General features: G+C 33.2%; 6 protein-coding genes across 9 annotated transcripts; 2 read left to right on the forward strand and 4 right to left on the reverse strand.

The window, feature by feature from the left end:
* Positions 1 to 10797: 10797 nt before the first annotated feature.
* Positions 10798 to 16230, reverse strand: LOC142632028 (putative inactive G-type lectin S-receptor-like serine/threonine-protein kinase SRK). 3 transcript variants are annotated; one of them, XR_012843715.1, is made up of 6 exons: positions 15174 to 16230; positions 14486 to 14655; positions 13390 to 13547; positions 12959 to 13058; positions 12765 to 12870; positions 10798 to 11114 (listed from the first exon to the last, which is right to left on the reverse strand). XR_012843715.1 is itself a non-coding variant. In XM_075806453.1 (5 exons), exons 2-5 carry the CDS (start codon positions 14544 to 14546, stop codon positions 12845 to 12847), a joined length of 345 nt encoding a protein of 114 aa, XP_075662568.1. In that variant the 5' UTR covers positions 14547 to 14621; positions 15174 to 16230; the 3' UTR covers positions 11764 to 12844. The 3 variants fall into 3 exon arrangements, 2 of the variants coding, with proteins under 2 accessions (XP_075662568.1, XP_075662567.1); XM_075806453.1 differs by lacking the exon at positions 10798 to 11114 and having other exon boundaries at positions 11764 to 12870; positions 14486 to 14621; XM_075806452.1 differs by lacking the exon at positions 10798 to 11114 and having other exon boundaries at positions 11764 to 12870.
* Positions 16231 to 16622: 392 nt separating this feature from the next.
* Positions 16623 to 17834, forward strand: LOC142630786 (NAC domain containing protein 50-like). Its single transcript, XM_075804837.1, has 2 exons — positions 16623 to 17214; positions 17519 to 17834. The coding sequence occupies exons 1-2, from the start codon at positions 16711 to 16713 to the stop codon at positions 17813 to 17815; spliced, it is 801 nt and encodes a 266-aa protein (XP_075660952.1). The 5' UTR covers positions 16623 to 16710; the 3' UTR covers positions 17816 to 17834.
* A 4554-nt stretch (positions 17835 to 22388) lies between these two features.
* LOC142632436 (uncharacterized) lies at positions 22389 to 23951 on the reverse strand. Its single transcript, XM_075806837.1, has 2 exons — positions 23928 to 23951; positions 22389 to 22868 (listed from the first exon to the last, which is right to left on the reverse strand). The coding sequence occupies exons 1-2, from the start codon at positions 23949 to 23951 to the stop codon at positions 22389 to 22391; spliced, it is 504 nt and encodes a 167-aa protein (XP_075662952.1).
* Positions 23952 to 35111: 11160 nt separating this feature from the next.
* On the forward strand, positions 35112 to 41313 carry LOC142630903 (gamma-secretase subunit APH1-like). The gene is made up of 6 exons (XM_075804962.1): positions 35112 to 35319; positions 36292 to 36447; positions 38168 to 38253; positions 39462 to 39587; positions 39785 to 39912; positions 40901 to 41313. Exons 1-6 carry the CDS (start codon positions 35207 to 35209, stop codon positions 41039 to 41041), a joined length of 750 nt encoding a protein of 249 aa, XP_075661077.1. The 5' UTR covers positions 35112 to 35206; the 3' UTR covers positions 41042 to 41313.
* A 2630-nt stretch (positions 41314 to 43943) lies between these two features.
* On the reverse strand, positions 43944 to 50527 carry LOC142630901 (uncharacterized). Of its 2 annotated transcripts, none has more exons than XM_075804960.1 (8): positions 50272 to 50527; positions 49097 to 49271; positions 48867 to 48929; positions 48174 to 48240; positions 47686 to 47786; positions 46546 to 46590; positions 44969 to 45439; positions 43944 to 44457 (listed from the first exon to the last, which is right to left on the reverse strand). In XM_075804960.1, exons 2-8 carry the CDS (start codon positions 49229 to 49231, stop codon positions 44287 to 44289), a joined length of 1053 nt encoding a protein of 350 aa, XP_075661075.1. In that variant the 5' UTR covers positions 49232 to 49271; positions 50272 to 50527; the 3' UTR covers positions 43944 to 44286. The 2 variants fall into 2 exon arrangements, with proteins under 2 accessions (XP_075661075.1, XP_075661076.1); XM_075804961.1 differs by having other exon boundaries at positions 49097 to 49277; positions 50272 to 50379.
* A 6139-nt stretch (positions 50528 to 56666) lies between these two features.
* On the reverse strand, positions 56667 to 61426 carry LOC142630249 (uncharacterized). The gene is made up of 2 exons (XM_075804226.1): positions 61215 to 61426; positions 56667 to 58273 (listed from the first exon to the last, which is right to left on the reverse strand). The coding sequence occupies exons 1-2, from the start codon at positions 61241 to 61243 to the stop codon at positions 56755 to 56757; spliced, it is 1548 nt and encodes a 515-aa protein (XP_075660341.1). The 5' UTR covers positions 61244 to 61426; the 3' UTR covers positions 56667 to 56754.
* Between the last annotated feature and the right edge of the window lie 10320 nt (positions 61427 to 71746).

The following is a 71746-nucleotide window of genomic DNA, read 5'->3' on the forward strand; positions in this document are numbered from 1 at the left end:
GCAAACAATTGAGATTTCAAAATTATTAAACAAAATTGAAGCAAATCTTAATCCGAATTTATCTCCCACCCATTTTTTCCAGATATTTCTAAATTATGTGATACAATATAGTTATAAAATTTCTAATTAAATTTCATAGCCCTTTAAAGGCCTATTCAAAGCTTGTAGAAATCTCGTTAGGCCCAGCCGCGTATCTTAATCCACTAAAAAAAGTTGGGGTTTTCCATTCCAGCCTTGCCCGACCTATTGACCAATCAACAACTAGCCAAGTCTGACCCACTAGGCTCATGGGCCATCCTAGCCTAGCCCATTGCTAATCCTTACCTCTGTGTGACATACAAACAAATACATAAGCATATTTTATGGTTATGTGCATGTTATGTTCTTCATACATATATGACTTGAACTTTGTGCTATTTCTTTAATCCATTATCGCTTCCCAAATATATAACCAAATGAGCTCCAAAATCTTTTGCAAAATGGAGTAATTGCACAAAACAAAATCGCATTGAAGTAATACTATTATAAAAGATGAGTCCTTTTACACCTAACAACTTGTTAGGCTACTCTTAATCTTCCCAAAATAAAGAAAAATCAGCCCAAAATTTTAAAAATTGACCAAAAACAAAGGAGAAATTAGCTTTGAGTTGGGCCAATCCATCCCAAAATTTAAAAAAATGTCCCAACCCAAAACCAACTAAATTGTACCATGATACATTGCATCAAACCACATTACACCACACATGTAACTGCAAAATGGAGGTGCAGTATGGAGATAGTTTTGGCCAAGCCACACCATGCAGCGTAGTGATAAAAATATAGACCAAAACCGCACTAGATCACACTAGATTGCAATACACACGATGCAGTAGTTTTTCTTAGGCAAAACTATATTGTTAGTCCCTAAAATTTACCTACATAGCGCTTTTAGTCCTAGAAGTTTCAAGTGAGCGCTATTGGGCCCTGAAGTTTCAATAATAAGCGCTAGTGGTCCTTTTATTAAATTCTGTTAGTTTTTTGTCTATGTGTCTAACGGAATAATGATGTGGCATTTTTGTAATGATGTGACAATTTTTTGTTATTTAAAAATTACACATCAGCTTGAGTCTCCCAAATCAAACCCAATTCTATTTGGATCTTCCATTAATTTTCTTACTAACCAAACAAAACTACTACTAATATTCTCCAATCGCCGAAACCTTCCAATTGCTGAAACTTGGCTTGTCAAACTTACCATTGCCAACCTTCTTACTAGCTATTAAATTAACCACTGCTTGGAAATTTGTAGTACATGCCGAAAATCAAATACAAATTGAAAACATTCTCAAGGTTTGGAGATATAACATAATAGCCATAATAATTATTAGGATAATGAAAGAAAAACCACAACTCATATATTTCTCCAAAGTACATGGGTATCTTCGAGATAGGTTAGTCTAACACCCACATTTGGAAGGCATCTCCCTACCCTATATAATATATTTTCCAATGGATGATCAAAAGGGTATCTCCATCCTTTTCTTTTATCGCAAATAGTCATATTCTTGTTATTTTTTTTCTTTTTAATTCAAATTGGGGTTTTGATTTTAAATCCTTTGGTTTTAGAGAGAGTTGAGGTAGTTCTAAAGCTTGGAGAAGCCAGACGGTCATTATAAGATGAAAATTGCTAAGAAAATCAATGTAAGATACCCAAAAAAAAAAATTAGATGAAACTCAGACTTAGGTCCCTCGAATCCAAACAAACCATAAAAATGGAACTCCCAAATCCCTCTTCTACTCTCCCAATTACTCTCCTCTTCCTCTTCCTCTTCCTCTTCATTTCTTTCTCCATAAACCTCAAAGACGAGCTCCACGCGTCATCTCCTAAATAAATCATTTTTTTAATCCTGTGAAGGATATTGATGTGTACGGTGACCCCAAGGTCTGGACCAAACTCTTTTAGAGTACTGGAATGCAAACTCTTTATTTTTACACTAAGCTAACTAAGAAGAAGGAGAAAGGGAAAAGGGTTGTGAGAGCAACAGAGTTTGGCACATGGAGGGCTCAAAAAGATGTCAAAGTGTTTGATCATGATCACAGTCATGAGGATGATGACAATAATGAAGAGGTGCGTGATGGCTTCAACCAAAAAGAACATAAACATATTGGGTCTAAGAGAACCTTCACTTTTGTTGCAAAGAAAGGGTTTTTCCGCAATGCTAGATGAACCATGCACAAGTATATGCTTGATGGGATCTATTCAAACACAACCAATTTGAAAGTTTTTTTTTTTTTAAAATTGATTGTCTCTACTGTACTATTCTGTTTCTTGATTTTCATTTTCCATTTTTTTTATTGCTACAAGAAAATTTTTATTTTTGTCTTTCAACCTATTCTGTTTCTATTATTATTATTATTATTATTATTATTTGTCTTTCAACATGCTCTGTTTCTTGATTTGTTATTAATATAAGTACTTTTTTTTAAAGATTAATTTGGAGTATATAGGACAGTTTAGTTAATTCTTATGAAAAAATCAATATCTTGTGTCATTTTATCAATCTGTCTACCTCTAAATGACATTTTTTTTTTCCATTAATTTCAAGTTGATTATGTCCTCTGCCAGATTAATAACATAAAAATAGGCTTAGAAGTTACAAAAATAGGCTTCACCTAAAGATAAATCAGCATTATTATTTACAATAAGTTAGAGAATCAAACTTTTGAATCAACTATTTTGAATATCTTAACCTTTTTCAAAACAATTGTTTAATAAGCTCGCAATCATCTACTTCTCCATATACACATGAACCCACCTACTAATACCCAGAGAATGAAAGGGAATGAGATTGAGCCCCAAATCCCAATCCTACCCACGCTTCATACTTCAATATAATTTCTCAATCTCACACATATAAGTCTCAGTCTCTTTCCATAATTAAAAAAGAGATAGAAATAGATCTTGGAAGTGTCATAGTCTTTGATTTATTTGTAGTGCATGAGCTTGAAGTTTTCAAATTTCGACAGAGAAGATCTTGTGGGGTTGCAGATTTTGGGTTTAGGGAACAATCGAAGAATAGTAAAGAACAAAAAATAAAATGAATTTCATTTAACATTACATCCGTACCATACCTTGTATAATACAAAAGGATGAGAAATTTACACATTTAAGCCCCATAACATCCCACTTTAGTCCATCTAAAGACCCTAGAAAGATTGATCTTGTCAACGCCTCTATACTTCGGGTCTATTTGGGAACAGCTTATTTAACTGAAACTGAAAACTTTTTGCTGAAAATATTATAGATAAAGGTAAAAGCTAATTGAAATAGTATAGTACAGTATAGTATAGTATAGTATAGTATAGTATAGTAGTATGATTGGAAGCAAGAACACACTTCTATTTCTCCTCAAACCCACTTCTTGAAACTAATTTTTTTTTCTACCATCATCAGCAAAGTTACTATTTTCTATAACCCACTTCTTGTTTCTTTTCAAACCCACTACTTGATACAACTTTCTACCATTGTTGCACAATCAATCAAAATTCCGAATCTTTTGGTTGTATCATGGGAGAAATGAAGTGAACCAAAGAGGAGTTCAGTGTGGGTAGCAGGGTTTCTATGGGGTACAGATCACCATCTTGGTGCACAAGTCAATTGCTTGGCCGTGGAGGATTTGGGTCTGTTTTCATTGCAAAATTAAAGGAACCTTGTTGGAGATTTCCTTCAATTCTTAAAACCCTTAGTTTACCCTTTTTCTAGATAAGTTGAATGAAGAATAAAATAGCACTTAATACAGCAGTGAGTAATTCAGTATAACTTCTTCCCCTATGGAAGTTGAGGCCCTCTGGACAATACAAGCCTAGATAGAGACATACACAAGCAATACATCTATTACCAACCAAAAAAAAAAAACAAACAATACATATAAATTCATATAAAGGGTAGGAACAAATCAATTACATGAAAATGAGATGTGATATAAATCAAATAAACTACTTAGAAAACAAGACTAACATTTGCCATTAATTCCTTAATGTTATTAATAGAGTGAAGTTTTACAGCACAGGTTTTTCACCATTGTTAAATAACTTCCACATTAATAATGTATTAGCCAAAATAGTAGCAAAAGAGTATTATTATTATTATTATTATTATAAGGAATCTCTCTTTTAATTTATTCTCATTTGGTTAAGTAAATAAAATACAACAAAAAAGGACTCAACCCAACCCAAGTACACAACAAGTACAGAAGAAAGGGATTCACCTCATTAGAATGAATGTATGCTATATTGCTATCCTCATCCTCATCCTTATCCTCCTTGGAGTAAAAAACATTGTCGTTTAAATTACCAACTTGATTTCTTTACTAAACCAAGCAAGGATCTTGAACGATCTCATCGACGGTGATTCGCAGCGGAGATCCGGAGTCGGGCACCGAAATTCGCCTTTGTAAATTTTTTGATACATGACCATAAGATGAGAGAGATTCGGATTCGGATCAAACCCGTACACCACCCGCAGGACCAAATGTCAACTTTCGCTCCTCTCCGGTGCCACGTAAGCAAGAGTCATTACTTGACTTCAAAGCCTACTCCATTTCCACTTCCACTTCCACACAACATAACATAATTCAATACATTTATACTTATATACTTTCTTTCTAACTACCACAGTGGGCCCCCACTAACAACATATATAATCTTAAAAAAAACATCTTTGATTTCATCAAAACCCACAATTTGCGGCCTTTCTAAAATTTATATATAATTAAATAATAATAAAAAATTAATTAATTAATTAAAACTAACACCCACTACCAGTGACCATTGTAACTTTTAGAATAAAAGTAGTCTACTTTCTTGTACTTCATTCCTTACTGTTTCATCATAATTCCCTTTGTTTTTTCTTCCTCTTCTTCTTCTTCGTCTATTCTCTGAGCTGCTATTCAGTGCCATTACTCTTGCTCTTCCTCTGCAATTGAACCCTACCCTTTACGCATTTATTCTTTCTTTTTCTTTTTTTTTCAAAGAACTTGTTTTTACCATGGCCATGGAGGAGAAGGAGATCACGGGGTTGCCATCGGGTTACATCTTTCACCCTCATCAAAGGGATTTGATCGAATACTACCTTCTCAAGAAGATCACTAGTAAACCCTTGCCCTCAAATAATCCTGTGAAGGATGTTGATGTGTACGATGACCCCAAGATCTGGACCAAACTCTTTCAAACTACTGAAATGCAAACCCTTTATTTTTACACTAAGCTAACTAAGAAGAAGGAGCAGCGTAAAGGGGTTGTGAGAGCAACTGAGTTTGGCACATGGAGGGCTCAAAATGATGTCAAAGTGTTTGATCATAGTGATGAGGATGATGATGAGGCGCGTGATGGCTTCAGCCAAAAAGAAATTTCACCAACATGTTTAGGATCGCCCTAGGATCATAAAAATGGTAGGATCGTATGGGATCCTAGCGATTCTACCGATCCTACCAAAACATTAGTTTTATTTTTTTATTTTTTTATTTTTTTATGGCTTAAATTTTTGGTTTTGATGAAGGTTTAAGGGTTTTTATCTTTCTATGTTGTGATTGTATGACTTATATATATATAATTGCCTTAACCTAAGCAAATATTTTCTAGTTCTAGTTCACTTGTAATCAAAATGAAGGAATGCTTCGTCATTTCTAAATGAAGAATTTATATTGGCTTTACTACCTTCAAAGCTATAATATTGTTAAATTTGTTTGATCAATATACTAATTTGTGTTCTAATAGTACTCAAATGGTTTTCTTATATATAATTTTATTAATATGCTTGTATTTGTATATTGATTGATTGATTTTTTTTTAGCATGCTTTATAATTGTTGTTGAGTGGTATAACTTGAATAGTTGAGTGTGAAATTGTATCTTGATCTTTTTTGCAACTCTAGTATACTAACATAAAATATCTACATAGATAATGAACTGGATGATGATGATTAGGAGTTAGGACAGTGGTTATAAGAAACCTAGAATGAAAATGGTTGAATGTTCACTTTACCTTAATATTCATCTTGCTTTTAGATTTCATATTTTAGTTAGCTAGTTTCCATTTGATAACTTATTTTGGATTTTAAACTTGGCACTTAGAAAATATTTCCATATGTGTTGATAAATATTTTGGTATTTTGTTGCTAATTAAACATTTATTGAATTTTTTAGATACATTGGGTCAAAACTTAACTATATTTCACCGCTTCCCCTTGGTGCGGTGGTCACTCCACAAGTATAAATGCTTGTGGGGTGTGGGAGGTAAGGGCCAGGGTTTAAGTCTCCAGAAGGAAGTTTCACACACATATACACTTAGATTAGGTTAGAGTAAAAATTCTATTTTGTATAAAAAAAAAAAAAAAAACTTAACTATATTTATTTCATTAGTATAGACATACCGATGTATGACATGCAAATTGAATCATATGATGCAAATATTTTCTTTTTTATGGATAAAATCACAATTTACGTGATTATTCAACATACAAACTCATTATAAATGTGTTTTTTGCTTTAAATTTGAAAATATGTAGGATCTTACGATTCACGATCCGATCTTACGATTCACGATCCGATCCTACGATCCATGATCCGACCTACCTCTTATGATCCTACGTAGGATCCCGTTTTTGACAACCTTGATTAAAATTAATAAAATTCTCAACTTAAATGTAAAGATGTGAGAGTTAATATGGAAGATGAAGAGTTAGTAAATTTGTAATCTCACATTGAAAATGAGAGACTCCTTTATTATTTTTAAGTGTGAGTATTAATGGGCTAGAATGTGTAGATATTGGGTCAAATACGTGCACAAGAGAAGGTGGAGGGAGGATGTGTCAAAATTTCATATGGTCCCTAATGGTATAGTGTAGTTTTGCCTAATTTTTTTATTAATAAAAATAGTTGCCACGTGATTAAGAAAAGGTATTTCATTGTTCAATTAGACATAGGTAAGAAAACTAACCGAGGCTAACGAAATGATCAATAATGCTCATTTTTAAAACTTGATGGACCAATATCTCACTTTAAATTTGAAGGACCAATTACACTTAGTAGGTAAACTTTATGAATTAACAATGTAGTTTTGTTCTTATTAAAAACAAAAAACAAAAAAACAATGTAGTTTTGCCTAAAACTTATTATTAGTGTTAGTTAAAAGATTACTGAGTAAAAGTAATTAAAATAGATGTGGACATAACATGAATCAATTGTAACTCTATATTAGCTTGTAATCTTATGGATATGCATGAGATATATTTACAAATAAGTATAACTAAATGCGTATTAAAAATTTTATCAATTTTATACATAATATATATATATATATATATATATATATATATATAATGTTTACATATTTGAAATATAAAATAGCTACTAATAAAATAAATATAAGTTTATTTGAAACAAATAAAAAGGAAATCATTTAATTTTTTTATATGAAAAATCATTTAAATTGTTATCCATGAAATTCTCAATTTTTAGTTTGTCCAACCAATATTTGTATAATAATGATACAACATAATCTTCAAAAAGCCCTTCTTGATCCTCACTGTCCTCTCTAGATATGAATATGATGTCGTTTCTCTCTCTCTCTCTCTCTCTCTCTCTTCATTTTATCCATTTTTCTTTTATCAAGGAAATGTAGCGAAAAAGAAAAAAAGTTAGGGTTAGAGTATTTCAGACCCTAGAAAGTGCAATAATTGATCAACAAAACTTAAGTTTGATGTTGGGGTTTTTGTTTATGTATATGTGAGCAATGGTTTAGGTTTGGCCTTTAATAGGAAAAATAAAACGGAGCACCTAACAACATATCTTCACAAACCAAGAACTTTGAGATCACCCCTTTCATTATGGAGAAACGGAGGAATCATATCATTTGAGCCCCTTTTTTCATGCTTTTCTCAGGGGTCTGGAGAAAGTTGCAATTAATAGGATTTTTCTAATCCTCCCTTTCTGAAAGGAAGAAATTGAAATTATTTTTCTTTTCTATAGAGACCAGGTGATTGGATCTAGCCAAAGGAAGAATGCTATTGTGTTTTCTTCTCCCATTTTCTTGGCAACCAAACAGAGAGTGGCAGGGCAAGCATTTGAATATTGTATATTAGAAAACTTTAAATATAAGAGGACAAAGCCACCCAAAATAATCCCAAATTTAGAGAACGGAAGAAAACAGAAAAGGAAACAAAGGGGAAGAAGAAAGAAAAGATAGAAAGAATTTTTTTTTTTTTTTTTTAAACGTGGGAAATAAGGATTAACAATATGTGAATGTGGACATTACCCTAAAGTTTTTAATTAAGTATTTTAGACTTAAAGAGTCTACAGAAGATGGTCTTACATTGACCAATGAATAAAAAGACCCATTGTTATAGGAGGAGATTCTTAAAAATGCATCAATGCCATCAGCAACCAAGAATAGCCTACATATTGGACCATTGACAAAGTATCTTAAAGATGGCCAAACCTTGGACTCATTTGGGTTAAGCAAGAGCATAATTTTGCAGCACATTATCTTGCTAAAAGTGTTCGTGTGATGTTGATAGTGTTTTGTGTTACATAGTTTGTTTCTTCTGCTTAATGGAATTTGGTTTTAGCAACAACAAAAAAAAAATTGTGTTTGACTTTTGCAGCTGAATAAGTAGAACCCAAAAGCCAAAAAATGGTACACACCGTGATTTCAAAATTTAATTGTTTATACAAGAACTCCTCCATTTTCCCAGACACAAAAATGGGATTTTCTGTGTTTCTCACTTTTCTTTTTTTTTTTTTTTCCATGTGGTTTTCTTCAGCCCCACCTATTTCCACTGCAGCAACAATTTCAGACACCTTGAGACCAAACCAGGTGCTTAAAGATGGACAAACCTTGGTCTCATCTGGGCAAGGCTTTGAGCTTGGGTTCTTTAGCCCAGGCAGTTCAAGCAACAGGTATTTTGGGCATTATATACAAGAATATCCCTCTTACTGTGGTCTGGATCGCCAATAGAAACAACACAATCACTGGGCTTTCAGGGTCACTGTCAATGCGCTCAAATGAGTTCTCACTTTCGGCTAATAATTCAGCAACCATTTGGTCTGTCAATGGCACCGTGGTACTAAAAAGCCTTAAAGCCCCATTTTGCAGTTATTGGACAATTTTGAGAGAGGAAAATAAGTTACGTTGACCCTTCATTAAAAATACCTTATTTGGAACCACCTTCCTTTGTTTCAGTTTTATCATCCCAACTTCCTTTGTCTTAGTTTTATCATCCAGACTACCGTTATTACCACCATGTTTAACATCCCCACCTAAAATGAAAAAGTAGTAAAACTTAGAAAGTAAGTTTTGCATTTTGGCCTTAATCTTATAAACTATTTTCTAAAATCCATTAATATTGAAGTAATCTATTACATGTTCCCACACAATTGTCCCAAGCTTCATCCAATAGAATTTTGACATACAATTAATTTCAAATCAACCAATTAATGGTCTAATTAAAATTAATTGATCATTATCTTACTCCTACATGATCAAACCCAAATTATACATATGCATCTTAGCTTTTAAATTTTGATTTTGTGGTATATTTTGATTGGATAATCCGAGGCCTATAACACACCATTTTGAACCTTAAATTCTCAAGATTTATTTTATGGCTTATGTTAACGGGTGCTGACAACACCCGTTAAAATTGATTTTTTTATTAATAAAATATTGTTGCTTTTTGGGAGTAGAAAAAAGCGTGGTAAAGCAACAATTAAAGTGTCAGTAGAGCATACAAAATTGCACATTTTACAACAGGGCTGAAATCTTTTTAAGTTCTTCCCTCCTCCATTCCTTTATTAACATTTTCACCTTGGTTTTGTACTTTTTCTTTTTTTTTTTCCAGACCTACAAAACATCCACCCAAATGCCCCAAATTTCAAACCCAAGCCATATTGTCAAGCTTTTTTACATCCCAAATTGAACCCAGTCACCAAAACAACCCGGATACAACCAAAAATAGAGAGGAAGGAAAAGTAGAAATAAAGGTAGAGAAAGAAATGAGAGGCAACGATTACTAGTGGTGGTGGTGGCGCAGGTGAGCACCACAACCAGAAATGGTGATGGAGCTCAAGGGTTCAACTATGGCTGAGATGAGAGAGAGAATCCGAAATAGCAGAGAGAGGGAGTGAGACGAATTTGGTTGTGGTAGGTTACAAATCTAGTGGTAGTGTTTTTTTTTTTCTTGGATTGAAGCATGAGAAAGACTTATAGAGGAGTGAGACAAGAAGGAGAAAGTGAAGAGAGCAGCTTCAGACATAGTAGAGTGTAAAAGTTGAGAAATGTTAAAAGATGAAAAAGGGTATTTTTGTCTTATAAATAACAAATTTAACTTTTCAAAAGTGTTTCTCTTTCCTCAGTAAAAATAGCCACTTGTAATTTATTTATTACTAAATTCCTTCTTAACGGGTGTTGTACAGCACTGTTAACAGGACTCTTATTTTATAAAAGCAATTGAAAGCTTAAAGGTTCAAATTACAATTTTGCCCTCTGGAGTGTGAAATGACCAATTTGCCTAAGCTTAAATTACGGTTACAAAATGGGTATCTACAGTACTATTGTTTGTTTCTGGCCTATATATAAAGGCCTCCCCATGTACAGTATTCATCGAGTCAATATACTGAATATTCCTTCTCGATTATGAGATTCAACAAATTGACTAAATGGGAATCAAACCTGATGCAGTTCAGTTCTTGGTCTTGTTTCTTCATCAAAATTTCAATTTCGTTTCTTAAAATTAAACTGATGAATCTATGGAATGGACATTGCATTGCTTGTTCAAGACATGGACTCAAAAAGTTTCAAGAATGCTACCCACACATGCAGCAAATGAAAATCAGAGCCAGTTATTACTTAACGAATACATTCCCAGTGAAGTCATTTATGCAAGACAGGTTTTTGACTAACTTATCTCAATCAACAATACTTCCCTGGTCAAGATCATGGAATGCTTGGACTGCTTCCTCAAATTTGTATTTTCTAGAAACTGCATCAGAGATATTGAGGATACCAGTTTCTGCCAGTCCAACCAACTTGGGTAGATCTTGCCTTGGCTTTGCTCCATAGGAGCCAATGACTTTGATCTGTTCCATAAGATTATCACAAGCTACATGTTGGAACTTGGAATGCATAACAATCCAAAACCATGCTCAGCAAGCAAAGGACAGTGTAAATTGTTACAGAAAAATATTCTTAGTACATATATATAGTGATATAGGTGAGCTGGCCAAACTCTATCCTTTGTTTGACCTCAGCTTGGTACAATGGAATTTGAATACGTGTCTCACTCATGTTCAATGGCAGTTGCTTACTGGATTTAAGTGAGCAAAAGTGAGAGAGAGATCTAAAAATTAACCTATGGAGATTGAAGTCAAGTTTTAAAAATTTCTAATGCAAAGGAAAATAATGCCTTTTAATACTATTTTATATGAAACACAACAAATAAAAAGAACAAATAGTTATTTTATTTATGTATTTTTTGAAGCTTATTTGGTCACTGAGAAAACACCTCAATCTTTACATGATGACGGTGCTTTTTTCTTCAGTCATGATGCCTAGCTTTTTACTTTTTCTTATATTTTTTGTTGTACTGTCCACACTGACCACAGGTTGAGAAAAGAGCAGCAAAAGAATACCCAGATTTAACATAGAATGAGGACAAGAAGAAGAGAAAGTAGGATTCAGAAAGACATCATGGAAGACGTTGAGAATATATTTGAAATTATAGGCAAAATATAGGGATCCATCCCAACATGGACAAATTGATTGCAACCATTAAATTAAATTTAGTAATTTTAATGACTATATTTTAGACAAAAAGCCATTTGAAAGAAGCAAAATGTTCAACTCTAAGCCTCCCACCTGTTAAAAAGCAAGCTGTGGCAAATTTGGGGAATTTGCAGGCTCAACTGGTCAATAAAAAAGGGTTTTGATCAGGACCTGGCAAGGCTACTAGGACAAATGACAAGGTTGAAAATGTAGATTATCAAACTGATCTTGTTTCACTATATTGTACAGAATTCCTGAAAGTCATTGATGAGTAGCACTCAGACATAAACATCAAATTATAGTGAAGGTAACACTTCTATCAGCTGAGACTAACTTGTTTTATTGAGGGGAAAGAATGATACCATGAAGAGTAGACAGAACAAAAGTAAGAACCCAATACAATGTTTTAAAGGTGGAGAAAAGGAAGAGTAGAAACCTCAAGCACTGCAAGGACTGCACTTCGTAACACAGTATAAAGAATACAAGTACAACATTAGACATGCAGTAAGAATGATTAATAGCAGGTTACTACCTTTATAACTTTATTTACTGGTTTCTACATAATTTACTCTAATATTTTTTCCACTACTTAAAACTTGTGCAACTTCTGGTTGTTACATTTGAGTACCAATGTTCATTGAGCTAACATTAAAGTGAAGAAATTCCATGTAGAGCAAATTCCAAAGCATATATGGTTGCTTGCATAGTATTTTGATGGAGCTTATTGGACAACTTCAGTGGACACATAGTAGAAACAAGTATCAACTAAGCTTGAAATAGTTAAGACTTCATTAAAAGAAAAGCAAATGAAGCGCAGATAAGATTGTTCCAATGGCCAGTTTAATGGAAAGTTTACATGAAACACTAAGGAGACCCCCAAAAAGTCATAGAAATAGTGCATCCATTACAAAAGTTGAAATCATAAACAAGAGTAATCCATGAGCAAGTAGTATGGAACTTTATACCTCACTTAAAGGTTGAAGAAAAATATATAGCAAGTACTCCTATCTTTTCAATAACATCTTCTTGAATTGCATTTATTGTGTCAGTGGCTCCAAATGCCTTGGCTTTCTGCAGTTTCTCATCCAGAACATTATTCTCCAAATTAGAATATTATTCTGCATAAGCAGTAAAAGTAAGACATTGAAAGCATAATTACCACTATCGTGGAGGAACAGCCTAGTTTCACCATCAAAAAGAGTTCCTTTTGCCTGATTATAAGCAGAGAAATCCTCACATAATTTGTCTTCACCCTTCACCTAATTATAAAAATTTAAAAAAAAAAAAAAAAATCAAATTTGTGTTACATAATTTTTTTTCGAAGATGAAGCTAATTATTCAGCATTTATCAAAGCAGTCCTGACAGCATTAAAGACAATAGTAAAGAATTGGACAGGCTAAAATGTAGCTTGTCCAGAATTTTGAGAAAGCCTCTTCACTGCAATTTCTTGTCCAGTTGGTAATACACCCTATGAGAAAGCCAAACTTGAAAACTAGAAATCCTATCATATACAAGGAAACATATAGACTCATTTTCCCCAATCTAATAGCTACTAATGACATTATAACAATTCTCTTTTGGCAATTTACCTTGTAGACAGGACCAAAGCCACCCTGTCCAATCTTATTTTGAAAAGAGAACTTGTTAGTAGCAGTAGAAACAGTCTCCAAATCAAAAAGTGGTAGCTTAAGGTCTTCCTTCTGAGTCTCTCCTATGGAATCTCTATAGGATTTTTTTGAGCTTTCAGCTACAACATACAAATTGACCAGCAGAAGAAAATTATAAATTTATTGTACTTCATTTGGCATTCACAAGCATTGTCACTGTAATTACCACGGCAATATTTAAAAGAATTTGTAACTAAATCCATGTACGGCAATTCCATCAATCAAAACAAATAAATACATAATAAACTAAAAAATCTACATCAATTCAATGATTCATACAGGTCCCTATAATCTTAATAAATTGTTCTAACCATGAGATTTACAGCAGCACACTGCAATTTTGATACCTAGTTTTCCATAAAATAAGCATCAGCAGAGTTAGCATAATCGTTTAGATAAAAAATTTCAGTAGAGGGGTGAAACATCTAATATAAAGTTATAAACAGGGGAAGTCAACCATGACAAATCAAGTTATCAAGAAGAAATTATTATAGCTGCTCAAAAATCTTGAGACAAGACTCAATCCAATCACAGCAGTTATCACTAAACACGTACTGGTGTTTTTCAAGACCTGTCATGCTAATTTGGCATTTATGCATATATGTAAAGGACAACCTTGTTTTACAGTTTAAGGAAATCAAATTATGAACACAGAACAGTCAAGAACTCGACCTTAAGGATACATATCCAGTCTTTTTATAATTAATTCCCCTTAGAAAAATTGTTATAAGTCAAAGTGGCATGCCGCAATTTTGTCACACCCAAATGAAATTATAAAAGTCACCAAAATTTTTATTATTTAATGATAAAACAGATCTAACGTAGAAGTCCTGTCAACAAAAGACTAATAGTATGCCAATGTAAACTGTAATGTGTTAAGATTGGAGCAAAAATAAGCAAATAAGAGCTTCAACTGTTCAACATCTTAAAGATTAACAAGGGTCCAGAAGATTCACGCTATTTCATCAAACACTTGCATAAGAATGAAAGTACTAAGACATTATATTAGTTGCTTTACCTCTTCTCTTTGCCCTTCTCATCCTGAAAGTAAACCAGCCAATGAAGTCAACTAGAAGCATTCCAATAACTGAACATATGATGCTAGAGACAAATCACCTTTGCTCGTCTATTCCTCTTAGCATCAGCAATTGCCTCTGGACACCAAAGTTGACAGAGTGAATCATTTTTCTACAAATGATAACCACATTGTGAGTAGCATAGAAATTTCTTGAAGTTTTAACCCACTTGGGTCATCAGTGATCTTTTGCTAGCACTAACTGCTCCCTACTGTATCTTTACACATACAAACTTCCAACTAAAAACCATGAACTCATTAATTCAGGCAAATATTAAGGAGCTCAGATTATAAGGTATGGTTATGCCAGTAAAGGTCCCTCATCCATTTAGTCTAAGGGACTTATAGCTCCCTATCCCACTATTTACTTCATGAAAACGACAAGCCACTATCCAATGAACTTTCAGGTGTCAAATTACAGCAGGCTAACTAAACTTATGCAATTAGATAATATAACACTTTATATTGTGAAGAAGAAATGTCTAATAGCCATGAAGTCCATGTTCAACCATCAAAATTATGATTATTATGTTATCCTAGAAGTTGCACTCTGGAGGCCGAGCTGTGTGTGTGTGTGAACAATTCAACTAGCAGAAGCTATCACAATAAAACATTAATGAACATTACTTACCTAGTTCTGCTTTCGCCATTCTTATATAGAGATCATCCCCACCTCCTTCAAGATCTCTCATATCAAGCAAATCACCAAACCACAACAAACAGTCCCCTCCATTTCCATGGATATCTTAGTAAAAGCCATACATGTACAATTCCTCAAACAGACAGCCTCACATTCCTACTCACTGCCAAATGTGAATAATCAGGCAACTTCATTCCTCCATAGCATACTTGACAAACCCATCTCCATTCCCACAATCCAATTCCCACTTTCTCACACACTCACCAGACCAATCAACCCTTGCCCAATTCTCCGGTGACTTAGGCATAAAACCCTTCAAACACTCGCATTTTGGACCATCATTGCAATTCCCATAAGCCCCACAATCCCCATAGCCGTCACAACCGTCCCTCTGAAGTGTCACCATTACCAACTACTCATTGCTATTCTTAGTCCATGTTAGGTACTGAATCAAACCATCTTGGGTCACCACAAACCTTCTGAATCACCACTATTTTCAAAGGGAAAATGTAGCATCTCAAAGTGATATATTACCTTGGAACAGAAAAAACAATTAACGCAAAGCATGATGAAAGCAAGCTCCAACAACATGAGCCCATCATACAAACGGTGTCGTTTCTTCACAACTGACCCTTCAAAGTCTTCAACTTCAAGTCTGTCCCTTTTCAAGTGTCAACTTCAAAAAAACACAACTCCCGAGCCAAAAACCCCACCACCTGCCAACCACCGTGGTGACCTCCACGCGCCGCCACTACGCTACAAAAATATACAGCCAAAGTAACCTCCACCTCCTCCCCATCATCGCCATATCCCACAGACACCCGCGGCTACCCAATCCCCCGCCGCCACGTCATCTGCAAGGCCAAGACCACACTAATCCTCCTCCTCAACAACCACAACCAATCACATCTCTCCACGTCGTCATCATCATCACCGTTCCTCGACCTCTCACCACAACCGAAATCCTCAAATCCCTAAACCACCCTTCCCTCGCCCTCTCCTTCTTCCGATTCTGCCCCTCCATTTCCCTAAAGTGACCAATCACCGGTTATCTCATGCCCCACAACACAAGGACTAATAATATAAATAAATAAATAAAAAATCCAACTTAAAAGGACTAAAATGAAACTTTAACAAAAATAGAAATATACCCTTTTGTTTTGGTGAAAACCCACTGTCACAACCCAAGTACGCCGGCTTTCTCCTATAAAAAAAAAAAAAAAAAAAAAAAAAGCACGCCGCCGTTCTAAAATTTATATATAATAAAATAATAATTAATTAATTAAAACTAACCCTAGTGACCGTTGGAACTTTTAGAATATAAAAGCCTGTACTTCATTCCTTACTTTTTCTTTTTCATCATAATTGGCTTTTATTTCTTCTTCCTTCTTCTTCTTCTTCTTCTTCTTTTTCTGTTCTCTGAGCCGCAATTCAGTACAATTGCTCGCTCTTGCTCTTCCTCTTCCTCTGCAATTGAACCCATTTATTCTTTCTTTTCTCGAAAGAATTCATTCATTCGTTTTTAGCCATGGCCATGGCCATGGAGGAGAAGGAGATCATGGGGTTGGGGGGGTTGCCACCGGGTTTCATCTTTCGCCCTCATCAAAGGGACTTGGTCGAGTACTACCTTCTCAGGAAGGTCACCGGTAATCCCTTGCCTTCAAATAATCCTGTGAAGGACATTGATGTGTACGGTGACCCCAAGGTCTGGACCAAACTCTTTCACAGTTCTGCAATTCAAACCCTCTATTGTTACACTAAGCTTACTAAGAAGAAGGAGAAAGGGAAAAGGGTCGTGAGAGCAACAGAATTTGGCACTTGGAGGGCTCAAAAAGATGTCAAGGTGTACGATCACTGTGACGAGGATGATGAAGAGGTGCGTGATGGTGATGGGTTCAATCATAAAGAACAGAGACATATTGGTTCTAAGAGAACCTTCACCTTTGTTGCAAAGAAAGGACTTTTCCCTAATGCTAGATGGACCATGCACGAGTATAGACTCGATGGAATCTACGCAAACACAACCAATAATGTAAGTTTTTTTTTTTTTTTTAGTGTTCTGTTTTTAATTGATTGTCTCCAACGTATTGTTCTTTTTCTTGATTTTCTTTTTCCTTTTTTTTTTTTATTATTATTGCTACAATAAAATTTTTATTTTTTTTCTTTCAACACGTTCTGTTTCTAATTTTTTTTTGGTCTTTCAACATGCTCTGTTTTTTTTTTTTTGGTTTTTCAACATGCTCTGTTTCTTGATTTTTGATTAATATATGTACTTTTTTTTAAGATTAAATTGGAGTATACCTCTAAATGACTTTTTTTTTTCCCTTTAATTTCAGGATGATTTTGTGCTCTGCCAGATTAATAAATTCAAAAAACAGAGAGGGTTTGCAAGAGACAATTTACACCAGGAAGAGGACATTGCTACGTCTGAGAATCTGGAGATTCCATCGTTGATTTCAGAAGAGAAGAGCACCCCTCAGACAGAGGTCACTATTGAGACACCACATTTGGATTTCAGTGATATTGATTGGACTGAAGTTATAAGCATGGATAGTGCATCACATGACGTGTCACCGTTGAATATGGAGCAAGAGGAAGATCTTGAAGCTTGGTGTAATTCGTTATTTGCATAGGAGTTTACTTTGATTTTAAGCTTGGTACAAATTGATAGGATGTTTATTCTTATAGTGACTAATACTGTTTAGATAAGTAAACCAACCAACTCGGTTGAGACAGATCATAGTGTAAAAGAAATGTGGTATATCTGACTTTGTTTTTAAAGCTGCTATATATATTGATTAGAGTTTCATCTTCATTCTCTTTTTGTATATCCTTTTATGTTTGGTATTTTTCTTCTCTTATTTTACAGCTTCTATATGAGCATTAAATTAAACAGTTTAATGTATTTGATATTTGAGTTTGTACGCAAACTCTTGAAGAAGAAAGAAATTAGAGAGTGGAAGAAAGTGGGGTTTTTTTTTTGATGGAAAGAAAACAGAGAGTTGAAGAAAGTAGGAATTTATTTATTAATATAATATAAAAACAAAATTCAACGTTCACTTTTGAGGTTGACAGCTAGCGTTGAAGTGGGAGTTGAAGGCGGTGTGGTTTGGAGGGCAACCTAGTAATTTTGAAAAAAAAAAAGTTTACTTTTGAGACTAAAAAGTAAAAACTTTTAACTTTGTTCATTTATTATTATTTATTTAGGTTTAGTTTTGTTTGGGAATTAGGAGTGCTTGAAAATGAGATCTTATGCGTCCAAGTCAATTAAAATAATCTAATGATATAAAATATAATAATAACAATGAAAATAAAAAAACAAACGTCACGTGTGGGGTAGTGGAGATGATGTTTTTGTTATTGGCTAGTCCACTCAATTAAAATAGTTGGTGTTTTTGCACTTTTCTTTGGTTATAATTTTTGTTGGTTTTTTCCTCATTGTTTTGATTGTTATAGTGTAAGGGAGTATTTTTATTATGCTGGGTTTTATATGATATTGGGGAAAAAATCAGGTTTGGATATACCCGAATTTAAAATGTTGGAAAGAAGAAAAGAAAAATATATATTTTTTTTGTTTCAATATATATAAAATTTTATATTAGAGAATTTATTTTAATTATATAAATTTTTTAAAACTATTTAATTGACCTAGCATAATTAAATTGACATGGACTAATTTAATTGATCCACCTAGCATATGTAATAAACTAATGTAGCACTTAACGAATATCATAGGACAGAATGGGCACCAATCAAAAATTTTAACTATTTGACAAGAGTAGGGTAGCATATCTATATGAGCATTAAATTAAACAGTTTAATGTATTTGATATTTGAGTTTGTACGCAAACTTGAAGAAGAAAGAAATTAGAGAGTTGAAGAAAGTGGGAATTTATTTATTTATTAATATAATATAAAAACAAAATTCAACAACGTTCACTTTTGAAGTTTACAGCTAGCGTTGAAGGGGAAGTTGAAGGCGGTGTGGTGTGGAGGGCAACCTAGTAATTTTGAAATTTTTTTTTTTTTGAGAATTGGGAATGCTTGAAAATGAGATAATATGCGTCCAAGTACGAATCTGATATAGGGCACGTGTAATATTTACTGAGGTTTTTTTTCTTAAAGAAATAAATAATCTAATTATATAAAATATAAAATATAATAATAATAAAAAAAAACAAACATCACGTGCGGGGTAGTGCCACCAACTGAGGTGGGCCCAGACCAAAACTGAACAGAAGTCCCCAACAGAACAGAAGGGTCATTATCAGATAACCATGATGATGTCATGTACCTGTGATGTGAAGACCGTTTTTAAGGTTCCAACTGAGAGCTTCATGATTGGCAACATAGTGTCAGTTATCATGGTTATTTTAGTTGTACAGGCAACGAGTATTTGGTTATTTCCCGCATAGGGAATTGTTTTTTCTTTTTTCATTTCTGGACTTTTTTTTAATTAACGTTTTTTTAGAAAAAAAAAAATTTGTTAATACGAAATTAAGGTCAAAACTATTGCCTCTTATGTTGAGTAGTATTAATGGATCACTTACATTAAAATTAAAAAAAATTAAATTGACACTTAAAGCAAAATTAAGGGTCCGTTTGGATAGAGCTTATTGCTGAAAACTGAAAACACTGTACCAAAATAATTTTTAAATGTGTGAATAGTGTCGTGGGACCCATTTTTAATAAAAAAAATCTGTAAAGTGAAGTTTGTGAGTCCCGTGAACAGTACACGGGACCCACAAATGTGCTGAAAAGTCAGCAAAAGCTGGCTACTGTTCATGCACAGTGCATGAACAGTAGCCTTTGTCCCCTGACCCGTACAGCAGCAGAAGAAAAAAAAAAAAAAAAAACGCAAAACGCAGCAGACGCGGACGCATAAGCTGTATCCAAACTCAGCTTAAGAATTAGACTAAATTAGAAGCCAATTTTGATATTAATTGTGTGACTTTAATATAACTAGTGTGTAACTTCGTGCATATGAACATATACAATTAAAAATAATTTCAATTACATAATTCAAATTACACATTTTTATAAGAAGATGTTCGAATTATACATGATATTTTCTTTAAAAAAAATTATATATGGTATTAGTTTACACATTTTTTAAACTATACATTTCTATAATATATAAAGGTTCCTCATTATATATATATATATATATGATTTAGAATTTAATTAAATTTAGACTTTTTGGTTTTTGCACCTAATAATTTCACTTGCTACAAAAATTAAAAATTAAATGGACACGTAGTGCTAAATTAGACTCCAATTGAAATCTAATTAGACTTTTTAATTTTTACACTCAATAATTCACATGGATCAAAAATTAAGAATTAGATAGTACATATGACGCAAAATCAAAAATCCAATTAAAATCTAATTTGATTTTTTCGCAGCCTAAACCTTTGCCATGCACGAGCACTTATTTTTATTATTATATTTTGTATTGACAAAAGAGAGAGTTTCACATACATATACACTTACATTGAGTCAGAGTAGAATTTCTATCTTATTTGGTGAGTTAAGAGGCAACTTTTTATTCTATTTTCATCACATTGAAGCAGGAAGTGCTTTAGACTTTCTAGCCTCTTGGGGTGAATTGAGGTGCTTTTTAACTGGTTAGGTAACTAAAAAGCCTACTCATTTTTTTTATCATAAAAAAAAAAAAAAAAAAAAAAGGATAGCTGTAAAAAGGAGTGGCTAAATCTTAAACTACAAGTTCACATATAGTTTGAATTGTCTTCCCAATTTTGTTACTTTTTTTCAAAATATATAGGTGTCTTCCCAATTCATTTTACTTGTATTATTATTATTATTATTATTATTATTATTATTATTATTATTATTATTATTATTATTATGTAAAGCTGAAAACATTTATCCAAAACAGAAACCCAAAAAAAAAAAAAAAAACTACATATTATTTAAACTACGTTGTTGAACACGAATTTTTATTTTTTTGGTAAACTTGTGTAACTCACCGACAATTTCCCCTCCCTTTCCTTGTTATTATTGTCCTTCCCGGTAAGGTACAGAGGACAAATGAAATTGAATTTGGTCTTTGCAGGACTTGTTCTAGAGTAGAGTGGTTTGGGTTGGTGTTGTAAACGTGGATTGATTGGATACGTTCTTAACTACTAATCAATTAAAATAGTTGGTGTTTTTGTACTTTTCTTTGGTTATACTTTTTATTTTGGTTTTTTCCATTATTTTGATTGTTTTAGTGCAAGGGAGTATTTTTATTATGCTGGGTTTTATATGATATTGGGGAAAAAAAAATCAGGTTTGTATATACCCAAAAAATGTTCGAAAAAAAAAAAGATATTTTATTTTATTTTTTGTGTTTCAATATATATAAAATTTTATTTTAGAAAATTTATTTTGCTTATATAAAATTTTTAAAACTATTTAATTGACCTAGCATAATTAAATTGACATGGAATAATTTAATTGATCCACCTAGCACATGTAATAAACTAATGTAGCACTTAATGAATATCATAGGCTTAGACAGAATGGGCACCAATCAAAAGTTTTAACTATTTGACAACATAGGGTAATATTTCAAAATGTTTAAGTTTTAAGTCAAAATTACTTCAAATTTTAAGGATGTAAATTACAATTTAGTCCTTTTATTATTTGATAAAATATGAAAAAGAATATCATTTTCTATTCGGCTTTTGGCAAACAAATTCTATTGAACAAAATTTTCCCCCTTGGGAAACAATTGAGAGAATACGAAATGGTGAAAAAATTAGTTAGAAAGTGACAATTATATTGCCGAATTCATAAATAAATTTTTTTTTTTTAAATTTAGAAATATATAATGAAATTAGCAATCACGTTGCCAATTTCTTAAAAATGTTACATCTTTAATTATTTTTTAAAAACTAGTGATGCAAATGTTATTTCTAAAATGTTCAATTAGCAAATTCATTGGCAATCTCTCTCTTTCTCTCTCTCAAAAGTGCAAAACGTTTTATACAAAATTTCAAGCATGTTCTTAGGTTAATGAGGATAGTGTAGAGATGAACTAAAATTTTCTTACAGTTCTTTTCTCTGTGACTAATTTAAATTCATAGGTCTTTTTTTTTTTTTTTTTTTTTTTTTTTTTATCTGAAAGACTTCAAAACTTTTATTGAACTAAGATAAAGACAGCACATCATGTAGAAGAACTTGTTCTAAAAAACAATGACTCTATTCTATCCAAACAGAAAAGTCACGTATGCCTAAAGCATGTTTAGCTAAGAGATAGGCTGGTCTATTGCTTTGCTGATGAACATGGAAAAACTCCTCTTGGCAAAAACCATGAGAAGTAGACAGAGATCCATATACCACAGCAGCTACCGATGAGGGGGGTGGAGAAATCTCTTTTAGAGCATTCATAAAGGCCAGTGAATCACCTTTGAGAATAAAGTCTTGAATCATCATGTCCTTCACAAAATGCAATCCGAATTCAACGGCCTTAGCCTCCTCCTCCACTGCCCCTAGTGGGGCCTGGATTTTCTTACTACAAGCACCTGCTAACCTGCCCTCAGAGTCTCTGATAAGAACCCCAATTCCCACGGATTTCTGAAGTGCAAATACCACGCCGTCGAGGTTGATTTTGTACCTATCCAGCGCTCCATACACCAATTGTTGGCTTGATTTTTTCACCCCACCATTTCTGGCCTTGTTCTGATTAATTAGTCCATACCGCCCATGCAACTATAATAATCTTCTCTAGTCTGTCCTTCTCTAGTCAATTCATAGGTCTTTTTGGCCACAGACAAAACAGATATATGCAAGTGTAGTAGACACAACACTTCTTTTGAGACCAGCCCACCATATTATCACTTGCAACAATAAATAGGAAAAATGGAAAATTGATATACTATTACAAAAACATAACACTCAGACTTGCTGGTAATTGATTTTAGGGAAATTATTGTGTCCTCCCGGAGTACCATAAATGTGTACTCCCTCCTCTCACATGAATGATGAGTCTCACTAATTAAATTCATGGTGGAACCCACTATTTATGTGAGAGGATGGAGTACGCATTTATGATACTCCAGAAATACCTAATAATTTTCCTTGATTTTAAGCTTGGTAAATGACAACAAATTTCTAATTTAGGTTTGTTAAAAAAAAAATTGGAAAATGAATTTATGTTAGTGAGCATTAGTTGATAACAATTTTAGAGCATTAAAGCAATAGGAAAAAATTAACAGATCCACTAAAAACAATAGTTTTGAAAATATTTTTAAAAACTTAATTTTTAAGGGGAAAAAAAAAGATTAGTGAATTTTTTTACTGAAAATAGTATCAAAATTATCCTAAAATAGTCTATCAACAAATACCTAACAAAATCCTTAAATAACATTTAAGTAAATAGTTTTGAGATTCTCCCCTACATGCGTTAAGTTTTGACAATTATAAGAGGGTTAAAGATAAGATTTCTAGAAAGTCTGTGCATACAACTTCTATGTCATAATTTTTATCGTAAGTTTGACATGTGCGATTATTAGTAGTGAAGAAAAAATAATAGGTCTATATAAAAATAATGGTTTACCAATCATAATCATACATATCATTAAGTTTTGACAAAAATTAATGGTTTAGATTTAAATGGGTACTATACCCCAAAAAAAGGAATGCTACAGTAGAATGACCCATTGATAACATGTTAAAATTCAATCCATCCATTTCAAAGTAAATGTACGAGATTTTAAGAATTTTAGGGTAATATTATACCAAGAAGTCTAGCAACTCTGCCATTTTTCGGACTGCTTGCGATTTTACCACTTAAATATTCTTTGATGTAGATTGGTTCCTCAGTAACCATTATAATTTCTTGGCGAAAAAAACTAGCAAATATATATATATTTTTTTTTATGAGTACAAATTAGGCCTGTCCACGAGTCGGTTCGAGTCGGGTTTGTGCCCAACCCGGAACCAACTTGAGTACTTCGGGTCTACCATTTCTGAACCCACCGTCGCCTGAAAAAAGGGGTCGATTCGGGTGGTCGGACCTCCCCGGAGATCGGTCGGTTCTCGGTCGGGGTTGAAAGTTGTAAAACACTGCCAAAATCTGATGAAATCCACAAGATCTGTACCAAATCGGGCTGGAGATGTCGAGACCTAGTCGGATCTCGACGAGATCTAGCCGAATATCAACAAGATCTCGCTGAATCTCAAAGAGATCTGGCCATTTCTCCGCTAATCGGACTAAAACCACCAGCAAAACGCTCCCATCGACGGAAAACGACGACTTTTTCCAGTGTAATAAGGTCGAATCAGTTTTTTCGGGTTTTCATGTTCAGACCCGTCAACCGACCCGCCGGTCTCGAGTTTTGGGGCCACCGACCTGCCGGTCTCAAGTTCTGGGGCCATCAACCCGCCGCTGACCCATCACCGACGTCGGGTCACCCAGTTGTCGAATCGGGTTGGCCGGATTGGCCTGGTGGGTCAGTTCGCGAGTTGATTTAGACACCCCCTAGTACAAATGCATTTTGGAAAAGCCTGCAGCACAGGAATCAATAATGTATTATAATCACTTCTATTATGTGATTCATTAATTCTTGTGCTGAAAAATAATTGGACCTTTAAGCTCCAAAACACAAACATCTAGTCACGATCATATATAAGTAGTCTGGTTGGTTGTCCCTTAACACTTGCCAATAATTTGTAGTAGTTTATATATGTATTTATAGTTTACTTCCAAACAATCTGTAAGGTTGTAACTCGTGTATGATTTTTTACTTTTGAAGATATGTATGACTAACTTTATATATATATATATATATATATATATATATATATATATATATATATATATGTTTCTCAAATAAAAAAAACTTTATATATATAAAAATGAGGAACCTTTATATATTATAGAAATGTATGGTTTAAAAAATGTGTAAGCTAATAGCATATATAATTTGATTCTAGGGGTGACAAAATCAACCCAAACCCATCTGCCCACCCAAACCCACCCAATTGTTAATTGGGTTAAATGGGTATTAACCCAATTAAACTCAATTAACATTAATATTTATTGGGTTCTAATTGGGTACCCAATTATGATCCAAGTATCATTTCTACAAATCACCCAACTCTAAAATACCATAAAACCACTAAAATTACCAAAATACCCCTAAAACCTAAAAATGACCAAAATACCCCTGAAACCTAAAAATTACAAAAATACTCCCCAAAAGCCAAAAAATTACTAAAATACACCTAAAACCCAAAAAATTACCAAAATAGCCCCCGAAACCTAAAAAATTACCAAAATACCCCCAAAACCCAAAAAATGACAAAAATACCCCTGAAACCCAAAATGACAAAAATACCTCCGAAACCTAAAAAGTGACAAAAATACCCCTAAAACCTAAAAAATGGCCAAAATAACCCTAAAGCCTAAAAATTGACCAAAATAACCTAGAAACCTAAAAATGACCAAAATACCCTCTGGAACCTAAAAATTGACCAAAATAACTCTGAAATCTATAAATTGATGAAAATAACCCTAAAAGCTAAAAATGACGAAAATACCTCCTAAAACTATAAAATGACCAAAATACCTCTGAAACCTAAAAATTAACCAAAATACCCCTGAAACTTAAAAAATGACCAAAGTACCCACAAACCTATAAAGTGATGAAAATACCCCTTAACCTTTAAAATGACCCAAATAAACCCAAAACCTCTAAATTGGCCACAAACAACCCAAAACCACTAAAATTATGAAAAATACCCTGAAACATCTAAAACGATCAAAATACCCCTCAAAATATCTAAAATGACCAACATACCACTAATCCTATAAGATGAAAAAAATACACCCAAAGCCTCTAAAATTACCAAAACATGGGTTTGGGGTATTTTGGATGTTTCAAGGGTATTTTCATTAAATTAAAGGTTCTGAGAGTATTTCAATCATTTTGTAGGTTTCGAGGGAATGAAACAAATTTTTTAGGTTTTAGGGTTGTTTCGTTAATTTTTAGATTTTGGGGCTATTTCGGTAATTTTCTAGGTTTTGGAGGTCTTTTAGTCACTTTTTAGGTTTTGGGGATATTTCAGCCATTCTTTAGGTTTTCAGGGTATTTTGGTCATTTTTTAGGTTTAGGGGGTATTTTTGTCATTTTTTATGTTTAGGGAGTATTTTGGTCATTTTTTAGTTTTAGGGGGGATTTTGGCAATTTTCTTAGGTTTAGGGTGTATTTTTATCGACTTACAGGTTAAATGGGCATTTTTTTTTTTCATTTTATAGGTTTCAGAGTATTTTGTTCATTTTTTAGGTTCCGAAGATATTTTGGTCATTTTAAGGTTTAGGGGTTATTTTGGTCATATTTAGGTTTCAAGGGTATTTTGATTATTTTTTATTTCGGTTAATTTTTAGGTTTCAAAGGTATTTCGATCATTTTTTAGGCGTGGGGGTATTTTGGGCAATTTTTAGGTTTAGGGGGCATTTTGGTCGTTTTTCGTTTTCTAGCTTATTTTCATCAATTTTTGGCCTCGGGTTTATTTTGGCCATTTTTTAGGTTTCAGGGGTATTTTGGCCATTTTTTGGTTTTGGGCTATTTTGGTCAATTTTTAGGCTTCAGGGTTATTTTGGCCATTTTTTTTAGGTTTCAGAGGTGTTTTGGTAATTTTTAGGCTTTGGGGTTATGTTGGTCATTTTTTAGGTTTTTGGGGTATTTTAGTCATTTAATGGGTTTTGAGGGTATTTTGGAAATTTTTAGGTTTTGGGGGTATTTTGGTCATTTTTGAGTTCTAGAGGTATTTTGGTAATTTTTAGGTTTCGGTGGTATTTTAGTCATTTTTTGGGCTTTGGGGGGTATTTTGAAAATTTTTAGCTTTAAGGAGTATTTAGGACATTTTGTAGGTTTCAGGGTTATTTTAGTAATTTTTAGGTTTTGGGGTATTTTGGTCATTTTTGAAGATTTTAGAGTACTTTGGTCATTTTCACTTTAGGGACATTTTGGTAATTTTGATAACTGGGTAATTGGGCGGGTTAGAGTTTTACTCATAATAATTGGGTTGAGTTCGGTTTGGGTTAGAAGCAATTAGTTCAATGGGTTTTAAGGGGTAAATAGGTTTTATATACCCAACCCAATTATGCCCACCCCAAACCCACCCATTTGACACCCTTGAATATGTACCTCTTCTCAAAAAAATGTATAATTTGAATTGTGTAATTGAGATTGTTTTTAATTGTACATATGCATGTGCACAAGGTTACACACTAATCTATATATCTATATATATAATAATAAGTGAGGCTAAGAAAAACTCAAATTAAAATTCTAAATTAGAGTTCCAATTTTGCGCCATGTGTCCCAAATGATTTAATTTTAAAGAGTTTTATTCCTTAATTTGAGAATCAAATGTGGGACCACATTATATATATTCATCTAAGTGAGTTATTAAGTACAAAAACCAAAGAGTCTAGAATAAATGTATCGTAAAATTAAAAAAGTGCTTCACAATAATTTTTTTTTTTTTTTAAACATGGACAATTTACATTTTATATACCTAATAATATCCTTACAAATTTTTTTAAAGAATTAAAAAAATATAAAAATGACTATCAATAGTACTTAAATTATATATATAAGAATTATATTATACATCTTATTATGTATCTTTAAGTATATTAATGCATATGCATAGAGTTATAAGTTAGTTATATTAAAGTCACACAATCAATATCAAAATTAGCTTCTAATTTTAGTCTAATTTTGCTCCAAGTGTCAATTTAATTTTCTTAATTTTAATGTAAGTGATCCATTAATACTACTCAACATAAGAGGCAATAGTTTTGACCTTAATTTAGTATTAAAATTTTTTTTTTCTAAAAAAAACGTTAATTAAAAGAAGTCCAGAAATTAAAAAGAAAAAAGAATTTCCTATACGGGAAATAACCAAATATTCGTTGCCTGTACAACTAAATAACCATGATGATATACCTAATTAAAAGCACTGTGGATAATTACACTGAAATTCTCTCCGAAGAATTTAGAGCTTCAATTACTTCTTAGCAGCAACTTGCTAGGAAGAAATTCCTCAGAAGAAAAAATATTCTACCAAATTGTTAAAAAAAAGTTCTCCGTAGAACCCATTATTACGTCAAAATAGTGGTGATTCAGAAGAATATATGTGGCAAAGTTTTGATAATAGGAATTTAAGAATGAAGTCATATTGATTGTGAAACTTCAACATCGTAAAAAGAAGAAAGGATGCTAATCTATGAGTACCTTCCCTACAAAAGCTTGGACAACTTTTTCTTTGGTCTGAACCTCTAACACTTGATTTGTTTCATCTTACTTAATTGAGCGCTTATATTGTTTGTTTGACTAGTACTAAAAAATAATATTCAATTTTAAATAAAGAAAAAGAGATTTAACATTCTTGATTTTATTCTTTTTACAGATGAGACTAGAAAGAAATCATTGACTTGGAAGAAGTACTTTGACATTGTTATGGGGATAGCACGAGGATTTCTGTATCTTCATCAAGATTCCAGGCTAAGAATCATCTATAGGGATCTTAAAGCAAGCAACATCTTACTAGATAGTGGAATGAACTCCAAAATCTCAGACTTTGACATTGCAAGAATTTTGTTAGGAGAACAAACAGAAGAAAAAACCAAGATAGTAATTGGAACATAGTGAGTTTCCTTAAGGGTATGTTGAAATTGGGTAAAACTAAAGTATATTTAGGTGTAGTACATTAAAGACCCCAATTAAATTCAAATACATAACTGCAATGAAACACAATACTTAATTTTTGTATTTCATTGGTCAATGCAACTATGTATTTGAATTTAATGGAGAAACTTAATGTAATGCACCTAAGGAATTATACTTAATTTTTGCCATTTGAAATTACGTTTTCCTACTTACAAATATTGAAATTCTTGTTTTGTCCTGCAGTAATAAAAGGACATTTTTTAGTGAAATCAGATGTCTTTAGCTTTGGGGTGTTATTATTGGAGATAATAAGCAGAAAGAAAAACTGGAGATTTGATCACCCTGGCCATAATCTCAACCTACTAGGACATGTAAGAATAAGAACTCATTAATAAAGCTTGAATTTTTAATCATGTGAACTTAAAAAGTCTTCAGCTCTAACAAATTTGGAAACATGACTGGAATTGTTTCAGGCATGGAAATTGTGGATACACTTAAGGAGGAATCATATTCTGCAAATGAAGTGATAAGATGTATCCAAGTGGGTCTTTTGTGTGTACAACAACGAATGGAAGACGGACCAATTATGTCATCTGTGTTATTAATATTGTCAATTGAGAATGCGAATGGGAATTGATACATCATCGAGTGGAAAAATCCTCATTCTGCTAATAAGATTACTGTCACTGCTTTAGGTGCAAGATAGAAACATTGCTTTGGTTACAAATGTTTATTAAAAAAAAAATTACAGATTTATGTTGTACAGTTCTCCACAAAGGAGAAAAACTAAATACACCACAATTTCAAAAATTAATTGATTTTTTTTAGGGGGTTAACCGAAGGGGAGAAAGATTTTAAGGTTTTGAATCTTCTGTAAGTAAATGGGTGAGGTGGAGCATATTTGTATTTTTAATTGAGTTGGCAAATTCTAATTAGACCTTTTAAATCACATTGCAGAAATTGCATTTTTTTTTATAGATAATTATAATATGCAGCTAACCTTGCTACTCGAACTCTTTCCCCCTAAGACCTCAAGCATTTCATACAGGAATTGCACCTTGATACATTGCAGGTGACATGGTCCCTTTGGAGCCGAACCTTCACTATCTAATCATAAACTCTGCTTTGGAGTTTACTCCTACAATACCTTCTGGGGCTGAATTAGAGTTACTTGAAACTTGATAAGAAAAGATTTATCTAATCTCTATAATAAATTTTATAAAAATATCATCAAATAAAATAAAGATATATTTGAAACTTTTTCGATATTTGTTTAGTCAAGATTATAATTTTTACAAATTTATTTTATTGATTTCCACATGTAATTAATTATTACATTATCATAATTCAACCTAGGATCCTACTTCATTATAAAATTTTTGAACCTCTTCTTTTTTTAGTTATGTCAAAGTAAGTTTTCCTCCCTTCTCTCTCTCTCTTTTTCTTTTTTTTTTAATTTATAAAATGTTTTGGTTCTTAAAACCATGGTCTAAATACATTAGAAGTAATGAGTTCCAATTAGCTCAATTGGTAAAGTCTCTAATAGTTGAATAAGAGATCTAAGGTTCAATCACCACTTACACCAAAAACTGATTGGTGTTTTGGTCTAATAGTAAAAACCTATCATTAGGAGTAGATGTTATTATATGTTGAAACTATCTCAAAATCTTTTTGGGAACAACTTATTTAGCTGAAACTGAAAACTTTTTGCCGAAAGTATAGTAAATAAAATTAAAAGGTATCTAAATTCTAAAATAGTACAGTAAGACCATGAATAGTACTAAAAAATGCAATAGGACCTATGCATAGTAGCAAAAATAAACTGAATAGTAAAATAAATTAATAAAAATAATTCATGTCAAACGCACGTCAAGTGTGTGAGTGTGTTTTTCCATAAGGGATTGCACTACTGAGCCAAACCTTGAGTTCTACAATCGTAATCATCAATCTTTTTTTTTTTTTTTTGAAAAGGTTTTGTGGTTGCCGTTACAAACATAAATCTAACCTGGAACCCCACATTTCCTTTGCATTTCAGATTTGGGTTTGTTTTTAATTTGATTTGTATTTTTGTGTTTGGTTCCCAAGAGAGTTCAAGACATTTAAATGCCACATCAGCATTTTTTTTTTATTTAAAAATCTACTTTCTCAATTTTAATGTGTTAACAGTAGAGACCAAATTGATTGTAAATTAAAAATAACATGAACCAAAATGTAGAGACCAAATTGACCGTAACACCAAAATAAGATTTTAGCTTAAAAAATATGATTCCTTATATAATCTTCCTTTTTATCTTCAAAAAGTCAAGCTAACCAATAGAAAATAACTTTGAATCAACGTGTAAAAGAGGATTGCAAGGAGTTTTGTGCTTGTTTTTAATTATAGAATTAAGACTTAATGAAGTTCACACATGATGACTACAGAGGTCACGACCTTTATCATTTTTTGGAAACCAACCAATTGGAGCATTATCTGCTTCTACTACATAGCCAAGTGAGCTTTGATAAAGTGTGAAATAACTTGAGTTAGTACTCCTCTGAGTGCATGTCTCACTTCATCACTAAATTACAAAGTCATCCAAAATGTCTTGAAAAGATGATTCCTCGTATAAGCATCCAATTGCCTCGTGATTTCCATATTTAAAAGTTAAAATCATGTATTCATATTTGCCACTATAGAGAACTTTTCTTGCATGGGGCACTTTGTTCTAATAAAAAAAAATTTAATACAATGGATTGGTGCTAAGAATACTACGAATTTAATCAGTTTATGTAGGTATAGCATTTCAAAGACCTTTTTTTATAAGCACAATTAAGTGATGCTAAACCGCATGCATCCTCGTTAACTTTCCTAAATTTTTAGTTGAATATCACACGATGAACTTCACAAAATCTTCTTTATTATCACATAAACATAAGTTTCACTAAGAGGCACATGTATATACATATATTTATATAATCACTCCCCCTACATACACAAAAACTTATCATATAATTATGTTTATGTTTATGTTATGTTTTTCATGCGCACGTGAGTTGAACTTTGTCAATTTTCAGTCCATTAATGCTTTACAAATTTGTTTGGGCAAGCTATAAAAAACTTTTACAGGCACCATCAAAATTCAACTGCATAAGGTTGTCAAAAACAGAAAAATCAACTATATAAAAGAGTGAGCTAAGTATCTGATATATTACAAACAAAAAATGCAATGATTGGAATATAAGGCTAGAAAAAGTTCTAAGATAGACAGGGAGGAACAAAAGTGAGAGAGTTCACCAAATTGACTGCTACTAAAAATCTAGTAAGTCACCTTATTTGTGTAGGAAACAATTGCTAGTTGAAGAAAAGCAGGGACTAAAATGCTGAAAACCAGCATTCTCCAGCTAAGCTAAAAAAATAATTTATATTGTTAATAATAACCTTTAAAAATGAAAGAGTTACAAAATTATGTGATGAAGTATAAAAGTGGATGGTGGGTCTGAGAATTAATAATAATTTAAAAACTTTCCCAGCTTAGGGCTTGTGCTGCTATTCAGCAAGTTTGGTACCAAACTTCAGAAGAAGCAAAGACGAATAGATGGTCGACATAAAGACATTATGCCTAAAAGCATTCAAGCTGCAAAATCAAGGTACACTAAAGTTCATAAGTATTTGACTAGTCTTGCACAATAACTGCACAATTCGTTTAGACATGTGTTGCAATTACTACTATTAATCGAAATCGATGCTACGCATGTGCCATAATAACAAAGTTGCTACTTGTTGCAATTAAGATTTGAAAATAAAGGTTTCACATCCATCTAATTCTTCATTTTTAATGCTTTTTATCAATGCTTTTGATATTGTTCTCTTAGTCATTTTCCACTATAGAAATCTACTCATAAACATTAACTTGAGTTTTTTTCTTATTTCAATAAAGTTGATTATTAATTTATTCCATATCAATAAATTCCGCAAATTTTTGTGAATTGAATTTGTGATTATGTTGCAGGGTAAGCCAGGAGAAGTTTTGGGAGTCATGTATACCTATAGGCTCGAAGATAGGGCAAATGAAGAATTTAAGCAGATGCAACGTTTGATTCAAGCAAGTGTTAAGCTCTACACTTTACCGTGCTTTCACAAACATAGATTTCGAAAAAAGTCCTCCTTTCTAGCGTCATCATCAATTTTACACATATATTGGAAGTGAGAAGTATCACTTATAATATAAAACTTTTATGCTTATGTTATGTTTATGTTATCCTTTACATACACTCATGAGTTGAACTTTATGTTTTTACAAATTTGTTTGGGCAAGTTGTATAAAATATTTAGGGTAAGTTACTAGTTTAGCCCCTAACCTTTAAAATGTTTGTCAATTTAGTCCTTAACATTGCAAATTTACCTAAATTTATGGTATTGTGTTAAAATGGTCGTTGTCGTTAAATGAAGATGTGGCTAACGACAAAGGTATACACTTGCACTGACACGTGGACTTTTTTTTCTTTAAAAAAGAAAATTGAAGCAAACAATTGAGATTTCAAAATTATTAAACAAAATTGAAGCAAATCTAAATCCAAATTTATCTCCCACCCATTTTTTCCAGATATTTCTAAATTATGTGATACAATATGGTTATAAACTTTCTAATTAGATTTTGTAGCCCTTTAAAGGCCTATTCAAAGCTCATAAAAATCTCGTTAGGCCCAACCTGGTAGCCCAATCCACTAAAGAAAGCAGGGGTTCTCCATTCTAGCTTGGTTTGACCTATTGACCGATCAACAAATACATACACACAAATACATAAGCATATTTTATGGTTATGTGTATGTTATGTTCTTCATACACATATGACTTGAACTTCGTGCCATTTAAAAAAAAAATCCATTATCACTTCCCAAATATGTAACCAAATGAGCTCCAAAATCGTTTGCAAAATGGAGTAATTGCACAAAACAACATCGCACCGAACTAATACTATTATAAAAGATGAGTCCTTTTACATCTGAAAACTTGTTGGACTACTCTTAATCTACCCAAAATAAAGAAAACTCAGGCCAAAATTTTAAAAATTGACCAAAAACGAAGGAGAAATTAGCTTTAGGTTGGGCCAATCCATCCCAAAATCTTGAAAAATGTCCTAGCCCAAGACTAACTAAATTGTGTCATGATACACCACGTCAAACCACACCGTACTACCCATGTAACCACAAAATGGAGGTGCAGTATGAAGATGGTTTTGGTTAAGTCGCTCCATGCAGGGCCGGCCCAAGATAGTTTGACGCCTAAGGCGGAAATTTTAAAGGCGTCTTTTACATCTAAATATCACTTATATAATATTTAGTTTTTTTATTATATATTTTTTATTTTAATTCTATTATTAATTCATACTTATTAATATGACTAATTCACCCAAAGTGAGCTAATGATACTATATAGGTTTTATAAACTAGCATATCACCGATTAAAAAAAAAAAAATTCAAACATTCATTTATTATATTGTTTAAGTGACACCGATCATATTACTTTCACATTAGTTTATAAGTTTTTTGTTATAAAATTTGTATTAACTTTTGCATTTTTCATTCACTTAATGGAGATTAGGTTTCATTTCTATTAATTCTTTTTTTTTTTAAGAAAATGCTAAACTTACTATAAATTTTATTATAAAAAGTTTACAAATTGATGTGGCAATGAGGTAACACTTCAACAAAAGAATAAATGAGTATGGAATTACGTTATGTGATTAGCGATATATCAATTTATACTACTTATGTAATAAAACTTATCCTTATTTTTTTTTTTAACTTATGTAATAAAACTTTTAATATTCTACCATAACTTTTATATTTTAGGCCTTGGAAAAAAGTGCATCCAAACTCACATTTTTTCTTTAATTATTTTTTTAAAAAAAAACTTACTGCCCCCACATTTGGAGGCCTTTCTATGTGTCACATGGTCAATTTTTTCTAACACCATGTTAGGCCTAGGGCCAGCCCTGGCACTATAAAGCGCAGTGATAAAAATATAGACCAAAACCACACCAAATCGTCCTGTATTGTGAACACCTCTAATTCTCGATACATGATGCAACAATATTTCTCAAGTTGTTGAACCTTTTTTTTATATTATTAATTTGCCCTTAAATTTATTAATTTAGATAAATAAATAAATAAATAAAGTAATTAAATTCATATAGACGTAGTACTGGTAGACATGACATGGATAAATTGTAAATTCTCAATATTTATTATTATTATTATAATTGTTATTCTAAAACCTCCAAAACTTAAAGCAGTATTTTGTTGGTGAGTTGAGAGAGAAGTGGGAAGGGACTCAGTGGAGTATAGTACTGAAGATGACAATAGCGGCAGGGATCGGGTACGCCTTGCTTGCGCTAGGCCCGTCTCTTTCCCTCTTCGTCTCTGTAATCTCCAAAAAGCCCTTCTTGATCCTCACCGTCCTCTCTAGGTACCTATTTACGACGCCGTTTCTCTCTCTCTCTTCAATTTCTCCATTTTTCTTTTACATAGAAAATGTATCTGGAAAAAAAAAAAGTTAGGGTTTACGAATCGTAGAGTATTTCGGACTCTAGAAAGTGCCATGATCGGTCAACGAAGCTTTAGTTTGACTTTGGGGGGTTTTTTGTTCATGTATTTTGTGAGATAGCTATTGGATCGTGTTTTTTTTTTTTCCTTCCATTTTCTCGGCAACCAAACAGAGTGGTAGTGTGTAAACATCTGAATATCAGTAGAAGAAAATTTTGTTTGATTTTTTTTTTAATTTTAATTTTATATCTGTATTATTGTTAAGGTAATTACTGAGTTTATTGTAATTTAATTCGTATATTGAGCTCAAATGGTAGTTGTAATTTTTTTTCAAGGATTGTGCTTTGTTAGAAAAATCATATGGAAATGACTGTTGATAGTATATATATGCTTAATTATAATGTTTTCAGCCTGATTGTTAGGTAATTTAGACTTTTCAAGATCAATTGGAAGTGAGTTTGATTTGTGAAAATTCTTGTTAGTACAAGTTTTTTTTTTTTTTTTTTGAATCTCTACCTCTACTGTTAGGAAGAGATTAAAAGTGTTAGAAATGGCAGCCTAGTGGTTGGAGGCTTGGGATGAGCTGTAGACCCAACATTCTGGGCTTGATCCCCACTAGGAGTTCCTGTGGATTACTTGATACACGGTTTTAGCGGGTGGGGTCGTGTATTTGTGGTTTACTCCCCAAAGGGTGGGTCCAAAGGGCCCTGCCTTGGTGAGGTTCCACCTCATTAAACAAAAAGGGTATTAGAAATGGCTGTGCTCATTCTCAGAATGTATACAAGAAAAATCCTTAGAGAAGGAAATGCAATGAAAAAAGAAATTCTAGCATTACCCACATGTTGGTTTTAATGTAATACATTTATAGAGTTTTTGTCTTGTTTTGTCTGTGTAGTACACTGTTATGGCTTATAAGTCTGATTGTGCTGTCGGGACTGTGGAGGGGTTTTCTTCCTCTGAATTCAACGACATGGTGGCCTTATGGTATGCTTCTATTCACATCTATTGCTTTTCAAGAAGGCCTTCGGCTTCTTTTCTGGAGAGTCTACAAGTAAGTTCAATTTCTTCCATTACATATATGTTACATTTACAATATGTGTGTGTGTGTGTGTGTGTGTGACCTATTAGGGTATAGCCTAGTGGTTAGAGGCTTGGGATGAGTTGTTGACCCTAACATCTTGGGTTCAATCCCCACTAGGAGTTCCCCTAGATTACTGGTCTGGGTGACCAAAAAGTGTGTGTCCTTTTTATTTCTAAATCTCTAGCACTAGTTTGGAAAAAGGGGTGTGGAGTTATTTTTTTTGTGGTTAGGGATACTGCAGTGGGATACATGCACATGTTATTTATTCATCATCTGCTTGAATGAGGCTCTGTTTATTCTGCAAATGTATTTACTGAGCACAGTCAGGTGTTTGCCTCTTGAAATTTCATGCTATGAGTTTCTCGTCTGTATGAACTGATGGATTTGTATTTTAAAGTTTTGAAAAAGTAACAAAAAGTATGACTTTGGATGGAATAGAATAGCAAAAAAGAATACATGTGACTGACTCTAATTGGTTTGTTGAAGATCCATAGTGAACCCCAAAATTTTGGGATTAAAGTTGTAGTATGTTGAGCCTTGCTTCTATATGCTCCAAACAAAGAAGTTCTGTTTTGAAAAACTAAGGGTATGTTTGATAACTGTTTTTTCCCCCGTATTTTCTGTTTCCAAAAACAATTTTCTATTTTTGAGATAAAAAAAAATTTATTTGACAACCCAAAATGGATAGAAAACAAACACTGTTCTCAAAACTCAATTTGTGAACGAAATTGAAAACAAGTAAAAGGCTGTTTTTAGTCTTTAGTTTTCAAAGCCAATGAAAGCTTGAGTATGATTTAATGATTCTATCCTATTTAATGAGTTAGCACCAGAGTTTGAATCCTAATAACAACATATTTCACTAATAACAACATATTTCAGTATTTTTTTTTTCTTCAAAAAACCATTCTTTTCTAATTTCAACTAATCAAACAAGATACAAGAAAATTGTTTTTTCTTTCTATTCTCAAAAACAAGTTTTTGAAAATAGAAAACAAAAACTATTACCAGACGTAACCTAAGAGTCTGCTTGTTTCTAAGTGCTATAGTTTTTTCTTCTTTTTTAATCAACTTCATAAGAGGTCAATCCTTGGTGCAATGACAATTGTCTTCCACCAAAAGTCGCAGGTTGTTGGTTTGAGTCCGGGAATTAGCCTCTTTAAAAAAATAAATAAAAATAAATAAATGACAAAAAATTGGGGCGGGGGGTAAGGCTACATGCCATGACCTCCCTCAGACTCCACAAGAAACCCGAGCTTTGTGCACTGCGTACGACCTTTTTAATCAACTTCATTAAAATTATTCGAAACTAATAAAATAACAGTAAATGACATTGATGCTGCAAAGACCACCAACTTGATTAATGCTGTTAACCTCTCACTTGCCAAGCTCATGATAACCTTGCTGATAGAGATGTAATTGTTGGTCTTCCTCTCCAGTACTTGTAAAATTCTTTTATTCTTTATGACATTTTTATGTGATATATGTTGGGATCTTCTGTCTAATTAGAAAAAGAAAAAGAAAAAAAAAAAGTAGAAAAATAATCTCTGTTAGAATTTTATATGGATACGGATTTTTCAACCATGATTTTCCTGGTAGTACGTTTGTGGGGTTATGGAGATTTCTGTGACATCTCTCTCTCTCTCTCTCTCTCTCTCTCTCTTGCTTAACTTCTCTGGTGGACTTTATATAGGAGGTTGGAAGATCTGTTGGATGCCTTTGCTGACAAAGTCTCAAAGCCACGCCTATTTATGACAGATAAGATGCAAATTTCTCTGGGTAAGCTTTGTATAAGTTTTACTATCCTATTTTAAATGAGGTTGCTTCTCATAACCCCAAATTCCTATAATGTGCCTCTGAGTTGACCTTTGTGACTGTTTCTCTTTATTGTCATCAATCATTCAAAAATCAGATTTTTGTACATAATCTCTGCCATCCCTGTTGGATACAATTTGTGCAGAAACTGCTTAGTGCTTTTTGTTTGTTTGTTTGTTTCTTCTTCTTCTTCGTTCTTATTTTTTCTTCTTTTTTTATTTTTTTTATTTTTTAAAAGAAATAGCTGCTTGATAGATTGTAATAAGTCAATTACTGAATTGTATTTCTTGAGTAATTATTAGATTTTAGATCAATCATAATTATCTCCCCAAAAAAAGCATTTTCGACATATTTCACAACTTTATTGTAGTACAACCGCTTATCATTTGATCTTAGAAATAATCTGAAGTTCAGCACCAGAGTAGCAAGAACTAAGCAGTTATGAAGTCTATTGAAAAATGTAGAACGGTTTCATGATGAATATATATCAAGCAAAAAAATAAACAGACAAACATTTAGTGACCGTTAATTGAGAGGAGAGGAAAAAAGAGGGGGGGGGGTGCATTCTCTTCCATAGTAACTTGATTGATACACCAGATACGGCTCCTTAATCAGGAGAAAATTTCCATGATATGTTATATTAGATTACAATGAGAACAGCTGAAACTGGTGAAAGGTTCAACATATCCACATGCCAATGAGCTTTAGCTCAAATGGAACTTCCTCCCCTTATAAGAGCAAGGTGAAGGGTGAAGCCGTGGGCTAAAAACTCGTGTGTAACTTACCAATTAAAAAAAATAAAAAATTTAACCACATTAATATATGATCATAGGGCTAATAGGAGATTGAAAAGATGGCAGGTGCCTAAGACTATGGTTTCCATGTTTGGAATATTTTATGTATTCTTAGATGTCAATTATCAACTATATGCTGCCACCACGTACAATATTTCACAGTAGAGGAATGGGAATTTAAATCAAGATTGGGAACCTTATTGTTCCTCTGTGATATGTTAGATGCATATGGTTTAAAGCAATACTACCACTCTCCTCTACCTTGCTTCTTTTTTTTTTTTTGGAAAATTTGTTTCAGTAAGTTTCATTTTGTACATAGTGTATGAACGTCTTCCCTTTCTTATCTGATTTGTGCTAATTTCAATTAATTGCATGCAGCTGGTGGTTTGGGTCATGGAGTGGCCCATGCTGTGTTTTTCTGTCTCAGCCTCTTAACACCAGCATTTGGTCCTGCTACATTTTTCGTTGACAGGTGCTCTCAGATACCATTTTTTCTTGTCTCTGGTGAGTTGAGTCTTTTTATTAGTTTTCTCATATACTTCCATATTCCTGAACCCTAGGATTAGCCTAGGAATTATATAAGTGGACTTTTTTATTACTTAATATTCATTGTGATTCAATGGTAGTTGGCAGATGTTCTGAAAAGTTTTTGGTTTCATGGGGAGTATTTGTCTAACAACCATTGCTTTTATTTGTTGCAGCAATCATTGCTCTTGCATTTGTTACAATTCACACTTTCTCCATGGTCATTGCATTTAATGGATACGCAGAAGGGAACAAAGTGGACCAACTTTTTGTTCCTGTAGTTCATCTTGCTGCAGGATTGGTGGTAAGAACCTTTTATTTACAAATCCAATCCATATGTCTTATAACAGTTCTATATTCAAAGCACTGGTAACTATCTATTTTTCTCAAAGTACAAATCAGTCTTGAGGCAGCAACCCTTGAGCTTCTATGATTAGATTTACACAAGATTACCCATAATGGACCCTAAAATCGGAATTCAGAGAAGAATTAGCCATTGGTGCCACATTCTGGGTCCAAGTGGCTTAACTTGATTAGTTCTAGTAATTATTTATTGCAATGGGTTCATATTGATATCATTTTCAAATCCTAGTTATATATTTTTTAATTATTAAGTTTTTCAAAACCTAAGAGGTCAAACCTTGGTGCAATGGGTTGATGGCAAGTGCCCTCCACCTAAGAAATGATGAATCTCGGGTTCAAGTTTGGGAATAAGGCTTTTCTAAAATAGTTTTAAGGTTGGTTATCAACCACTTCTCCCATACGTTGTAGAAGTAGGTGCTTTGTGCACTGGGTCCGGGTACAAACTTTTAAGTTTTTTAAGACCCAAGGGCCTATTTGGTTTGAGCAAAAAAGTGGTGTATTCATTTTCAGTTTTTTGTGGGATCCACTACTAAAAAACTTGTTTGGTTTTGTATTTGTATTTAGTTTTCATTTTTAGTATCCAAAAAAAAAAAAAGATTTGAATACAAAAACTGAATACAACTTTTTGGTGTTTTCATATTCTATGAAAATGAATACAGTGGCATTTTCGTAAAAAAACCAAATCTGTGAGTCCCACTATCACTGACTTGTCACATCAAAGAACTCTCTCTCTCTCTCTTGGAAGTGATCACTATAGTTTGGAAATAATATGCTAATTCCTGATTATATTGCTTGAAATAGGGTTACTATTACAAAACTTTGAACCATCTATGGGATTTGGAAAATCTTTCTCCAATACTTATAGAGTAAATTGTTTTCTGGCTGTTACTGCTGGAATTGATCTTATTAATGTTTTGGCTTTTACTCAGACACTGGTAAATTTTGCATCTGGAGGTTGTATTGTCAGCATCCCTCTTCTCTTTTTCATTGCAATCTTGACCTTGATTCGTTGTGGGAAGATGGTGTGGAGAAGATTGACAGAGCATCAAAGCACACAGGGAAACTCATAGTAGCCAGTAACAAAGTCTCCTTGTTGCTCAATTCAGTAGTAGAGTTATGTATTGATCAAAGTTTCCTCTGTATAAAATTGTTATGACTTTTCCAGATATTAGCTTTCCTCTCCCCCCCTCTCCAAAAAAAAAGGGGAAAAAAAGAAGTGCTAACTTAGAATATCCAAAACAACAGGTTGCTTGTGTATGTGTTACTCAACAGTAGCTGCTTGTGTATCCAAAACACAGGTAAATTCTGAAATTTGAATCAAATGCCTATATGCATTTTTTTTTTCTCTTTTTCGTGTTTGATTCTTATTATTCTATTGAGCCCTAACTCAAACGGTATCTCCTAGTATAAAACATTTTATTCTAAGACAAACAAGTTTTAGGGTAAGTTTGGTTTAATTTTTTGATATTGTGCTTTTTGAAAAAGTGGTGGTTTCAAAAAGTGCGGCATGAAATTGAGCTTTTTAAAAAAAACAATTACCTCTAAATGGAATTAACAATGGAATCATGAAGAACCACCATCTCAAGATCTGTTAAAGATCTCATGTTCTGCTCATAATTGTTGCTTGCTTCCATATTATGTTGTCAAGTAGGAATTGAATTTCGATTGGCACCTTTGAAACCCCTATCCTCCCTATCATTTAGTCTAACAAAATTATGAAGAACCATTGAAGCAGAGATAATAGGTATTTTGATATGGAATGGAAAAGATGACATGTTTTTGATAATTCTCCATATATTCTTCCACACACCAAATGTGCACTCAATCAAACATCAAAGAGATGAGTGAGCATGATTAAAACAAATGGTTAAAATAGGATTTTTAAGAAAAAAATTGTGGGAAATTTGGAAGATGGATTCACTTTCCAACTGAAATATTTATAACATGCTTATGGTGTTTTGCAACTGCAGCTCCCTAGCTGCCACACAATAACGCAGGTGTCTGTCGCATTTGGAAAAGTTAGTTTTTTATGACATGCATTTGCAATAATTTACCAAACACGCGGTTTGAGTTTTGGGTTTTGAGTTGGAAAAATTGCGTTTTAGCTGCTTAAAGTGGAACCAAACTGGCACTTAAGCCAAGATATAGTTAACAAGTTTTATGCCAAGATATGGTTTGATTAGTAAAGTCTCATCCCTTGAATAAGAGAACTAGGTTTAAACATTTCCTGCATCAAAATTCCTAAAAAAATGAAAAAACAAATACTAACAATCTATGGCCCATAATCATAACCCATGTGCTAATGCCTAATGGTAATGATTATTCTATATGACTCAACTTGTAAAGTCAAATAAAAGAGTAGAATAAGGTATTGACACCCAAATCTACCTAGACAGTTTTCTTTCCTGTGTGATGTCAAAGAACAAACTCTGCTCCTACACTACTTACAAAACCAAAATTGGTGCTCATCCATCTAAATCTCAACTATGCCCCTTTTAAACAAACTATGTGCCCAATTGAGTATTGACATTGTCACAGTATGAAATAAGCACTTAACTGTAAAAAACGTTAGTAGTGAAGTTTTTGCTATTTAAAATTTTAACTGAAAAATCCTTCAACATTTTGCAAGGCTAGCTTCGATCCAATTTGAGATCTAAGTTGACAAATTTAAGTGAGTTGTTTTAATATTTAAATAAAATTTTAAATTATTGTGTAAAGAAATAGTTTACAAAAAATTTAAGTGGCTATTGTTATTAATTTATTGTTGGGGAAACTAATTTATAAAAATTGAAGTTTCAAGCCGTTAAAGGAGATAGTCTGAACTATTCATTTTTTACTATTTCATCAACGGTAAAGGATCTCTCTCTCTCTCTCTCTCTCTCTCATGTGTATATATTAGAGATCCATTTTGGGCCTTTTCTAAGAGTATTCACATTGGGTGATGTAAAACCCATAAAAGTGCAAAATAGATAATACTATTCACAAAAATGCACAAAACACCTCTTATCTACGAGGCATATTGTAAAAAAAATTACAATTTACTACAGTGCTTATATAAATATACAAGCAATGCGTCGAGTTGCAAATTTTTTTAAGTCCTCTTTTATTCTCTCTCTCTCCTCTCCTGTCTAACTATCTTAGTTCTCTCTCGAGCTCTCTTTTCTTTTTTTTTTCCTTCACAGTTCTCTCTCTCACTAGGTTGCAGCATGGTGGCTGTGAGACTTAGCAAGTGGACGCATGGATCTCGGCATAGGTTGCGACATCTGAGGGTTGTGGCATAATGGCAATAGGTCTCAGCAAGTGGGTTGCAATGGTCTCATATTGGTGGTGGTTACGGGTTAGGGTTACAATGGTTGATGGGTTTTGGTTGCATGGTTGTGTTTTGGGGGCAATGATCTGGGCATAGGCTAAGGCTGTTGGATTTAGATTACAATGGTTGGTTTGTGTTGGGTTTGCAATTTGTGTATTGCGTTAATGGGTTGATTATGTTTTATGATGAGTTGATCGGGTTTTGTAAGGTGTTGAGGTGGTGGTTAGGCGTTGTTGGGTTGATTTCCCTATGAAAATGAGGGAAAAAAAAATCAATGAGAAAGAAAAAAAGATTATTTTAATATTGATGTTTCCCAAAATAAAAAATGATAAGTAAGATGCATCACAAATCTGATTATATAAAATAGGTAAAATGATATTTTGTGAGTTAAAACTTATTATTTTTACAGAGCCAAATGTGAATGCTAATTGATTGAGATCAAATAATAATACCTCCTGCCCTTGTAAGAAAGGTATTACTAGGTGTCATATAGCTTATAAAAATAAAAATAACTGTCAAATTTCTCCAACTCATCTAAACAATTATTTGAATATTAACACATTATCATCACAAATCTAACCCCAAAATCAGATTTGCAAAATTGCTTTTCCATATTCAACTCTTCCAGCCATAACCAAATAATATGACACAAAATACAGATGAAGAAGAAGAACAAAGTAACAATATTATTTAACTTTGAAATTAGTAAATCTTTTGATTTACAGTTTTGACAAGGAACAAATTTTTGTCAAAGTAAGAGGGAAAGTAAAAATTACAGAAGGCACGGCAAGAAAATAAAAATGAACATAATTCCCCATTTGGACTTCATAAATTACAAAACAAAGCCTTTCCTCCTCCTCCCACCTCCACCACAATAAATTAAAAAAAAAAAAAAAAGAGGAGAAAAGGAACATTTGTGATCTATATTATACAAATTAACAAATATTATCTCAAAACCTGTAATGAAGTTTACTGACTATTTTTCTGCAATTCTGTATATCCTGTTCACTTGAGAAAGAATTTCCAAACATCTCTATCAGCAATCTCTTTGACCAAATGTGCTCCAAAAACGCCTTCATCATCTACCAGATTTTTCAGGTGCCGTGCTCCGCTGTTGAAGCCCACATAATTCTTCTTTGTGGCTAAGTACACTACTCCATATGGAGGCCTGACACACTAGTTATCCAAAGCAAATAAGTAAAAAATGAGTTGGATGAAGCTCAGTTTGACATGCTACAACATGTACAAGTTAACAACACAAGTAATATCACTCGGAAAGCAAAAAATAAGCAGCACAATTTCTGGTAACAGGGTCTCATTATACATACAATAAAGCTAGATTCCAATTATGTACATATCTAGATGCCACTGGCACTACCTCCAAATTTATTTATTTGGGATTTGTTAAAATATCACCTAAGTTGATAAAGCTTCCAACCCCATAACAAGATGTGAGATGGCATATGAGATGCATCAGTTATTAAAACTACTCCATTGACCAATGTCCAGATGACTGAAAAAACATATACACTACTCCTCAGAATGCTTGAACCTCATATGAGTTATTTGTCAAGGATAGACAGACAAACAAACCATATCAATCATGCCACTATGGTCAAGATTGGAATCTTGTACGTTGATTTAACATAAGATAACCAAATGAATCATAAGAGACAAAGAAACTTACCTTTTTCATCAGTGCATATAGCTTCTTCAAAGAGGTGGCCGAGTATGGGATGTCTGTCATCAAAATAACATCATAACCACCCTCGCACTGATCATTCTCATTAGCCCTTTCCCATGCCCGGCTTCCTGAAAGCTTCCTTGATCGCCTAGAGGTGGATTCCTGCCCTGTGATGCTTCCATCTAGGCTACTACATCCATCAAGGAAATCCTCCTCGGAGAAGCTCAGGCTCATCCCTGGTGTTGCTTCACACCCTTCACTCTTCACAACAGACAGGACAGTGGGGAGCTCATCCCAGTCCCCAGCAAAAAAGTGGACTGATGGGGCCAGAGTTTGTCTTGAAGGTGTCAGAGGGCTCTCTGGATGTCTACTCTGCTTGTCCCGAGCTTGCTCCAGATTGGCAAGGACATTTGGTATGGTTGTGCATCTTATAGTTTCTGCATTGAGGTCTTGAAAATGCACTGTGCAAGCTCCCTGTGCAAGAATGAATCAGATATAGGGTAAGTATATTATTCAAGAACCAAATTCACTTGTGTTCATCTGTGTAGAGCATCTAGTTTATGCCCTTTTGTCTCTTTCATTTTGCTAAATAAAATTTTGGGAAAATTACACAAAACTCTGTGATTTCTCCATAAAACACAGAACCCCCTTGAAGTTTGAGTGTAAGAGTTAAACCCCCTAAGGTTTTTGGGTGTAACACAGAGCTCAAGGTTTTTTTTTTTTAATGTGAAAATTTAGAGCTGCATTTTCACATAAAACAATATCACAAGGGGATTTAGTGTTACACAAAAAACCCCAAGGGGGTTCCATGTTTTAGGAAATACCAGGGTGCTTTCATATAATTTTCACTAAAGTTTTTAATTTCAGGTTTTCTACATGATGCAAAAATATCTGACAACGTGTTAGCTTTAAATGGTACATTCAGGAATGATGCATCTCATATTTGACGTGTAGGCAAACAGGTAATAAGAAATATACAGAATTAAATCACACCAATAAGAATAATTCCAATTCAACAATGATTTAAGCCAACAAATTTGAAACCTACTCAATACAAAGGGGCTACTATGCTTTAATAAAAATTCAATTAAAAGTGGATATCTTTAATTATAAATAAAAGTGTATATCTTCTAAAAGCATTCGAATTTGTATGCGTTACATTTTGCACAGATGACTTCTAAATATATAAATAAATATAAAATAAACCAACTTGACCAGACAGGGCCATCTACAATATGTACTCTGCATATAACTACAGACCATCTGAAAGATATTGAATTAATTGAAGATAGTTCCAAATTCCATTGGTTTACAAACAACTGATATTTATATATTATTATTAATGTAACACATGCAAGATGTTCATGCTTTCATGTAATTCCCAATTACAAATTATCCCCATACGAAATCAGCGCAATGCCCTACGTATTTAGAGATTAGGAGAGATTGAAACTGGAAGTAGATGGGAGAGAGAAAGAACAACTAAAATAAATCATCGTATTTGCACTTCTAGGTAGATGTATAACACAAGAATCACCAAAAGTAAAGAAGCCAAGGCTCAATCAATTAATAGGATTTACCTTCAAGCATGCAAAAATCCCCGGAAGTCCATAACTGCTACCAAGCTGTAAAAATCACCAAGTAGACGAATTAACTCTCAATATGTTCCATAATAACTAACAAATGGAGTAATTGACTATCAACTCTAATTTCTTCACATGGGAAAACTAATCACAGCAGCACATGAGTGAGAAAGTTATCATCACCCAACATTCTTAAATGTGCAAGCAATAAGGTTTCCTTTTCTTTTCTTTTCTTTTTGATAGGTAAAAATAATTTTATTGAAATGAGACTAGCTTGTGAAAAAAGGATACAAAGTAGCCTAAATAATATATACAAAATGTAGTTCAGAAGCATTTTAGATTACTTGTCTATATACAAAGAATATTGAATTAAACCAACATTGACAAAATTTCTAACTGCAGACCCAAATCAGCCTTTTTGGATGTGATAATGATATTCTCTAGAAAAGGAATGAGCCCTCAAAAAAGAGCCATTATCTACAGGTTCTCTCTTGAGAAAGACAATCCCTGCAAAATATATATCTTCCCCTCAAAGAACACCCCGAAAGGAATACTTCAATTTTCCCTATTAGTGTTGAATATTATCCAAAGAAAAACCCTAGAAAAAATAGTAATTGATAGAATCAACTAGCTTCCTAACATCAAAATGAGATCGGGCTTTTGGCTTGGCCTGGGTTATGCCTAGATCGATTCCTGAAATGCTCTTTGGTTGGTGGAATTGGTTGGGGAAGCATTCTTCTCAGATCTGGAATTTAGTCCCGCTTTGCATCCTTTGGTGTATTTGGAAGGAGCGTAACCGGAGGACTTTTGAGGATTTGGATAGCTCTAGGGAACAGTTGCTTGTTTTTTTTAGTGGGACTCTCTTTGATTGGTCGCGCGCGTGGGGACTCACGTCTAGTGACTCCCTTCCTTCTTTTCTTTGCTCCCTTTTCCTTTTCTAATTTTCTTGTTGTCTTTGTTTCTCTTTGTTTTCTTTTTCTTGTAGCTCCTCGGTTGCTCTGTGTTTTTTTCAGGCATAGAGTAACCCTTCGTATATATATCATTCTTACTTATCAAAAAAAAAAATGAGATCGGGAAGGATTGAAAGTAATAAATTGAAGCATGAAGTAGCAAGTAAAATCTCTTTGACTCAATTACCTCAAGTACCCTTTTGCCTCTGAAGCTTAATTGTCCATCACGAATCTCATGCTTGAGGACATTAACAAGATCGATAGAGCTGTCCCAAGATTTCAAATATCCTACAAAAGGAAGAGTTTTTTAGCTTTAATTTCAATCATTTGACATATCCAATCATGTATAGAGAACAAGATTACTAAAGCAGGACTTAGTAATTCTAAAGCCTAATCAATGGAAGATTTGAATTGGACAAATCCACATAAAATAAAGGAAAAATTTGAGCTCCAAACCGGTTTGGAGCTATCTTTCTCCAACCCATTATATGACTATTGAAGAGACCATTCATGTATAGTTTTCGTCATGACTTTTTTAATGAGTCATGTGACCTGTTAAAATATACAGATGGATAGTCTTATAAATCGCCATGTAGTGGATTGGAAAAGATTCCTCCAAACTGGTTTGAAGCTAATCTTTGTCTTAAAATAAATAATGAAATTTCAGGTACCTACCATCAGATTTTGAAGATATTATGTCCAAACCATTGAAACCAATGATATCAGCAACACTAACTCTTCCCTGTTAGAGATCGTAAAAGGCATCAATCAGGTTTATTAAACAGACTGTTCTACAAACAATATATGCAGAAGACATGCTCTGATGTTGTCATTTTATTCCATGGAGAGGTAAAGTTAATACATTGAACTCAACCCACCAACCTCCAATGCCCCCTCAAGTCTGCAGCCCCACCTCCCCCCCCCCCCCCCCCCAAAAAAAAATAAAAAGGTTAGGTAAGGCAGTCAGTGGGTTTTGAACTCATGACCTTTGCCTCCATCCACTATAGTGGGAAGAGGAAGTCCAAACATCCTTTCCCCAGGTCTTGGGAAACAAGGGGAAAAAACCCAACATATACTCTGTCTTTCAGTACATGTCTCAAACCTACAGCTTATATCCCAGCAGGCACCTTCTACTCATATCAGAATCCTGATTACATTAACATCTCCCTCTCTCTCTCTCTTGGTGGGTCTCAAACACAGAAATTAAGGGAATGATCTCAGCCTGGTCCAGTCACAATAAATGGAAAAGAATCAATTACCAAACAACCAACCAACTGCAATTATCTTTCATGAAGAATTTTACTTGCACAAACAAGAGAAAATATAAATGCTGACAAGCACAACTGCAAAAATAAGGATTCGGCATACCTTGAACAAATTGAGCCCTTGCAAATCTACATTCTCTCCAGCATACTTGTAGGGGTGAGCTGTCTGCAGAGTAGAAAGAGGAGACCGTCAGTGTTCTGAACACAATTTCTAACTCCGTGTCTCACAACAAAAGCTTCAGCTGAACTATATCACTATATTGTGGTGAATAATTCTTCCTTCGGCTGTCACTTTTAGATTGGGACTGTTAATGTTGTGGACAGGGGATATACCTTTGATGGAAGAATCTCAACAGCTGGTGAAGGGAGATGCAGATCTCTCTCAGAAATGGAGGACACGCTGTGAGTTCCCCGGTCATGGGGCACCAACCCAGGCAAACACTGTGCAAGCAATGCTGGTGCACGCATCTTAATTGACCTTTAGCAAACTATTTTTGGGAAGAACAACCTGAAACTACCAACACTTCAAATCAAAATGCAAAATACTCTTTACATTACAAGCTTAAAAACCACCACAAAAAAAAAAAAAAAACAAAAAAACCCTACAAACACAAACACAAAACCAAAAATCAGCTGAAATTCCAATTCTCTGCTGTTTTTTTTTTTTTTTTAGTTCCAGTTGTCCACTGTCCCCATTAGATTATGATGATGCAACAAACATGAAATATGATAATCAGAAACTCTTTCGACAAAAATACAGGCCTAAATAGTCATTGAACGTATGCTGGAAAGAATATGAATACATGGCCAGAAAGAAGTCTACACTAATACTACAAGAATGAAATATCTGTAGTATCAGTATAGGCCTAAATCATGTAGTATTAGTGATAACAGGCCTAAATGATCGTTGAACGTAGGCTCTCAGATCATTTAGGCCTACACTAATACTGCAAGAATGAAATATCTGAAGGGGGAGGAAAAGAAAAGGTTTAAAAAAAAAAAAAAAAACAAAAGTAAAGTAATAATAACAGTATCAATATTTAACATTAGACACAAACCAACAACATATTCAAGACCAATTTCTTTTATAACATCTTCAAGACCATCCCATTAGCAAAATGCATAAACAAAAGAGCAAACATGACAAAAAGTAAAAAATAATTCCCAAAATGATATCTTCAACATTCAAATACATCTGACCCATATGTTCTATTACATCCCACAACAAAATCCACATATAAAAAAGGTCAATCATAATACAATTACAAAGCCAATAAAATTAGGCAACAGAACAAGCAGTTGAACTGATTATATTAACAAATCCCACAAAATACAACCCTTCAAAATTCACAAAACCACATGATAACTTGAATTATGTAGAAAAATAAGACCAACCCATTTCTTCTTTCACATCCAAAAACAAAACCCAGATAGCAAAATCAAATACAACTCCATTAGAAACTCCAAAAAGACATAAATTTGCCAAGCAAAGAAAGCGAAAACCTTACCAACAAAGTCAATGCCTTTGATCAACAAAGAATCCAAGAAAGACCCTTTTTAAAAACAATCTTGAAAGATGATATGAGCTTCCAAAGTCTGAAATTTCGAAGCAAAAGAGATCGTTTCCACCGAGTCAAACAAGGAGAAATACCAAAACCCTGTTTTTTTAAAAGGAAAAAAGCTTAAACAGAGAGAGACAGAGACAGAGAGAGAACAAGGAAGCTTCGGTTCGGTTCAGACCTGAACTGTTACAAGTTACAACTTAAGAGAAAATACCGAAAATGCCCCTTGTGGGTTTTGAACTGTAGTGTGGGTCGGTTAAAGTTTTGGCTTTGGTAGAGTGGCGTTTTACGTAAATATGAAATGAGGACAAGGGTGAATTTCGAGAGACCCAGTTCTTCGCTTATTTAGAGTCCTCGTGGAAAGGAAGAAGGAAAGCGGCGAGTTGGTCGGCTGTCGTTTTTGCCTCAACAACGTGTAATCCGGAGCCTATCTACTGTTGACACGTGCACCGTGCAGGTTAAGAAATTTCTGATTTTTTTGAAAAAAAAAAATTTAGATGAACTCTATTTTGGAGTACAATGATTGTTATTTAACATGGAGCTAAAAAATACTAAATTTTTGGTTTAGGTGTAAAATTTAAATACGGCTTATTTGGATTGAAGAGAGTAGAGTCCCGTCAACTCTTCTCGAATCTATTCTCCCTCCCTCCCTCCCTCCTCTCAATCCAATTGATAACGGTAACATTAAATTTCAGATTTTGCAATATGATACAATTCAATTAATACACACCTATATGTATAGTATAATTCATGAGCGTTAGGCTTTGTTTAAGTGTAAAATTTAAACATAGTTTGTTAATGGCTTGTTTGGATTGAGGAGGAGAGTAGAGTTCGGCCAGCTCTTCTCTATTCTCCTTCTCTCCCCCCACAATCCATAACAATAAATTTCAAATTTACGATATGATACAATTCATACAATATATACCTATATGTATTATGTGATTCATGAATACTTATGATATGTATTTATGTACATACGCATTTACATAACTACGCGATATCTTTTTGTTTAGGTATTTTCCATTTTCTTCTTAAAAAAAGTATTTTCCATTAACAATATCATTGTTATGAATTTATGGCTTAAATAGATCATTTTTTAATTATAGGGTTTACTTTGAAACTTCTAAAACCATCCCAAACTATAGAATTTAAAATATAATCTACCATAACTATTAAAAATTCATGGAACTAAAAATATACCTACGATTGGAGAAATACTTATCCAAATAAATCCCAAATAAATTGTCGTTGATGATGAATTTTGGATGTTATAGTCATGTACGGCTGCTGGGATTTTTTTTATCATGTGTTTCGTGGAAGATTTAGAAAAATAGCTTTGACTTCAACCTGGTGAGGAAGTTTTACCACCAATTCCACGCATGTTTTGAAAAATTGGTGGAAAGTGGAAAAAGTTTGTTATTGACTTGAAACTTGAAAGTTGAAACGTTGGATTTAAATTTTTCTGTTCTATTTTTATTTTTTATTTTTCTTGTTTCTTTGCTGACGAAACCTTTGATTTAGTTCTTGATATTAATAGGGAATGTGCCAAGAAATAGATGGATTTCGAATTCAGATTCAGGTCATTTGGCAACATTGAGAAAATTCAAGGAAAAAGAACTCAATTAGAAATTGAACAATTATTTTTGCCAAGTGTTCAAAAAAAGATAGCAAGATACAGGGATGGAACCAAAACTTAGAATTAGGAGGGGCAATTTTATTGTTAGTTATATGCGGTGGCTTCAATTTTTTATTCTATTGCTTAGCTGGCAAATTTTTTTTTTTTTTCCATGTATGTAGAGTGTGTCTTTTGTTGGTAAGGGCAAAATTATTTCGTTTAAAATTTTTTAAAGGGCTAAGTTATTTGTTTTTGGTAAAATTGTTTGATTAGTCTCAAAGTCTTTTTTAGCTTTGCTATTGCCTATTGATACTTTTTGTTATTGGGCTAATATTTTGGGCTTGTATATAATTTTTTTTTTTTTAGATTTTAGATCTATAAATTTTTTTATTGACTTTAAAAGGAGTAAAATACTAGATCTACATTTTTTTTTACAAATTTTTGTTGCGATTATTGGTTATTAGTAAATAAAAAAGTGATATAAGTGGTGGACCCAAATGCAAATTAGGAAGAATTTGCTGCCTCAATAGTCTGTAAAAAAGTTTGTAACTGTAGCATTTCTCTTATAATGATCAATAAGGGGGACAAAATGTAATTTTATTGAACGAAATTACTAAAATTAGTACTTAAATATATAGTTATATAATTATATTATTTATAAAAAAAAAATTAGGGGGGCGAGTCCATGAATGGATCCGTCCATGGCAAGATACATGGCTGCATTACTGTCATCTATTACAAGAATCATACACAAAATTCTTACATCAAAATATTGTTTGTGAAATGATGCTGACACAAAAAAGATAGCCTTATTTTTTCATGCTTGCAAATTCAAACTTTCTACCTTAACTCAGTGTATTATCTGTTCTTCAGGGTTTCATTAAGTCAATTGTATCTCTCTCTCCACGCTAGATTGCTTCTTTGCAATCGGCTTCACAAACACCTTCCTCTTCATACATTCAAATCAAATACCAACAAAAATCATACAAACCCATGAACACTTATACAAACTATTGAAGTCTAGAACCCATTTGGTTGCTCTAAAAATGGAAGAAACAAATCAGAAATAGAATATTGAAGTAAACAAAACTCCTGAATCATACCCCAATACAGTTAATTGACTTATCTTCTCATCTCTCTTTCTCTCAAATTTTTTTGAAAATTTAAAAATTTAAAAATGTTACGAGCTACTAACGAGGTATTGTAGCTTTTGGGTAGCTTTTGGAAAGTTTGGCTAACCATAAGCTAGATTGATTTCACAATTTAACTGAAATCATGTTTTCAACTGATGCGGCGATTCACTCTGTACACACCAGTGTGTAATAAGTAGTACTCTTTTTTAAATACACACTTTAACAAACTCTCTATTTTTTCTTTATTTATTTAAGTATTCTATTTTTTTTTTTAATTATCATTACTATTGGTGGAGGAATTAAAAAAATTGAAAGAAATTATTTAGCAAAGCTAAAGTACCTCAACAATTGTGTTGAAGTACTGTAGTTTTGCAATATTTTGTTGAGAGATTGTTGACCTTGTTGGAGACCGAAAAAGAGGGTTGGCTAACCAAAATTTGGAAAAAGAACTTTGATGAGCTCTAAAATAGGTGGCAATTAAATTCAAGTGTGATCAACTAGTGACTTTCTCGCTTAAACTGTGCTAATGCAGGATCTATTGTCAAAAATCACAGTTGTAGACTTGTAGTATTGTCTAATCTTTCTCATGATGGTTTAATCCTCCTTGTTCCATTTGTTGTGACAATTATTAAAAAGAAAAATGTAGGAACTATTTCATTAGTTTGATACAATTGTCATGCCATTTGTCATTCACCATGCATGTGTCATTATGACACCATGTGAAAACTAAAATATATGTTTTAGAACCAGAATCTAAATCTCATGGTTTGAGTATGGTGGATGACCATTGTATGCTATATGCTTTTAGTACCAGCATCTAAATCTAATGTGTTTCTTAAATGTGTTCAACTGAATTTGGGGAAGAAGCTAATTAGTTATGTTCTAGACCCACCTAAAAGCTAATTAATGGCTTCATTTTTACTAAGCATTTTACTCTTATGGCAGCATTGTTGTTTGATGTTAACTAGGAAGTGAAAAAAAAATGTTGTTTTGTTCAATAAATGTCCAATTGATCCTATTAATATGTCTGAGAATTCATAGAGCCTTTGCTGACTTCTCAAAGCGTAGGGAGCAAACCGTAATGGTTTACAATAGGCCTAGGTGGGAGTGCCGCCCTGATGATTGGATCAAACTCAATGTAGATGCTACAAAAGAATATTACAGAGCTTGTATGACAACTTTAGCAAAAAAAATTGAAGTGGCTTATTGATTTATGCAACGTTTGCTAAAGCTATGGCAATCAGAATGGCTGTAAAGTTTGCACTTTGCCTTGAAGGAACAATATTCAAAAGTTATCATAGAAGGGAATTATAAGGAAGTGATGAATAGTATTTTGAAGGCTTCTAAGAATGCTAGCTGGGAGTTTGCAAAGATAGCTGAAGCCATTCTTGGTTTAGTTCCATCCTATTTTTTCACAAAGTTTGTTTTGATTACCAAGGACAGAAATAGGGTGGTTTATTCTTTAGACAGATGGGTATTTTTTAAAGATTAGATAGGATCAAACTTATGACATTTAGTCTATGATGATTTTTTTTTATGATATCAGCCAAAACACCAATTAATTTTTGGAGTAGTTAGGTTTCAAACTCAAGTTCTTTATTCAAGAATAAATAGCTTTAACCAGTTAAGCTAATTGTACTATTGGAACCCATAGCTTGATGGATTTTTGTTGTAATGTGTATGGCTTCTTATGGCCTTGATCTTTTCCTCTGAGGGAGGATAATCCTAGTTAAGGTTTATGTTTGTTAGATTTCAATGGATTTCTATTTATGAAATGAAAAATAAAAAAGAAAAGAAAAGTGAATGCACACAGGATATGGGCCTGACAAGTGGATGTACTCATTCATGCTCTTGAAATAAGCTAAATTAATGTCAAATTTTCAAATTAATCAAGTCACCAAATAGCTGTGAAAAGACTAATTAATATACTTTACGAATTTTGATTCACTTGGATGACATGATTTAATAGGGCCACCAAGTGACTCCTTTGCTCTTCAACTGCATTATTTCTTGATTAAAAAAGCACTAGAAATAATTCTTCCTTGTCTAGGTTGGGTAAGATTGGGACAATAGAGCACTGTAAGATAAAACTTTAAAAAGACCCCTATAGTTATTCTTTTTTCTTTTTCTTTTGCTGAAATCATATAGCTATATTTACTAACTATTAACAATAGTCAAGAGTCTTTTTACTCTATAACATTTCTGGCTCTCCCCATAGAGGAAAAGTTTGGATTCAAACATTGGGGACAATTTTCCTCAACTTGAAAATAATGATAGTTATTATTATTTATTAACAGCAAAACAGACATTTACAAAGAAGAATTCTTTAGGAATTGGCCCCAAAGGGAACTAGCCACCTTTATTGTGGAGCAGATTTAAGCCTTGGACACCCACTTGTAGCTCAAATGGCTTGAGAAGGAAAGGAAAATCTACCTCAGGCATCACCTAATGTGAAATGTGATAACTTGAACCATTGAACTTCTTGAAAGTTTTCTATGCATTAGGTCAAAAAAGGATTAGGGTGATCACCAATGACTATGACCAATATGGTCCATACAAGGGGCAGGTCAACCAAAACATAACTAATTTTTTTATACAAATTGAGAAGTGGATCCTTACCTAATTATCTAAGGAAGTAAAAAGCTCAACATAAATTCTTCTTAAAGGGTTAAGTAATAGTCCAATGGTAGCGACACGTTTTTGTGGTGCTTAATGTCTGTGATCGTAAAAAAAATTCTTAGTATTGGGTATGTCTAAGAGGTAATACTGCTAACTAGCATTAGCAAACCTTTCAGATTATCCCCAAGTTCTACATTCATTTGGATTGTTCTTTGGCCAGAAGTAGAGGCACTCTTAAAGATACTTATCAGGCATTGCAACCAATGAATGATCAGCAATATTACAAACCCAAATTACAATTCCCAGACATCCACCATAATATATCAAATAAGTACAGAAAATTTTCAAAAAGTCCTGTATTAATCTAAATAATTACAGAATTACAAAAATGATAAAACACCCCTATTTTCTAAACATGCATATATCATTACACAGACAAAATTCAGTCCAAGTGTTTTTATGTCTTTTTCCCTGAGAATTGTCATGAGAAACTAAAAGATCTGCATTTGCTGGAAAGCTAGAGACACTCTGTTAGTTTGTTTATTTTCTTCCAACTCTGTTTTAGCTGTCAAAGACAGGTTGGGGCAGGAACTCAATATAAAACCATTTATAGGGTCTCATTGGAACAAATTTAGATTTATTACAAAATTTCTGAAGAATAAAACTTGGCTAATAATTCCAAGGGAAAATTTAGGAATAGATGAAAGTAAAGAAACAGACGCAAACAGATAAAAGTACTTTCCATTAAAAATTTTCAGAAATTTCAGCAATTGGACTAACTGTAATTAGAACAAAAAAACTGATCTCAAATTCACAATTTTGAAAGCATGCACCAAGCATGTCTAAATTGCTGAAACATTTATGAGAGTCCTTTCAAGTAACAGAAAGTGCATATCTTCATATATCATATTTGTATATCTGGCTAAGACTCTGAAACATGCTAGAAAAAAAAAAAAAATGTCTGCAGTAAAATTAGTAGGCTGAAATGGAACACATCCTCTAAAAAGTAGATTAAGATTTGGTCAGGTCCCCTATCTCTATCAGAACAAAATTGTGCTTGAATTAACATAGCAACTCATCCAGTGAGAAAACATCTCCATCAAATCCAGAATCAACTCCCTCATGCCCGTCAAATTCATTGAGGCCCAACAATGTCTCAATTGGAAGTTCTTCATCCAATGCAAAATCTTCTTTTCCCATTGAAAGCTTATCCTTCGATGCAAAATCTTCCTTTGAGAAATTATTATCTTCACCAACGAATTTCTGAACAGGCTGTTTCCTATCTTTTGGTTCTATAATGTCATCTTTCATTTCTAAGGGCACAATTTTCGCTGATCTTTTTTTCGACTTGCTCAACCTTGAGGGTACAGTATTGATCCTGTGGACATCTTTGTTGTTGTCTTCTTGCTTCAACTCCATACTCCTTGAAGGTATTGATCCTGAGCTGAACACAAGCCTTTTCCTACACCCTTCTTTGGGTGCCACTTTTTTCCTTGGGAATTTTACAATAACAGAGTTGGAAGGAGTTAGTATATCCTTTCGAGGTGATGCGCAAAACCATTTCCAAGATTCCCCAGAGCTCCAATCAAATTTGCATTTGTATGGCCAGAAAAGTGGTTCATCAGCATTGAAATCTTCTGAAGTAGCTTCTGAAACATGCTCAGATGAAGTACTGTATGCTGATTTTTGATATCCTAAGTCAGTGAACGAAGAAACACTAGAACTAGATGATGGAACTTCAGAACACCAACTGTTCTTAAACGACGGGCTAGGAAAACCAGATTGGAAGTAATCCAACTCCAGATTATTATCTGAAATCAAATTCGAATCTTCACCATCAAGATTCATCAAAGAGTCTGAATAACATGTTTTTTCCAAATCAGAAATTTGAGAAGAAGAATCAGGCTTGGTGCCAAAAGGACTTGAAGGGTTGTCACAACTTTCGGAGTTCTCACAGGACTGACACTCAGCATTCTCAGAACGTCTCACAGTGGACTCATTTGCATTTGCATCACTTGCCGCTGAGCTCAATAGCCATGTAACTACATTGGCTTCATTCAAATCGTTCTGAAAAGTCTTCTCTGCGTCTGGAATGATATTCTCAAGAGCTGAAGATGCCTCTTCCATAGGCTTTCTTGCAGCCTCATTAAAGGGAGTTAATTCATTACCTAAATTTGCCAACAATGACAACCTTGAACCTAAAAACTCATCACTAGAAGGATTAAATGAACTTGACAGTCCGTATTCTTCAAAAAACGATGAAGAGGTTGTGCTATCTGATGACAACCATGTATACGTGCTATCATCAGAACATTTTTCCTCACCAAACTGCATATCAAGATCAATCTCTTCTTCTATTGATGATTGGAGAAAAGCAGCAGAAGCCTCCTTTCTGGACTCACATATAGGACCCATATTTTTAAGTTTTGATCTAATTGATTCATGTTGAGAGCCAGTTGATCTTAGTCTAGCAAGCTCATCCTCCCTGGTATTCTTCTTTGAGGACAAAGGGTTCACACTCTTCGTAATACCACTAGACCTTTCTCTTCCAGTGAATCTCTTTCTGTTGGAGTAATGGTCACTGTTTCATTGTGTTAACCGATCACAAGTCAGGACAAGCAACAAGAAAGAGAGGGAGAGAGAAAAAAAAAAAAAAAAGAGAAAACTCTCGGAAATCCAATAAGACCAATTACAATAGAAGAATTCCAAACAATATATAAATATATAATGTTTCCAAGGGAAAAGGAGGATCCAACTGAGTTGAATAAATTAATTCACATATGGCCAATGAAATCTAGCTCAAATTGTGCCCTTTCCTTGTATGAGCAAAATAGAGTGTAAGGTCTTGGATTCAAGATCCATCAGTTAACTTACCAATAAAAGATAAACAATCACTTGTGGAAGAACAAAAGAGATGATTTGGTCTAAAAATGTTAATAAGGATATTAAAAGTCCTCAAGTCTGAGAAATTGGTGTTTAGTAGAGTAGTTTGAGATGAGATTTTTATAGTTTTTTGAAATTTGTGGAGGTGAAAAAATGTGTAAAGTTATTTAAAACGTAAAAAAGTGTGTTTAAAATGGTGTAACGAATCAGCCTATATATTAGTGATTAACATAGATTAGAAGAGTTGACACAGTTGCTGGCTATACCAAGTCAAAAGTTCAAGGAATGTAAAATCAGCACTCCATCAAAGAATTTCAAGTCCAACAACTCAACTACACAGATATTAAGGCAAATTTTAATTGAAGTACACAAGAAGGTTGTCATGACTAAAGAAAAGAAGAGTATGCTAAATTTGCGCATTTGAAGTTGAGAAAATGTCTATCATTGAAATGTTACTACACTAAAATGCAGATCTGAGGGAAAACTATTTTTTGAGGTCAATGTTACAAAATGCTTAATCGGTCCCATTAACTTTATCATAAAATTTCTTATTAAAACCAAGTGAATCAAATTCACAATCCAATAGAACTCTGACCAGTACGGCAAAGCAAAAAATCAACAATGCTGCTACAACAAAATATATTTCACAATTTTTTTAATATTTGAGGCATCAGATTATGATTAGTGTAAGATCATTTTCACACGAGATCACCACTGACATCATTATTATTATACACCAATTATCACCATTGACATTATTATTGTTATTATGCACCAATTATAATTTTCTACCTCAGTAGTTGTGAAAAAAGTTATGAAATTTGTTATATAGTGAGACTTATTTGGCTAAAAATAATTAAGAAAAAGCTTTGGCAGTTAAGATAGTGAAGTCTTGATGACATGCGCATACAATCACTTTTCTAAAAATTCCGAAGAATTTGACACGAGGATCAAAAAATAAGGATGGAAGCATGGGATCTATGCAGGAAATGCAACAAAATCAAGCATCAAAATCCTTTTCTTGTGCTTTAAATTAACATTATTTATGGAATGACCGGCTCTCTAATAATAAACATTCTTAAAACTCTTTAACGACTGTAACTGTTTTTGTCTCAATGTGCACTAAGTCCATAACGTCTTATGCTACATATATAATTGGACCCCTAAAAAAGTGGTCCTCCACAGCATTAAACAATAAAGACATGGAAACCAAACATAAAAGGTATCTTTAGTATTTTTTTTTTTTTTTTCTAAATAATTTGGCACCAAAATCTTAGGCTTACATGAAAAACAAGTGATTTCTCTGCTAGTAAATGGACAAATAGATATGTGTCTGTTTGACATCCTATTTTGAAATCGCTTTTATTTTTTTCAAACCTCATTTTCTTAACTATAAAAAATTTTTATAAAACAACTCGTTTTTAGAAAGCATGTTTTCAGTTTTGAAAAAATGTCATAAAAATATCATACCAAACACATTATTTTGCATTTAAGTTCTCAAAACACATGTTTTTGCTATCTTTTTTAGATCACAATTTTCACGTTGAAATCCAAAACCACCAGGGCCGGCCCAAAATTGTTTGTGGCCTTAGGCGAGAATTTTATAGGGGTCTTTTTACATCTAAATATCACTTAAATAATATTTATTTATTTTTATTTAATTTCAATCCATTATTAATTCTTACTTATTAATATGACTAATTCACTCAAAGTGAGCTAATGAAAATTATTATATAGATTTTACAAATTGGCATATCACCAATAAAAGAAAAGTTATTCAAACATTTATTTTATTATATTATTTAAGTAACACCGATCATATTCCTGTCACATCAGTTAGTAAATTTTTTTTCCTAAAATTTGTATTAGCTTTAACATTTTTCATACACTTAATGGTGACTGTGTTGTATTTTTGTTAATTCTTTTTTTTTTAATGGAGAAAATGCTAAACTTATTACAAATTTTACTACAAAAAGCTTACAAATTGATATGTTAATGAGGGAGCACTTCAACAAAAGAATAAATGAGTATTGAATTATTTCATTGGTGACATATCAATTTGTAAGACCTATATAATAAAACTTGTAATATACTAATATAACTCTAATATTATAGGCCTTCTAAAGATTGAGATAAAATATACACTTAACTCACACTTTTTATTTTATTAAAAAAAGAAAAAACTTACCCCCATATTTGGGGGCCTTCTTATATCAGGGGTCTTAGGCTATGGCATAAATGGCCTAGGCCTAGGGCCGGCCCTGAAAACCACAATACTACTACCAAATGAAGCCCTAATCTAAACTTAGACCAACATAAAATGAATATGCTACATAAAAGTCAGGAATTTCAGTTCAAAATAACACTATAATTAGAAAAATTCATAACCAAAAAACAAAAACTAATAGCTGACCGATGGCATCAAAAAACCAAAAAACAAAACTGCAATTTGGACCCACAAACTGATGCAATCACAGAAATCTTAACAAACAGTATTAACCTTTAATCAAAACCACACAAACAATCCCGGAAGAAAAAAAAAAAAAATCAGAAATTCAGAATCACACTACAAATCCTTGCAAAAAAGGAAACAGTACCAACTTTTAAAAAATTTGGAAGAAGAAGAAGAAAAGCGTTACCTTTTTGTCGTAGACGACCAAGTACCCATGAGAGCTGAGATGAACCAGATATGAGAGACTGTGAGTTTCAGGGTGTGTTGGACTGACAAACCTAGTAGGGTGCAGAGAATGTTCTGCTGTCTTGTCTGTACTTTATATTAAATACAAAAAAGGAGATTTCTCTCCACCAGTTCGGAAGAATCTCTTATAACTTATTCAACATTCCAAACTCATATGTGATACGAACTTATTATTTAGATCTCTTCGAAAATCTGAGTATACCATTAGGTATGTGCAATCCCACCGACTTACACACACCTAGTTTTCAAGGTATAGTTTTGAGAACAAAACAGCTTTACCTAATTCTCATAGGAATATGATAGGGATGATGACTTGGAGTCTTGGAGTGCGTGTTTTTGGCGCTAAGGCAATTTCGCGGGCAATGTGCCAATGCCAATGCCTTAACTTTTGCTTCTCCAAATTTGGGTCCCTCATAACTTTCCTTCCAAATTTAGGAATTCTCTTTATCATGCCTAATTGTATTACGTTCTTCCTATATAGAAAAACTAGATCTATAGTAATAAATCATTATGCCATTCAGTGATAAGAACAAGTATTACTATTATTGCAACAAAAATATAAGGATATAACTCGAAAAAAGTGATTTTTTTAGAAGAAGAAAAAAAAATAAAAAAAAGTGATTCAAACAAATTTTTTGTGTAATGGACATAATATATGTTACTAATTACATTTATTATTATCTTAGTTAATATACTTCATAGTAAAAATGGTAGTAATTTTAATATTTTTCTAATATTGAATAATTTTCTCACTTGTTATGTACTTTGCTTAAAATTCATCATGTTAGTAGTAGGTGAGATTTAGATACGTGGTCTCAAATGATTCTCTATAAAAGTTTTATAATATTTATTTATGAGAATCACCACGCATCTTTGGTGTGATGGTCATTCTACAAAGATAAATGTTTGTAGGGTGTAGGGGGCAAGAGTCGAGGTTCCTTTCCGTCAACTTCTGTTAAAAAAATTTTAAAGAAATATTTGAAAATTATCTTTCAATCATTAATTGTATTTTTTTTAATTTAAAAATTTTGAAGAAATTTTTTTTGAGAATTAACCGCAACATTTAACAAAATTTGATAGAGAGACCTTAATTAAATGAACATAAAACCTAGAGAATTGAAATGAACAAAAATAAAATTAGATGATTGAAATGAATTTTGGTGAAACATACAAGGTGAATTTTGCATTTTAGCCTATAATTTTTTTTTTTTTTAGAATCAATATAGTTTGAGTTTTAAGGCAATACTTCTAAGTAAATCAATTTAATTTTAATTTTTGTCATGATGGATTTAAAAGTTAGACAATCCAATTTTCCTATATTAATCCATGTGTCGACCCAAGCCAAATTGGACTGGAAGAAACCATATGACATGCTAACACCCAAGCTTTGGCATTATTTTCTTGAAGCAAATCCCATCTTGGAAGGAAGTATATGGTATATCGAAAATATGTAACTACTCACTCACAATGTATGTTCCCACAAGTGAACAAGGCTCACAAATTTTTTTTCCCCTCTTGAGCAGATTCAGGACAAAAATAATAATAATGAAAGAAAGATAGGTGGGATGTGTTCCCTTAGGGCACACATTAAGACATCTATTTTTGGAAACATTTTCTCAAGAATTGAAAAAACTGTCAATATTTTTTTAATTCCCAAGAAATTTTTTTAAAAAATGATTAATTATCGTGTGCCCTTAGGGCACACATTAGCAAAATCCTTGAGTATAATAGGCCCAGAGTCGATATTGACTTTATTGAAAAATGTGAAAAGTTATATTATAAATTTTATTACAAAATATTTACAATCTATATATATATATATATATATATTTGAAGAAATATATCAAATATAAATTAGTCGATATAAATAAATAGCAGGAGACATGGCAAAACGGGCGGGTTGGTTTGGGTCAATCAGGTTGTAGTTCAAAAACGGGTTCAGGTCAATCGGGTTGGGTCCATTGACCCGTATTTTTCACATGATTTTTTTTTTCTAAAGAAAAAATCATGTATTTACTACTTTGAATTCACCACTTATATCAAGAATAAACTCAGTTAAACTTATTAATATTTATTCAATAATTTTAAAATTGTACAAATCCTAACATTACTGTCTAAAACAAAATAACACAAAGATAAATAAAACAAATACACAAGTTTTATTTCTACATAATATCAACATGCCAAAATATTTTATAAAAAAAAAATTACAAATGACTTATTAGATGGATAACTTATTTGACAAATAGTAAAAACATATAAGAAATTTACAATATTGAAAATAAATTTTATAATCTATTATCAATTGTGGTTGGTATTCTATTTCAATTTGAGATATACATTAAAGTTTGATTGTTTACTTATTTATACATGGTCTCTTTTATGAATATCATATCATTGTTAAACAACACACACTCTAGAATATATCATAATTTATTTTGAAAAGCCGTTTATTTTAGACATAAATTATTAAAAAATTTGGTCTAAAAATTCATAATTTATGCTAATTTGATACTTTTACTTCACCATATTCACACTTGTAAATGTTTCTCACTCATGTCTACAATTTTAAATTTATGTTTTTAACTCTACTGTAACCAAATTATCTTGGCATGTACTTTACTAATTGATATCTAAAAATCTTTACTCATTACAAAATGCTTGAACATTCATCTTTCAATTAATTTGCATGCAGTTTTGTAAATGTCTCAATTGTTTCCTTAAAGCTCACAACAAACAATTAAACTAATATTATCTTAATTTTATTTTTGGCAAAACTACATTATCAGTCCCTAAAGTTTACCATGTAAGCGCAATTAATCCTTTAAGTTTTAAGTGAGCACAATTAGTCCCTTAAGTTCCAAAATTGAGCACTATTAATTATTTTTTTAACTACCGTTAGTATTATTGCCTATATAACTAACAACAGAATGACCTAGCATCTTTTTACTTCAAAGTGTTTTACAAACTAAGAATAAGTCTGTATATATTAATTGTAATAGCCACGTTGAAAAATTTTCCAGGTTAGCCACTTTAGCGTGTGAGTCATTATTTTTTTATTATTTTGTTAAAACATTTCCAAACTCTTCGTTTATTTCTTGTGAACACCCCAAGCTTCCTCTTCTTCTTCCTCTTCCTCTTCTGCCAATAGGCGTCGCTTCCTCTGTCACTACCATTGTTGCCGCCGTTAAGCCATACTTCTCTCTAATCCAAATGGCCGACGTCGTTGCCACATCAAAGCCATACTTCCCTCTAATCCAAATGGTCGTCGCCGTTGCCACATCAACCAACACAAACACCTCTCTGTCATTTGCCAATCTCCATGGATCTCCAACAGTGGCTAATCTCCAAAGATCTCTATGTTTCTTTGCTTTGCTTTGTTTCCAATGGATCTATAAATATAATTAACATGAAAAGGTTTAAATCCATTTCATTAGAAATCTTTAATCCTTTTTTATTTACCCCTCCTCCAACCAACATTCGTGGGGATCACCGACTGCCTTTTATTGCACAGATCTATGTTGGGTTTCTTGCATGGCTGCACCCAATCATAGACTATTCCCATTAACAATAAAGGATTTATGGTTAATGAATTTGAATGAGAGAGAGAGAGTTAGTTTTATAATACTTTTTCTACTCAAAGGTGGATCTCTTCAACTCAATACTCACGATTTTTGTTGGCTTTGAGGTGCTCTGGTGATTCGATTGGAGAATTGATAGCAGCAAAGGAGAAAGGGAGTTGAAGCAAATCAATTTTTTTCCATTATAATAAATAATAATCAATTAAAAGATTATGTAGCAACCTTATAATTAAATAGTTGACTTGGCATTTGACACTTAAGTTGCCATATCAATATTTAAATGTCACGTCACTATTCTGTTAGCCACATAAACAGTAACACAAACGGTAGTTAAAAAAGACTAATAATGCTCAATTTTGAAATTTGAGGGACTAATAGTGCCTACTTGAAATTTGAGGGACTAATTACGCTCACAAGGTAAACTTTAGGGATTAAGAGTACGTTTGGATACAGCTGAAAACTGAAAATACTGTAGTAAAATAATTTTTAAATGAGTGAATAGTATCGTGGGACCCATTTTTAATGAAAAAGTTTCTGAAAAAGTGAGGTTTATGGGTCCCATGAACAGTGCATGGGACCCATTGGTGTGCACTGTTCACACAGAAAAGTCAATAATCACGACTCCAAAAAAAAAAAAAAAAACGCAAAAGCTAGACGTGGGAAGCACAAAACGCGCTTCCCAAACGAACACTAATAGTGTAGTTTCGCCTTTATTTTTTTTATCAAAAAAAAGAGTTTTAAAAAAGGTTCGGGTCGAGTCAGATTGACCCGCAAAAAACACAGGTCAACCCGTTTTTGTTTCAGGTAAAAAAAAAAGGATTCATGTCAAGTATTTTTCGAGTCGGGTTGAGTTAGAAAATTCTGACCCGTTTTGCTATGTTTAAGCAGAGGCAAGCGGGGCCACAAATGGGCAACCAGAGCTAATTGGACCACAAGTTGAAAACAGGTCATTTAAGATTGAAAGATTTTAACATGATTTTTAAATTGTTTGAGTTCCTATTGACCCATAACCAAATTTAGTATCTTGATAAGATACAACCATCAATAGCCACTATGGTCTTTTTACTTTTTCTTTTTTAGTTAAAATAATAGAAATTAGATTAAACAGATTAAATAATACGAAGTCTAAGGAACAGAACACTCCAAGTGTCAACTAATAGCTGATACAAATACAAGAATGGGGAGAAATTATTGTGTACTTCCGGAGTACCATAAATACGTACTCTCTCCTCTCATATGAATGATGGGTCCCACTAATTAAATTCATGGTGAGACTCATCATTCATGTGAGATGAAGAAGTACGCATTTATGGAATTTCGAAACTACCTAATAATTTTCCAAGAATGGGAATGGCCATACAAAATAAAACTATTACCGATAGAAGCTCCTTTCTTGGTCAAAAAATCCATGCATTGATTCCCTTGGCGGATGAGGTGAATATGAGCCACCTTGGTCTCTTGGTTATAGTGAAACATCCCCTTTTGGTTTCCAATATGACATGTCTTGGTCTCTTGGTGCAAGTGCAACAAAAAAACCTAACTTTTTTTTATGAGCCATGGAAAGTGTCACATGATCTCAATCCAGCAACGTATCAGCCTAAAATAATTTCCCCATTTGAAAAAAAAAAAAAAAAAAAAAACCACTTAGGGTCTATTTGAACTTTGCTTATTTTGCTAAAATTTTAAATTTTTTTGCTAAAACTACTGTAGATAAAGGTCAAATTTAGCTAAAATATAGTACATTAGAGTCCATTAATAATAGTAAAAATAAGCTGAATAGTGAAATAAACTGACTTTTTAAGCTGGAGTTAAACACACTTAATAATTTGGTGGGCAGATACAAGTTATTCACTTTTTCTTTTTTCTTTGAGTAATTAGGTGTTCACTACTCAAGAATACAATTTGGAGTACATATACATGATACATGCATGAACTGAACATGTGAAGTAATAAGTTCATAATGCAAAGCAACAAGTCAAGCAGCCCCCACATGTTCGTAAATATAAAAAAGTAGTCCCCCCACATGAGAGATTCAATGCATTGTCCACAAGTAATTCCTCTCATGATTCTGATTTCTAACCACTACTCATATTTTCTTCAGTCAGATCCACCACCCCCTCTTACCTCTTCTCTTTCTCTCTCACGCCACCCAAAACCAATGCCATCACCCCTAGCTAACATGTTCATTGAACTAAAATTTCTTTCTCTTCTTATATATAAAGACCTCCATTTCCTTCTTTTCTTCCAACCAACAATCTAACCTCTCTCTCTCTCTCTCTCTCTCTCTGATCTCTCTCTCTCTCTCTCTCTCTCTCAAAATGGTTCTGACTAGTTTCAATGAACAGGTCTATCTATCTTTTGCAATCTCAATTCTTGTGGTTCTCTATCTCTTTCTGGTAGCCTTGGAGTCTCCATGGAGCAATAGTGGAGCTTGGTGGTTGCCCCTAGACTCTTGCTTCCCAACACTCACAGAAAGAATGGCATCAGTGATTGACTCAAAGGAAAGCTGTGAACTAGGAGCTGAGCAGCATAAGAATCTCTATTAGAGAACCACGTAGATGCAGTGAGGACTTAATAATACCAATGTCAGTTTAGTGAAGCAGTAAATCATCGCCACGCATTCTCATCTTCTGCTTCTTCTTTCTAATCTTTTTTGTGTTTTTAGCTTAATGAATTCAACTTTTGTACATCCTTATTGACTTTGTTTTCGTGGAGAATTTGTGTCTTGTGATTTTATGACTCTTGTTTAGAAATTCAATTCTCTTGAGTTGTGGAGATTTAATCAACTTTGAATGTATGCATCCCACTAAGAGTCAGTCGAAAGGCATAGGCGTAGAATGGTAGATAGGGATTGTTCAGTCAAATGCGCTGCTAAGCTCAAATGCTCAATGCGATCCCTTTGGAATTTGCAATTTTCTTAATAATGTATATATTTATATACTATATAATAAAAGTTTGATGTTAAAAGTCATGATTGTATCAAGTAACTTAACATATATGATTTATAAAAAAAATTAAGATCCCTTAAAGGAACTATTAATAAACCATTTTAGAAAAATTTTGACACAACTTTTATAAAAAAATATAAAACTCGTCAAAAAAAAATTTTTTTTCTTTTCTCATAAAAATTTTTAAAAATATTTCCTAAACCAATACCCTTAAAGTTTCCATTAAATTTTTCTTAAGAAAATTTTGCCAAATAAAAATTTGTAGTGTTCCTAACATCAATCTTACTATAACAAGTGGCTTTTTAATTGTTTTTGTTAAGATAATATACTTTAGGTAGTTAAGAGCCTTGAAACTCAATTAACACATCTCAGTGTTTCTAATAAAGATGTCTAGGGTACATTTAAATCATTGATCTCTCCATATTGGAACTATTGAAAAAATAATAATTTATTTTAGATAAAAATCTATTATCTAAGTTTCAAAAATATTAAAAACTCTCCTACCATACTTACATCAAGTGGTTTAACATATGTGTTATACCTTGTAAAATAATGTGATATGCTCCTATGACTTATTGATTGTTAAAATAGTTAATTTATTTTAGATGAAACTCTATTATCGTTTGGCTCACTAATTATTAATATAATTCAATGGTATTAGTTTAATATTTCTTTGATTTCATTCTCAAAAAAAAAAAAAAAAAATCTTTGATTTACATAAAACTAGTGATTCATTTAGGGCATTGTAGATGCTCTTTTTTTTTTTAGAAGTCCAGCAGGAGAAGAAAGCCCAAAGACGTGGGCAGAAGAAAGTGGAATGGAAATACCATTGAGCCCAAGTGGCAAAAATAATGGATCACGGATCTATAAAGCAAACAAATGGGCCCTAAAGAAGTAAATGGGCCTAAGAATGCCCGAAAAGAAAGAAATAGCAAACTCATGGGCAATATGGATGTAGAAAAGTAAGAATGGGCCACAACTATCACAGCAGGCCTAAAGCAATGTAAGTAAAAAAAGTAAGGGGTAATGGAGGATCCATAAGCCCCAAAGATGAAGTATGAAGCACTTGGGCCAAGGAAGCCTAAGGAGTTAGTAAAAGCCTATGGGAAGCACAGAACTGAAAAGGGCCAAAGATGCCCCAAGAAAGTAAACAGGCCAAGAATACCCAAAGGGAAGTTAGCGGGACGCGGGAGCCCGCAAGTAGTAAAAGGCCCAATGAGTTTATTGGGCCATCAAAGAAGGAATGAACAGTAAAGCCTAAAGAGGCTCAGCAACCTTGGGTCAAGCAAACTTCACGGCAGGCATAACAGAATGATGTGGTAGAAAGCAAATAGCAAGGCTGAGAATAAAGCACGGAAAAGCCCACAATCGGGCAAGACTCAGCCCCTAAGGGAGCAAGCCATAAATGAGAAGTCAGGGAAAGTAGCCCAAGCCATAAGAGGTCAAAGACAAATGGCAAAATGGGCAAATGGACCTTCAAACCGCAGCAAACACATGAGCAGCAGGCAGATTTTAGACGAGCATGGAAGCAAGGCACGCGCAAGGACCAGACACCACCAGCCTGTACCCAGCCAATACAAGAAGTGGTGGGTCATGGGTCAGAGGTAAGAGGGCATGGCCTGGCGGTGGGGAGGGGGAAAAACATATTTTCGTGTTTCCTGCTCAGGCTCTTTTGGAGACAGTGTCCTACTGGGGTGACATACCACCCAAAAAAGGCAAAACTGAGTTGGAACCACTAGGTGCATGCCATGAGGGACAGAGAGGAAGAGCGTACTTAAACAGTGGCAGGTAAGGATGTCATGGCAAGCAAACAAACAAAAGTCTTCTTTGTCTAGTGAGGTGGAGTGGCGCGACCAGCGTAGGTAAGTGGCGCTAGTTGAATGACTGACCAATCAGTAATGGTCGGCAAAGACACCCGCACCAGACAAAAACAGTTAAGGACTAAAATGGTAAAAGTCAATCACAGCTGACATTATATAAGGAGCCCTTTGCTATGCACGACGGGAGGCAGAGCAACCTCTAGGGAGAGAATCACTAGAACTAAGAAAAACATTGAGAGTAAAAGCAGAGAGAAAGGAAGGAAAGAATTAGAGAGAATAGAAAGAGAGTAAGAACGAAGAGAAAGGAAGAAAAGAACTAGGGAATAGAAAGAAGAGTAAAAACAGAAAGAACAGAGGGGCAGGCATGCACCGAATAGGTTGATCTCCCTCTCCCTCTCCGACCCATGTTCTCTGATAACGGCAAAAGACCTCTCTAAATACAAGTTATTCAGGCCCGCTCATTCAAAGCGGTTAATTTCTTCTTTAGAGAGATTAGTCGCGTTGAAGAGATGGTTCCCCCTTCTTGACTTAGACCCAGCAGCGTAACTTGATATGGTAGACTGACATTTCTTATCTTTAATAAGCTTAGCGCTATTCATTTAATACTTATCCTTTGTTGGTGTTTCATAAAACGGGCATTCATTATCAAAGTCCATTATTCACTTTTATCTGAATCGTAAAAGAATTTTTATTATTGTCTTTATTGTATCTGCTTGATGTAACTATTGTAACAGCTCTGCCTGCCATGGGCATGTGATAAAAGCTTGGCTAACAGAGGCATCGTTGGCGCACAAGTCGAACCAAGAAAGGTTGCTATTGGACCGATCCCAACTCCTTGATCCAGAAAACTTTGGGCCTAGTGCAGCAAGAGGCGGTCCAGCCCAACATTTGCAAAAAAAGCCCCTACAAGCATAAATTGACGCAATCTAAAAAGTTCATAATTTTCATTTATACTTTTTAAAATTTAGGGTTAAATTTGAAATTACCCCAATTATAAAGAAATTATGATATTTATCATTTTTTTTTTTTAACAAATGATAGCCAAGAAAACCACAACATTTATGTAGGGATGAAAGGGCCATGAATGTATATTGGGTTGTGGGCCTTGTCCAAGGATATTTAATAATTCGAGGATAGGTAAGCGTTAGTAAAAGGGTACAAATCAGTGAGTTATGCAAGGATCCTGGTCATGAGGGTTTAGAAAGATCATCCGAGGAGAAATGCCTCCTCAGCTTAACAGATTAGAGGTCAAAGGAGTTGACCTATCATCAAGGGCAATACTCCAGGAAATTCTACTAGTAAGGATAAACATCAGGAGGGAAGAGGATAAAGGGAAGCTAAGAAATATCTAAGAGAAAGCTGCTACCACCGCATTAAATGCTCTGTAGCTAACTATCTGGCCACATTAATGTGGAGGTGATACCTGAACAGTGATATTCAGCCTTACAGCTATTTCCAAAAACCTCAAAAAGGTGTTGATGGGACAAGGATCAAGACAGGCAACTTGACCTACACGTGGAGGGTGGAGATGAAGCAAAACAGGAGAATATAAGGAAGAAAGACCCCAATACAAGGGAACATATGAGAATTTGTAGAGAAAAACACTATAGCAATAAGAACTGTAATTGTAATCAAGTTTAAGAGAAATATATACAAGAGCTATCCTCCTCAAACTTTGCCGAAAAAGATTTACATTGCACGCAACCTGTTTATCTTTGTTTTTCTTGCCACCTTTAATCCATTATGATTGTTGTCCAACTCATTGAAATCTAGTTTTAAGCTCACTCTCTACAAATTTATTGTGTTGGGCTCTTTGAGCCTTAATCCTTTTATCTTTTGGGCTTAGGATCCAAGCACACCCTCACAATTTGAAACCCAACTTTGATAATATAATATATGATTTTTAAATAATTCATGCTCACTAGTATTGTACTACTGGTAATAATATAAGAATGCATTCTTTTGACTTTTTATCACTTATTCTAATATTGTCATATAAGCTTTTAAAGCTCACATTATCCACGGCATAATTCTACAATATCACTTTTTTAAAAATTTGGTTTCTAGAATTAAAAATGGTGCTTGTTAGGCCAAATAATTATTCTATTAATGGCCTATGTGTTA

This window comes from Castanea sativa, chromosome 4 (genome assembly GCF_040712315.1).
Source record: "Castanea sativa cultivar Marrone di Chiusa Pesio chromosome 4, ASM4071231v1".
NCBI lineage: Eukaryota > Viridiplantae > Streptophyta > Magnoliopsida > Fagales > Fagaceae > Castanea > Castanea sativa.

Bases quoted from the DNA above. Each gene is read 5' to 3' on its own strand.
- LOC142632028 (XM_075806453.1), bottom strand. From the start codon at position 14,546: ATGCTTCTAGTTGACTTCATTGGCTGGTTTACTTTCAGGATGAGAAGG. The intron at 13,059-13,389 runs GTAAATTGCCAA...TTTTATAATTAG, and splicing joins GCTTTGGTCCTGTCTACAAG to GTGAAGGGTGAAGACAAATT. The intron at 12,871-12,958 runs GTAATTATGCTT...GAGAAACTGCAG, and splicing joins GCTGTTCCTCCACGATAGTG to AAAGCCAAGGCATTTGGAGC.
- LOC142630786 (XM_075804837.1), top strand. From the start codon at position 16,711: ATGGCCATGGCCATGGAGGAGAAGGAGATCATGGGGTTGGGGGGGTTG. The intron at 17,215-17,518 runs GTAAGTTTTTTT...CTTTAATTTCAG, and splicing joins ACGCAAACACAACCAATAAT to GATGATTTTGTGCTCTGCCA.
- LOC142632436 (XM_075806837.1), bottom strand. From the start codon at position 23,951: ATGGCAGAGTTGCTAGACTTCTTG. The intron at 22,869-23,927 runs GTATAATATTAC...CTAATTAATCAG, and splicing joins CAGAGTTGCTAGACTTCTTG to AACAAGGCCAGAAATGGTGG.
- LOC142630903 (XM_075804962.1), top strand. From the start codon at position 35,207: ATGACAATAGCGGCAGGGATCGGGTACGCCTTGCTTGCGCTAGGCCCG. The intron at 36,448-38,167 runs GTAAGTTCAATT...GACTTTATATAG, and splicing joins CTTTTCTGGAGAGTCTACAA to GAGGTTGGAAGATCTGTTGG. The intron at 39,588-39,784 runs GTGAGTTGAGTC...TATTTGTTGCAG, and splicing joins ACCATTTTTTCTTGTCTCTG to CAATCATTGCTCTTGCATTT.
- LOC142630901 (XM_075804960.1), bottom strand. From the start codon at position 49,231: ATGCGTGCACCAGCATTGCTTGCACAGTGTTTGCCTGGGTTGGTGCCC. The intron at 48,241-48,866 runs GTATGCCGAATC...GATCTCTAACAG, and splicing joins AAGGGCTCAATTTGTTCAAG to GGAAGAGTTAGTGTTGCTGA. The intron at 44,458-44,968 runs GTAAGTTTCTTT...TTGGATAACTAG, and splicing joins TATATGCACTGATGAAAAAG to TGTGTCAGGCCTCCATATGG.
- LOC142630249 (XM_075804226.1), bottom strand. From the start codon at position 61,243: ATGGGTACTTGGTCGTCTACGACAAAAAG. The intron at 58,274-61,214 runs GTAACGCTTTTC...ACAATGAAACAG, and splicing joins TGGTCGTCTACGACAAAAAG to TGACCATTACTCCAACAGAA.